At 46.4% G+C, this 72,089-nt stretch overlaps 2 protein-coding genes across 3 annotated transcripts; both read left to right on the forward strand.

Annotated features, from left to right (window-relative positions):
* Positions 1–11,871: 11,871 nt before the first annotated feature.
* On the forward strand, positions 11,872–38,472 carry LOC141102530 (hyaluronidase-2-like). The gene is made up of 4 exons (XM_073591459.1): positions 11,872–11,884; positions 19,787–20,754; positions 32,019–32,108; positions 38,173–38,472. Exons 1-4 carry the CDS (start codon positions 11,872–11,874, stop codon positions 38,470–38,472), a joined length of 1,371 nt encoding a protein of 456 aa, XP_073447560.1.
* A 17,469-nt stretch (positions 38,473–55,941) lies between these two features.
* LOC141102712 (hyaluronidase-2-like) lies at positions 55,942–69,545 on the forward strand. Of its 2 annotated transcripts, none has more exons than XM_073591648.1 (3): positions 55,942–56,906; positions 58,433–58,522; positions 66,988–69,545. In XM_073591648.1, exons 1-3 carry the CDS (start codon positions 55,959–55,961, stop codon positions 67,402–67,404), a joined length of 1,455 nt encoding a protein of 484 aa, XP_073447749.1. In that variant the 5' UTR covers positions 55,942–55,958; the 3' UTR covers positions 67,405–69,545. The 2 variants fall into 2 exon arrangements, with proteins under 2 accessions (XP_073447749.1, XP_073447750.1); XM_073591649.1 differs by having other exon boundaries at positions 55,942–56,684.
* Positions 69,546–72,089: the final 2,544 nt, after the last annotated feature.

Below are 72,089 nucleotides of genomic sequence, written 5' to 3' on the forward strand. Positions count from 1 at the left end.
TTGTTAAGTTATTGATCAGTAAGTTAGCGCTGCACTTTTTTTTTTTTTTTATTGTGTGGTGTGGGAACACATAACAGTGCTTAGTGGCAAGCCTTTCAATTACACTTTTTTTTGTTACCTCCAGTAGTTTATTGTAAATAGTAGTGTGGTAATTACCTGTTATACTAAAATCAGCATGTGGCATTAATAAACAACAGATTTCAGTTGTGCCCCACCAGGCCGGCACCCCCCGGGACAATATGCCTGGCGGCTGAGTTCATCACCCCGATCCCTGCACTCAGTGCACTGATGGGCACTGATTAACAGCACTGATAAGCGGCACTGATTGGCACTGACAGGTGGAACTCATTTGCACTGGTGTGGAACTGACTGGCACTGACAGGTGGCACTGATTGGAAGCACTGATTGGCACTGATAGACGGCATTGGCACTGACAGGTGGCACTGGCACTGGTTGGCACTGACAGGTAACACTGATTGGAAGTACTGATTGGCACTGCCAGATGGCACTGATTGGAAGCACTGGCACTGACAGGTGGCACTGATTGGCACTCGGTGGCACTGATTGGAAGCACTGATTGGCATTGATAATTGGAAACTGACAGGTGGCACTGGCATTGATTGCCACTGACAGGTGGCACTGATTGGAAGCACTGATATGTGGCACTCATTGGCACTGACAGGTGGCACTGACTGGAAGCACTATTTGGCACTGACAAACTGACAGGCGGCACTGGCACTGATTGGCACAGACAGGTGGCAGTTGGAAGCACTGACAGAGGAGAGGGGAGGAGAGGGGGGGTTCCAGGGGCGTACCTAGAGCATTTGGCACCCGGGACGGATCCTATATCTGGAACCCCCCACCCCACGTTAAAATGTAAAAACACCCCACTGTGCCTCCTGCATACCTCTGCATCTTTCAATATCTCTTTGTCACTACTGTGTACCTCCTCTCCACAACTGCACCTCTGGACCCCTTTACATTACACAGCACCCTGCACCACTGGACCCCTTTACATTACACAGCACCCTGCACCACTGGACCCCTTTACATTACACAGCACCCTGCACCACTGGACCCCTTTACATTACACAGCACCCTGCACCACTGGACCCCTTTACATTACACAGCACCCTGCACCACTGGACCCCTTTACATTACACAGCACCCTGCACCACTGGACCCCTTTACATTACACAGCACCCTGCGCTACTGGACCCCTTTACATTACACAGCACCCTGCACCACTGGACGCCTTTACATTACACAGTACCCTGCACCACTGGACCCCTTTACATCAGACAGCACCCTACACCTCTAGACCCCTTTACATTACACAGCACCCTGCACCACTGGACCCCTTTACATTACACAGCACCCTGCACCACTGGACCCCTTTACATTACACAGTACCCTGCACCACTGGACCCCTTTACATTAGACAGCACCCTACACCTCTGGACCCCTTTACATTACACAGCCCCCTCAGCACAGACCCCTCATTCAGCACAGACCCCCCCTTCAGCACAGATGGACCCCCCTCTTCAGCACAGATCCCCCTTCATCACTTACCCCCCTTCAGCACAGACGGACCCCCCCATTCAGCACAGACCCTCCCGTTCAGCACAGATCCCCCCCCTTCAGCACAGATCCCCCCCCTTCAGCACAGACCCTCCCCTTCAGCACAGACCCTCCCCTTCAGCACAGACCCTCCCCTTCAGCACAGATCTCCCCTATTCAGCACAGACCCCCCCTTCAGCACAGATCCCCCCTTCAGCACAGATCCCCCCCCTTCAGCACAGACCCTCCCCTTCAGCACAGATCTCCCCTATTCAGCACAGATCCCCCCTTCAGCACAGACCCTCCCCTTCAGCACAGACCCTCCCCTTCAGCACAGATCCCCCCTTCAGCACAGACCCTCCCCTTCAGCACAGATCCCCCCTTCAGCACAGATCCCCCCTTCAGCACAGATCCCCCCCCTTCAGCACAGATCCCCCCCCTTCAGCACAGACCTCCCCTTCAGCACAGACCCCCCCTTCAGCACAGATCCCCCCTTCAGCACAGATCCCCCCCCTTCAGCACAGATCCCCCCCCTTCAGCACAGACCCTCCCCTTCAGCACAGATTCCCCCCCTTCAGCACAGATCCCCCCTTCAGCACAGATTCCCCCCCTTCAGCACAGATTCCCCCCCTTCAGCACAGATTCCCCCCTTCAGCACAGATCCCCCCCCTTCAGCACAGATCCCCCCCTTCAGCACAGATCCCCCCCTTCAGCACAGATGCCTCCCATTCAGCACAGACCCCCCCCTTCAGCACAGACCCCCCCTTCAGCACAGATGGCCCCCCCATTCAGCACAGACCCTCCCCATTCAGCACAGATCCCCCCTTCAGCACAGATGGCCCCCCCATTCAGCACAGATCCCCCCTTCAGCACAGATCCCCCCTTCAGCACAGATCCCCCCTTCAGCACAGATGGCCCCCCCATTCAGCACAGATCCCCCCCCTTCAGCACAGATCCCCCCCTTCAGCACAGATCCCCCCCTTCAGCACAGATCCCCCCCTTCAGCACAGATGGCCCCCCCCATTCAGCACAGACCCTCCCCTTCAGCACAGGCCCTCCCCCTTCAGCACAGATGGACCCCACCCCTTCAGCACAGACCCTCCCCTTCAGCAAAGACAGATCCCCCATCCCATTCAGTACCTCAGATCAACGTGGCACAGGCACAGCAGGTCCCCTCCCCCTGTGTACACATAAACACTGGAGGGGGAGGCAGCTTCACTCTGCTCGCTGTGCCTGTGTGACATCCGAGCAGGACCAAGCATCTATTGAACATCAGCCAATAATCGAGCAGCTTGAGAAAGGGGCGGGGCTACATACACATAGCGGCCCCATCCCATTGGCTTGTGTTCAGATACCTGCTTGGTCCCGCCCACCCCGACATCATACATGAAATCTGACAGCTCCTGTCTCTCTCTGCATACAGGACAGTGTCACACTGAGCGGATCTTTCAAGCCCCAATATCGGCACAATGTTATACTGACTCACAGGCAGTGCAGGGTACACATTGCACATCGGATACAGACAGCATGGGGCTAAACAGTGCTGGGGGGATTAGGGTGTGCCCAGGCACACCCGGCACACCCCGTGGGCACGCCTATGTTCAGAGTATATAGTGCAGTTAGTGTAGTATATATATAATACAGTTCAGAGTATATAGTGCAGTTAGTGTAGTATATATATAATACAGTTCAGAGTATATACAAAAGAACAACCTAGTGCACAAGGCACGATATGACACCTCAGGATTTTAAATGACGGACCAAATGTATAGTAAAAAAAAATATATATTTATTATTTACAATATGTAACTCAAGTGGCATTCAAGTATCAAATAGTTTATCGTAAAAATGTTAACATTATAGACATGAAACTTCGCTGCCCTATACAGAGGTTCTGGGCTAGCAGAGATCAATGCCGGAAATGGCGCCTGACACGTTTCGGACGATGACGTCCTTCTTCAGAAGCTTAGTGTCACTTATAACAATCGTTTAGTTTTTCTACAATGTGAATATAATAAAGATTAGTACAACAATAATGATAGTAAAAAAATAGATTGCTTATTAGAGTTACACTTTAAACAATGGTTTACATGCTGAACCATGGTTCATAAAAATAGGACAATGGGTTGAAGACACTTACACATGCAGATCGACCTACACTGGACACATGGGGAGATGGAATAAATAGGGTCCGCAGGCGGCAAGGACCACTCCAGATTGGTACAGAGGGTCACAGGGGCCAGTCACAGCAGCACAGATCTGGGGGTGGGGGGGTGAAACGCACTGCAAGAGCACCCAACCAAAGGTGATTAAAATCAGTAATGGCTGACCGGCCACTATGGAATGTATACCATCGTTTGACTGGTTGTAAGTCTGTAGGTTTAAACACAAAGAAAACAGCAGGATAATATGAGTGCAATACTGACAGTGCCGCCTGCGGACCCTAGATTGGCATAGACATTAATTCCATCTCTATATGGCTGAGGGAACTCCACGATTAGTTGGATCAGTGTGGTGTAATTATACACCTACACCCTGCATAAGGGGTAAGTAAATGTAAAGGTCCACCTGTATGAGGACAAACCTCTAACCGGTGACACAAGAGGATGAGTCCACAGTGGTGGTCTTGGTTACACCAATAAATTTAAAAAAATTAATAAATAATATTTAACCAGTGATAATAGTGAATCCAACCTCGTATAAATCCAAAATACTAAAACATAAGTCCAGAATTAATCATAAGTGAAAACTCTATATGTGTAACCTTAAAGTGGAGGTCCGGCGAAAAAAAAATATTAAAAGCCAGCAGCTACAAATACTTCAGCTGCTGACTTTTAATATATGGACACTTACCTGTCCAGGGAGCCCGCGATGTCGGCAGCCAAAGCCGATCCGTCCTTCGGCTCTCGGCTGCTGCCGCCGCCATCCTCGGTAAGGGAATAGGGAAGTGAAGCCGTGATGGCAAGTCTTAGATACAAGAATAAAATAATTGAATGAATGGTATGCTCATGCTGGTATCGATGGTTGTTTGGTAGTGGCATGATATGGTTATGTATATACCATCAATATACATTCCCACTGTTTACATTTGAACACATATATATATTTTTTCCTTTCCCCCTACTATCAGGTGTGCCTGTTGGGTACTGTTTTTTAAGCACATTATATAGGTGTTCCACCAACAGCACATATATATACATTTCTTTATAGGGTACTAGACATCCCCTCCTGATAGAGCCAGGTAGTACTTTAACTAGCATCATGACCTTATGGGCCTTTAGGTTGAGTTCTAGAGGTTTTGACCCATTTATGATCCGTGGTGGGTTCTTCCACCGGGCAACATCTGTAATGGCGGTTTGACAAATTACAATATTAAGGTTACACATATAGAGTTTTCACTTATGATTAATTCTGGACTTATGTTTTAGTATTTTGGATTTATACGAGGTTGGATTCACTATTATCACTGGTTAAATATTATTTATTAATTTTTTAAAATTTATTGGTGTAACCAAGACCACCACTGTGTGGACTCATCCTGTTGTGTCACCGGTTAGAGGTTTGTCCTCATAAAGGTGGACCTTTACATATACTTACCCCTTATGCAGGGTGTAGGTGTATAATTACACCAGTAAAAAGAAGAAAAAGTTTTGCGCTAGGTACTAAATTAGAAAATAATATTATTAATAGATGAAAGAAGTGTGAAGAAAATCCTGCAGCTAGACACTATAACCCCAATACGAGGGCACATAGAAAGATTATCAAAAAGAGTGGTGCAGCGCTGGAATACTAACAAAGTGAATAAATGTGTGGTTATGCACATATAAAATTAATTTGGCCAAAAAATATTATTTTTAGCATTAGATTAACCTGTAATAATAAAAAAGACCCACAAGTGAGAATAGCTAGTGAGAAAACTATGCCATACAAAGCGTGTAGGTGATGAAAAGCACAAATACAAATGTATAAAACAAAGTTCATAAATGAGATGATTTTGAAGAAATGAATTCACAGATAAGTCAATGTAGAATTCGAGGTTGTGTGATCCACCGCTAATACAGCCCGTCACCAGATGATAAAAGTTGGAGGCTTACCAGAAAGTCTGTGACCGCCCTTATTCAGGGGGGTCAAAACAGGCTTAGTAGTGGAGGGTAGACTCCTAGGGATGTCCCACACTAGATTCCATGGGTTGTCCTGCCGGTCTCCTTCTCAGGCAGCTAGTCAGCAGTAACCAGGGCACCAATGCAGGGAAAATGTTCCCAGGGATGCTTCCTGTCCTTAGCAGACAAGCCCAGGACTAGGTCTTCTTCTCCACACTTAAGGCTGATCGATTACAGCCCAGTAAATGCAATCCAGATGGAAAGACAGATCCACGATCCTCCTCCACAGGACTCTCCTATGGGTCTCTTGTTATGGCACAGTCCTCCGCTCCCAGGGCACCCCAGTCCATTAACCAAGCAGTATAAAAGAGGGGAAGGAATACTCCATGGTGTAGTATTAAATGTAACAATTTTATTAAAAAATATCCACTTACATTGAATAAATGAAAACGAGCACACGCTAACAGCTGATTCCCAATCCCGGCCGTGATCGGGAAAAGCCGAACAAGACAAGTCCCGCCTCTCCTCCCTGATGCGTTGCAGGACCGTCCCGTCACTTTTTTGAAAAGTTACTGGTTACTGCTGACTAGCTGCCTGAGAAGGAGACCGGCAGGACAACCCATGGAATCTAGTGTGGGACATCCCTAGGAGTCTACCCTCCACTACTAAGCCTGTTTTGACCCCCCTGAATAAGGGCGGTCGCAGGCTTTCTAATAGCATAATTACACCACACTGATCCAACTATTCGTGGAGTTCCCTCAGCCATATAAAGAGTGACCTGATAGATCACCTTTCGGGACACAGGTAGCGCCATTAACCCCATCTCTGTCAAATCTCTATTTTCAAGAGCTTTCTTATAGGGGGTTTTTAGGGGAGGCTGCCACCTTTACATTCATCCTATAAGCGCGGTACCCTCTATTCTTATCTGTTTATTCCATCTCCCCATGTGTCCAGCAATTCCGGGTCAGCTGCAATTATTTGCCTCTATATAACCTGTCTCCCTGGCCAAGATGGTCATTCCGGTCGTGCCATGCTACTGGAGTGACATCTACTTGAACAAACTGCCTTAGGTATGCTATCAACACTTTTGTTATCTTATCAAGACTTTAGATCTGTCTGTCTCTATATTGGACATTGATTGATCTATTTATCCATGGACTATACCAGTCATACCCCTTGGACTATACCAGTCATACTGGCTTATATTTATAGATATTTCCAGTGTTAAGTATTGCACTCATATTACCCTGGCGTTTTCTTTGTGTTTAAACCTACAGACTTACAACCAGTCAAACAGTGGTATACATTCCATAGTGGCCGGTCAGCCATTACTGATTTTAATCACCTTTGGTTGGGTGCTCTTGCAGTGGGTTTCACCCCCCCACCCCCAGATCTGTGCTGCTCTGACTGGCCCTTGTGCCCCTCTGTACCAATCTGGAGTGATCCTTGCCGCCTGCGGACCCTAGATTGGCATAGACGTTTATTCCATCTCCCCATGTGTCCAGTGTAGGTCGATCTGCTTGTGTAAGTGTCTTCAACCCATTGTCCTATTTTTATGAACCATGGTTCAGCATGTAAACCATTGTTTAATGTGTAACTCTAATAAGCAATCTATTTTTTTACTATCATTATTGTTGTACTAATCTTTATTATATTCACATTGAAGAAAAACTAAACGATTGTTATAGATGACACTAATCCTCTGAAGAAGGACGTCATCGTCCGAAACGTGTCAGGCGTCATTTCCGGCATTGATCTCTGCTAGCCCAGAACCTCTGTATAGGGCAGCGAAGTTTCATGTCTATAATGTTAACATTTTTATGATAAACTTTTTGATATTTGAATGCCACTTGATTTACATATTGTGAATAATAAATATATATTTTTTTACTATACGTTTTGGTCCGTCATTTAAAATCCTGAGGGGTCATACCGTGCCTTGTGCACTAGGTTGTTCTTTTTGTTGATATATTGCAGGGATAAGCAATTAGCGGACCTCCAGCTGTTGCAAAACTACAAGTCCCATCATGCCTCTGCCTCTGGGTGTCATGCTTGTCACTGTCAGAGTCTTGCTATGCCTCCATGGGACTTGTAGTTCTGCAACAGCTGGAGGTCCGCTAATTGCATATCCCTGATCTATTGGATCGGACCGACCAAATGTTTATGCACACACTGCCAATCCCTGCCTCATTGGTTCAGAGTATACAGTGCAGTTAGTGTAGTATATATAATACAGTTTAGAATATATAGTGCATTTAGTGTAGTATATATAATACAGTTCAGAGTATATAGTGTAGTCCGTATAGTATATATATATATATATATATATATATATATATATATATATATATATATATATATATATAAAAATACAGTTCAGAGTATATAGCGCAGTCCGTATAGCATATAGAATGCAGTTCAGAGTATATAGTGTAGTCCGTGTAGTATATAGAATACAGTTCAGAGTATATAGTGTAGTCTGTATAGCATATATATAAATACACTTTAGCGTATATAGTGTAGTCCGTGTAGTATATATAATACAGTTCAGAGTATATAGTGCAGTCCGTATAGCATATATAATACAGTTCAGTGTATATCATGTAGTCCGTGTAGTATATATAATACAGTTCAGAGTATATAGTGTATATATAATACAGTTCATTACTACACTAAAAAGGGGCCCGGGATCCCTGCCTGCAAAAGGCAGTTGCTAAGGCCTGGCTGAGCCAGTGTCAGGCCTAACCATGCGGTGCTAGCTGTGCCTGGGAGCTCAAGCAAGTAGAGCGCTGGAGGAGCTGAGGAGTAATGGTCTGCCATAAGGGTTGTGCTGGAGGAAGAGAGATCTGTATACACCGGAGTGTATATAAGTTGTTTAAATTCTTTGTTGTAAAAGTTGTCCCAATTGATTGTTCTAAAATTCACTGGGCATCCCATACTTCCTATACCCCATCCAAGTTCAGTCCCCTCAATAAAACAAACAAAAAAAAAAAACAACAAAGCTAATGGACTGTTCTTTGCTTTGGAGTGACTGAGGACTTGAATGCCGGGCTGGGCAGGGTGACAGGTGGGCCAAAACACTTAGCAGCCCTTATGGGGGTACCGCTGCCTATATAATACAGTTCAGAGTATATAGTGCAGTCCTTGTAGTATATATAATACAGTGGAGAGTATATAGTGCCATCAGTGTAGTGTATATATAATACATTGCAGAGTATATAGCGCAGTCAGTGCAGTATATATAATACAGTGGAGAATATATAGTGCAGTCAGTGCAGCATATATAATACAGTGCAGGGTATATAGTGCAGCGCAGAGTATATAATACAGTGTATTAAAGTGGTTAAGGGGAATCCCATGACAGAATCAATAAATAAAACGGCGTGGGTTCCCCCCCCCCAAATCCATAACAGGCCCTTTGGGTCTGGCATAGATTTTAAGGGGAACTCCATGCCAAAATGTAAAAAAAAAAAATAAAAAATTGGCGTGGGGCCCCCCCAAAATCCATAACAGACTCTTATCCGAGCATGCAGCCTGGAGGTCAGGAAAGGGGGGGGAATATTAAACCCCCCCTCCTGAACCATACCAGGCCACATGCCCTCAACATGGGGGGGTGGGTGCTTTGGCGCGGGGGGGGCTCTGCCCCCCACCCCATAGCACCTTTTCCCCATGGGGACAAGAGCCTCTTCCCGACAACCCTGGGCTGTGGTTGTCGTGGTCTGCGGGGGAGGGGGGGGGCTTATCGGAATCTGGAAGCCCCTACCCATTCACCACAAAAAGTGTCACAAAAAAAACCACAACAGACAATTTTTGGCAATTCCTTTATTAAAAAAAAAAAAAAAGTGTCCCGCGATGTCCATCCATCTTCAATCACACCGCCCGACGGACCCGAAAAATAGAAAACAATTTAAAAAGCTTCGCCTCGATGGGAGGCCTCCTGGCGACTGCTGTCTCTCTTGGCTTTGACAACTGTTTTATAGGCAAGGGCGGGGCCGCTCGGTGACGTAACCGAGTGACCCCTGCCCCCTCTGACGTCATGCGACTTCATGCGATGTCAGAGGGGGGCGGGGTCACCCGGTTACGTCAGCAGGTGGCCCCGCCCTTTCCTATATAAGAGCTGTCAAAGCGAAAAGACAGCAGTCGCCGGGAGGCCTCCCATCAAGGCGGAGCTTTTTTCATTTTTGCCTATTTTTCGGGTCCATCGGGTGGCGTGATTGAAGATGGATGGACATCGCAGGACACTTTTTTTTTTTTTACTTTTATAACAGAAAATCGCAGTGCGAACTGTGAACTCCCTGCAATTTTTTTTTTCTGCGAATGGAATGCGAGTTCAGCCATACAACTGTATGGCTGAACTCGCATTGCACAGACATCACATGTGATCAGCACTTGCGGTGCGGGTGCGAATCACATGCGATGTCTGAGATCGCATATGTGTGAACCTAGGCTGAATTGGCATTGTAACCTGTGTGTCACCTTGTGCGTCTGTACCAAGGCCAAACATTGCGGGTGGGGGGGGGATTTATCATCAGGGACATTTGGGGGATTTCTGTTATGATTTAAAAAGGAGACAAACAACTCTGTGATAATGAATGGCTTCATGTCATCACTTTCCCTTAAATAAGAGACTGTTTTTTTGGCATGATCAGTTATATTTTCTATATCAATGCCAAAATGTCACCATTTCTGCCAGTGTAACAAAGTAATAATCCACACATAAGAACTCAGACACAAATAGACACAAATAGACCTCATTTCCTTTCATTAACTGATAATGATCCTCTAAATATTAATATAAGCTAATATTGAAACAGTCTGAAAACTTTGTATCATTTTGATAAATAGGGAACTTATCTAACATTAATTTTACCATCTGTGCGTCATATTAATACAATGCCGTAACCTGCTTCTTTATTTTACATGTAACTACTAAAATACTTTTAATTGATACATTATACTTGTTACCATATGTTGATCTTTCAATAGAAACCTTTAAAAGAGAAAAAAAAAGTAATATCCAACTAAGATGAAATACAGTACTGTATGTATTCTGGAAGAAGAAAACAAGAGGGAGTGTATGAATGAGTATAAGGTTTCCTTAAGATATATAGGTCACACCAGAGAATGTATTACTTCTATAGCCGGACTTGTCTCATGGAAAGATCCATTCACCACCACCGGCAAATCCTACTCCGCATAATGCAGGAAGAAATAGTACGAGCCTCATATACAGAAAGAAAAGAAAAATAATTAAAAGTCACCAGTGTCCACTATTATAGGGAACACGTGCTTACTAAATACACTATGTTGTCAAAAGTATTGGGACACCTGCCTTTACACGCACATGAACTTTAATGGCATCCCAGTCTTAGTCCGTAGGGTTCAATATTGAGTTGGCTCCGCCCTTTGCAGCTATAACAGCTTCAACTCTTCTGGGAAGGCCGTCCACAAGGTTTAGGAGTGTGTCTTTGGGGATGTTTGACCCTTCTTCCAGAAGCGCATTTGTGAGGTCAGGCACTGATGTTGGACGAGAAGGCCTGGCTCCCAGTCTCCACTCAAATTCATCCCAAAGGTGTTCTATTGGGTTGAGGTCAGGACAGTCAAGTTTCTCCACCCCAAACTCGCTCATCCATGTCTTTATGGACCTTGCTTTGTCCACTGATCCAAATCATTTGCTGGAGGGGGGGTTATGGTGTGGGGGGTTGTTTTTCAGGGGTTGGGCTTGGCCCCTTAGTTCCAGTGAAGGGAACACTTAAGGCGTCAGCATACCAAGACATTTTGGACAATTTCATACTCCCAACTTTGTGGGAACAGTTTGGGGATGGCCCCTTCCTATTCCAACATGACTGCTCACCAGTGCACAAAGCAAGGTCCATAAAGACATGGATGAGAGAGTTTGGGGTGGAGGAACTTGACTGGCCTGCACAAAGTCCTGACCTCAACCCGACAGAACACCGTTGAAAGACTTTACTCAAAACTGCACTGAAAGAGATTCCATCTGGAGCAGCAAGCCATCAAGGGGCCTTAAAGGCTTCCATTATTACAGGTGTCAAGCTTCTGCGCATGTGTGCCATTCACCACCCCACTATTATCCGGTACTCGGTGACTACTGGAGCCATCCTGGAAACTTCTGGACACCACAGGAAGCTCCCAATGTCCCGCGTGAGACCCGGTCGCCACGTCTTCCAAAAGGTAGGAAACTTCCGACGAAATGGTCCTTATGAGTGAGGAGGACAAAAAAGGAACACAACCTCTGGCCAGGGGCGGATCCAGAGTCTAGTCTCGGGAGGGGCACTGCCAGAAAATACGTTTTTTTTTTGCGGACAATTTTGTCGGGGAAATGGCTGTTGTTGGTGCTTTAATCATCCCGGCACCATGGTTGTTATGGTGTCAGGATGATTGAAGCGCATTATTTCTATTAATACATTGTAATATAAAATGAAATTATTCAACTCACCATAATGCAGAATCAGTGGGAACCCCAAGCGTGTCACTTGCCACCGTCGCCTGCCACATTTTGTGGATTGTCACTTGCCTGCCACCAGATGCAGATCGACACCTGCCACATGTTGCGGATTGTGACTTGCTACATCAGCTGCCACTAGATGCGGATTGTCACTTGCTACACCTTGTGGATTGTGGCTTGCCATGTCACCTGCCACTGGATGCAGATTGTCACGTGCCATGTCATATGCCACACATTGCGGATTGTCACTTGCCACGTCATATGCCACACATTGCGGATTGTCACTTGCCACGTCAATTGCTACTAGATGCGGATTGTCACTTGCCACGTCATATGCCACACATTGCGGATTGTCACTTGCCACGTCATCTGCCACTAGATGCGGATTGTCACTTGCCACGTCATATGCCACACATTGCAGATTGTCACTTGCCACGTCATCTGCCACTAGATGCAGATTGTCACTTGCCACGTCATCTGCCACTAGATGCGGATTGTCACTTGCCACATCATCTGCCACTAGATGCGGATTGTCACTTGCCACCAGATGTGGATTGTCACGTGCCAGGTAAGGTGGTGTTTTGCTTGTCTCTTGTTTCCTTGTCCCAGAGACAGGCAGCAGAGAGATAATGTAATCGCCCTGCTGCCCACGCTACCTGCACAGTGAGGGTGGAAGTTAATGCAGAGATGTGGGGGCGGTGAGAGATGATGTCATCTCTCTGCTCCCCTGCCCGTTGGCTTGCTGATTGGCCAGCCACCCCCACACACACACCTAGCCTGCCTCAGTCTCACCCGCCCATCCACACACGGAGCCACCTGACCCAGCAGCCCGGCCAATCCGCTCTCTCTCCCGCCTGCCTGCCCTCAAACAGAGCTGCCCGGCACGCCCGCTCTTATCCTCCCGCAGTGGAGCCGCCCGCTCTCAGAGCCGCCCGCTCTCGGAGCCGCCCGCTCTCACCTACCCGGCCTGCAACAGATTTCTCGGGGGTGGCAATTGCCCCGTTGCCCCCCCTGGATCCGCCCCTGCCTTTGGCTCAGCCTGAAAATTTATAGTAGTGGGGTCCTATCAGGTAGGAGCAAGGGTGGGGCTACCCAAACCTATGCTGCCATGGAAGTCTGTCAGGAAACAGCATTTTTGCTTGCACATGATTGGATGATGGAAGTCAGCAGAGTTTCTGTTCTTTTACTAAGCTCTGGAGCAACTGCACAGTCTTTTTCCCTTCAGTAAATCAGCCCCATAAACCAATCAGCTTCCAGGTTTTTTGTCAAAGCAAACAAGCTGAAGTTAGAAGCTGATTGGTTACCATGTACAGCTGCACTGGATTCTGGGTGCTCCAGTTTTAGTAAATCCCTCCTCTATGTGTTGTATGCAGGCATAATATATTCACGTGTCCAAAATGACCTTCTCAGTAATGCACAAATACCTCCAGCTATTAAGTCCAATAGGACATTCTATACAAAGGGATTATTATTCTATAGAACTCAATAATCTGAGGATAGGGTGACCAGATGTCCCCAGTACCCGGGGACAGACCCCGGATTGAGGATTTGAGGACACCGTCCCCCTCCCTGGAGGAAGTCTGTCCCCAGTTTTGCCCAGGGCCAGGGACATCTGGTCACCCTACTCTATATTTCCCTGGGCTGTGAAATGTGGATCCAGTGTGGTGGCAGCGCCCCCCCCCTCCCCCTCCCCCCCTCCGTTAAGTGTCTCGGATGGGGGGGGGGGGGTGGAGTGCTGCAGACGAAGTCCCACCTCCTGGGCCGGCTCCCATGATAGGCAGCACACTGGTGACGTCTATCATAGGAAGCAGGACTTCATCTGAGGACAGTGGCCATGTGTGGTAAACAGAAGATCCCCACTCTCTATAATCTGTCTCCTCTCCTCTAGATAAGGCTTAGCTGCTGGGAACTAAACAGGCTGCATTTAAGGGCACTGAACAGGCTGAGCTGCTGGAAAATTAACAGGCTGCACTGACGGGCACTGAACAGGCTGCATTGATGGGCACTGAACAGGCTGCGCTGATGGCCACTGAATATGCTGAGGTGCTGGGCACTGAATAGGCTGCATTTATTGGCACTGAACAGGCTGGGCTGCATTTATTGGCACTAAACAGGCTGTGCTGATGGGCACTGAACAGGCTGAGCTGATGGGCACTGGTGAGGCTGCATTGATGGGCTGTGATCAGGCTGCATTGATGGGCACTGAACAGGCTGAGCTGATCGGCACTGAACAGGCTGAGTTGATGGGCATTGAACAGGCTGCATTTATGGGCACTGAACAGGCTGAGCTAATGGGCACTGAACAGGCTGAACTGGTGGGCATTGAACAGGCTGCATATAGGGGCACTGAACAGGCTGAGCTGATGGGCACTGAACAGGCTGAACTGATGGGCATTGAACAGGCTGCATTTATGGGCACTGGTGCATTTATGGGCACTGAACAGGCTGCATTTATGGGCACTGGTGAGGGTGCATTGATGGGCATTGGTGAGGCTGCATTGATGGGCACTGGTGAGGCTGCATTGATGGGCACTGATGGGCACTGGTGAGGCTGCATTGATGGGCACTGGTGAGGCTGCACTGATGGGCACTGGTGAGGCTGCATTGATGGGTACTGATGAGGCCACACTGATGAGCACTGATGAGGCTGTGCGAATGGGCACTGATGAGGTTGTATTGATGGACACTGGTGAGGCTGCATTGATGGGCAGTGATCAGGCTGCACTAAGAGCCCTTGCACACTGGGGCGGGGGCAGCGTCGGCGGTAAAACGCCGCTATTATTAGCGGCGTTTTACCGTCGGTATGCGGCCGCTAGCGGGGCGGTTTTACCCCCCGCTAGCGGCCGAGAAAGGTTTAAATACCACCGCAAAGCGCCTCTGCAGAGGCGCTTTGCCGGCGGTATAGCCGCGCCGTCCCATTGATTTCAATGGGCAGGAGCGGTAAAGGAGCGGTATACACTCCGCTCCTTCACCGCTCCGAAGATGCTGCTAGCAGGACTTTTTTTACCGTCCTGCCAGCGCATCGCTCCAGTGTGCAAGCCCTCAGGGCTTGCACACTGGAATGAAAGCAGCGGCACTTTCGGGGCGGTTTGCAGGCGCTATTATTAGCGCAATAGCGCCTGCAAACCGCCCCAGTGTGCAAGGGCTCTAATAGGCACTGGGGAGGCTGCACTGATTGGCACTGATGAGGCTGAGCTGATGGGCACTGATGAGTATAATGCACTCTTGGAATGTGCTTTAAAATGCATGGTTTTCCCTTTTATGAACAAGAAAATAATGACGTTATGCACTTGGGGTGGTATAATAATGCTATGGGGCTGGTATGAAATGATTTCCAGAAATAACGTATATATCATATAATCATTCCATAAATACATACCACATACACTGCATATATCATTTGAGGAAAATATTCTTATAAAATAGTTTACTTTTTGCCAATAAAAAAAAAGTCCCTGGATTTCATTTTAAAAATCTGGTCACCTTATCTGAGGAGCGTGTCTCCATGTCAGGACCCAGGTCTGAACCCACAACCTCCTGCTGCAGCTAGTACTATCTAGTCTTGCTGAGCCACTTGAGGTGCTGGACAGGAATCAGTGCCTGATTCCTTGTGTAATGATAATGTAAAACCGGACACCCCAAAAACACGAGTCAGCCGTGATCCCCCCCCCCCACCTTTCAGGACATGGCTACTTCAGGGCTGCATCTTCTACAATTAATAAACTTTTCAAACACGTCCTTATCAGTCTATTGATAGGATACAGCAGAACCTTAACCAAGTTAACCAACATCCAAAAAACACAAAGGAGGACAAACAGATAAGCCTTTGATTTGGCCTTTATAAACCCAACACAATATGCATCCCGGTCTCCCTCTGATAGCCATCATAAGCCTCCAGGCTTCAGTCATTAGAACAGAACAAGCAGATATCTGTCCTAGCTAATAGTATCAGGCTTATCAGCTGTAAAATAGATTAGCAAATACACATTCCTGGCTGACTATCTCTACCTGCAGACTCAACAGTTCAGAATTTTTCAAAAAAGAGAAATTTGGTATTTAAAAAAAAAACAAAAAAATGATACTCACCTAGTGAAAAAAAAAAAAAATTGCAGATTGCCGTCATTACTAATAAAAAAAAAAAATGAATAATAAAAATGCCATAAAAACTATCCCCTATTTTGTAGACGCTATAATTTTTGCGTAAACCAATCAATATACGCTCATTGTCATTTTTTTTTACCAAAAATATGTAGAAGAATACATATCGGCCTAAACTGAGGGAAAAAAAATAGTTTTTTTATATATTTTTGGGGGATATTTATTATAGCAAAAAGTAAAAAATATTGTTTTTTTTTTTCAAAATTGTCGCTTTTTTTTTTTTTTTTTGTTTATAGCGAAAAAAATAAAAACCGCAGAGGTGATCAAACACCACCAAAAGAAAGCTCTATTTGTGGGGGAAAAAAAGGATGTCAATTTTGTTTGGGTGTAACGTCGCACAGTTGCGCAATTGTCAGTCAAAGCGACGCAGTGCCGAATCGCAAAAAGTGCTCTGGTCGGGAAGGGGGTAAAATCTTCCGGGGCTGAAGTGGTTAAAGAATAAGTTCACCTTTGGAAAATGTTCCACCCATTTTTATACTGACTTAGCCCACCAGACTTCACCTTTAATGGAAATAAGAAACTGGGAGGGGTTGTAATTGCGCAGGTGAAAGTGAAAAAAAAAGTAAAAAAAAAAAAAGCATGAAGAAGCAAGCTGCTGCCAATTATACAGCAGAACAAACTGTGTCAAAATACATATAAAACAACAATTGCCGCACTAAGTACAAAAATAATAATATAACATGTGAAATGAAATAAAGTGACAGTAATCAGTCCATAAGATCTCCATATAGGTCCATACAGAAAGAAAGTGATATATTGTTGCAACGCGTGTCCAAATGATAGTGAGCGACCTTCCACCATATAGATACAAGATGTGCCCTTACCAGATAGCCAGACTTCACATTATAGGAGTCTAATCACGCATGGAATCACACATCATAAAGGATCCACCCACTGGAGCTAGAGAAGGGTAGCGTCACGGTTGTTGGTACTGGTCAATCACTCTTTCTCATGGAGGTTTAAGTAAAAAAAAAGGCAAAAAGTCACCACATATCGTAAAACTAGGGTGGTTTTATTGAAAAAAAAAATGCCATTAAAAGTGACCACAGGTCCAACACAATGTAACAAGTGGATAAAAAGGTTCTCACATAAAAATCTGCAGATCAGAGTAGCGTGGTATCACTGGACATAAACTCCGCCCTACTAGTTTCGTCATACATGATGAAATGAGGATTAATAATTAATACCTAAACATTTGACCTCTGGATAAATCACACATCTTTAACAAACATTACACGATTAAAATGTTAGTAAGGTAAAGATTAATACTACGGATAATATTATGCAAACTGGGGACTGCACTTATCTACACTATTATAAGGATAACATGTTGTGATTTGACCCAGGATAAAAAAATATTAAAGTCCCAAATAGGGTTGGGTTGAAAAAATCCAATTTTATTTCATGAAGACATAAAATAAGAATTCCTAGTCTTTGAGCTTCATTTGGTGGGCAGGCACAGTCATTGTTTAATCTAAAGAAGTGCCTTCCAATCAGATGTGGGTAAACATTCTTAACTACACCCTCTAAATGTGTCTTTAGATAAGGGAATTTTGTGAATAATCGAACACACACCTGAACCTAAAGACACACATCCTCCATTGAAGATCTCCACACTCTCTTCAAAAGGCAGATCATCATGCTATCTCACTCAGACGTTCTATCAGTCGGTCTCCTTGAAGCTCCCTAAACATTCCCTACGGGTCATCATTTTAGCAGCCTTATGAATCCCCGGGTGGTTCCATCATCTAATACAACGATCGTTGGGTTGGTAAGATATAGTTTATTCTCCATACAGTAATGTTTCCCTTACTTCTGAATCCCATTGAATGTGGTGTCATCGTTTTGTATGATAGATTGGTGGTGTTATATTTTATTCAATTAAATAATTTCCACCTAGGAATCTTGTAATTAAAGGGAAGCTCCCCCCCCCCCCCCACCACCACCAAAAAATTAAAAGTCAGCAGCTACAAATGCTGTAGCTGTTGGCTTTTAATATTAGGACACTTACCTGTCCAGGGATCTCGAAATGTCGGCACCCCAGCCGGTTTTCGGAATCAGCTCTCTGGGGCTGCCGCCGCCATTCGTGGTAAGGGAGGCACTCTGCGCTTTCTAACTGGCCCGGCGGCGGAGGAAGGAGGTGGGGGGGAAAGGAGGTTGGGGGGGGTCAAGGTCGCCGCGGTCAGGTCTCCCGGAAGTGAGGGATAAGTACCTGCTGCTTCTCCTCACAAATGTGCTTTTGGAAGAATGGTCGAAAAATCCCATAGACACACTCCTAAACCTTGTGGACGGCCTTCCCAGAAGAGTTGAAGCTGTTATAGCTGCAAAGGGTGGAGCCAACTCAATATTGAACCCTACGGACTAAGACTGAGATGACATTGAAGTTCATGTGTGTGTAAAGGCAGGCGTCCCAATACTTTTGGTAATATAGCGTAAGAAATTGGACTACACTTGCAGACAACAAGGTCCACCCAGACCTTCTCCCTCGGATTCTTCTGCAGCAGAATGAAAGGGGTCGAGTCTATACTATTAGGTATGCTAATACACTTTTAGCATCACCAGGGTTCGGCGCCCTTTTTTAAAAAACTTAGCTATCAAGGCCTAACTAAATAGTAAGGAAAACTTAGAAAAATATAATAAAACAAATGCCACTGTAAAAATATAAACTACCTTAAAAGTGGATGGTGTCAGTAGGGCAGTTGACAGTGGCAGTAGTGAAGTGGGCCCCGACCCCTAAAGACCTAAAGGTGACCTCCAGAGTTGGGGAGAGCTGACATCCTTCCTCGAAGTGTGGGTTTTTAGGCATAGTGGGTGTAATGCAAGTTGAAAACATGGGCGCCAGTCACTTTTTGAATGCAAGAAAAAGATTTACTGTCTCTTAAACAGAAATGGTGGAGAGAGGGTTTAGGACCAGGACAGTGGATCAAGTCAGTGGATCCCCCTAACAATTAGACAGGGCTAGTTAACACCTAGGAAACTAAATTTGTTAACATTCCTACCTACAACCAGGGTGCTACATCATATATATACACACACACACAAATGTTTTGTCTTTCATTTCAAACTGAATGGGTTGTTTTACAATGTGATCGTTTACAATCACTTTAAAGCGGTAGCAAACCATGCTTGGTCATTTTGACCTACAGGTAAGCCTATAGTAAGGCTTACCTGTACATAAAATGATTATCTCCTAAACATGCACCGTTCAGCAGATATTCACCCTGCATGCAGCCAGTTACGTCACCGGCGCATGCGCTTTGAAGGTCTGGCATACCTTGCCGGACCTTCAGAGCTTTGTGCCGGAAACCGAGGGCTCCCACGTCATTGACGTCATCGTGGCTCCAGCCAATCACATAGCCAATGTGGTCACCTGTTCTGGTAGCGCGGAATGTCCCTCACTTTGTAAAGATGTCCTCTCATTTTGTAAAGATGTCCTCTCACTTCCTGTTGTGTCTCCTTTTCCTGTGCGTTAACATGTTGCTTTCTCTTTTTCTGTTTGTAGGTCTTTCCAAGCTCAATCTCCAGTCTTTCTCAATGACAACCCTCTTCATCTTTTTCTGGTCCCTGTTGGGTCTCCTTACCATAGTAGTTGATATGCAGTCATCTAACATGGAGACACCCAAGCCCACTGTCCGCCCCATGTTCAGTGGTCGCCCTTTCATGGTGGCGTGGAATGCGCCCACTCAGAACTGCCAGCACCTTTACAATGTGTCTCTTGACCTTCGACTTTTCGACATAAACTCAACACCTACTGAGGGTTTTGTGGACCAGAATCTCACCCTCTTCTACAAGGAGCGCCTGGGGCTCTACCCTTTCTATAATGAGTACAATGTTTCTGTCAATGGAGGTGTGCCCCAAAATGCCAGCCTACGGGCTCACCTGGACCAGATGTTGGTCGGAATTAACAAATACATACCGTCAGTTCATAAAGAAGGGCTGGGAGTCATTGACTGGGAGGAATGGCGACCCATTTGGATTCGAAACTGGGAGAGGATGGACATATACAGGCAAGCTTCCCGAAAGCTGGTGGCTTCTCGTTATCCAAACTGGACAGATGCAAAGGTAATCCAGGAAGCTTGGTATGAATTTGAAAAATCCGCCCGCGAGTTTTTGGTGGAAACACTGCGATACGCAAAAAAGCTCCGACCCCGCCAGCTCTGGGGATATTACTTGTTACCGGACTGCTACAACTATGACTACTGGACTAACTGGAATAATTATACTGGCGAGTGTCCCTATGTGGAGATGGCACGCAATGACAATATATCGTGGCTGGGGAATGAGAGTACCGCCCTTTATCCATCCATCTACTTAGACTTTGCTCTTAGGTCTTCTGTAAATGGACGTAAATATGTCCACTACCGGGTAAAAGAGGCCATGAGGATGGCTCCACAATACAGAAGTTACTCTCTGCCTGTTTTCGTGTACACAAGACCCACCTACAGAGAAAACAACAACCTTCTTTCCCAGGTAAGACAACACAATGAGTGATGTACACCAGCATCACCTTCTCTGCCAATAGTGATCACCACACAAAGGAGCGGGATGGTATGATAAGGATTTAGTCAAGTAAACTTATGGTGATACAATGTATGTTGAAACAGGCACTAGTAATCTTGCGATTGTTGTCACCTCATAACACAGTCATTCTCAACCAGGGTTCATTGGGACCCTAGGGTTCCAGCAAAGGTCAATAGGGGTTCCTTAAGCTGTGGCTGATTGACCTTCTATTTGATAATGCCTGCATACTGTAGTTCCATCATGACATTGATTATCTTTTAGCTCTCTAAAAGGGGGGCATTCTGACCACCAATGTAAGGGGTCTTCTTCCCACTGACTGACTACCAATGTAAGGAGCATTCTTCCCACTGCCCACTAATGTAAGGAGCATTCTTCTCACTGATCACCAATGTAAGGAACATTCTTCTCACTGATCACCAATGTAAGGAGCATTCTTCCCACTGATCACCATTGTAAGGAACATTCTTCTCAATTTTTCTTTATTAAAAGTCTTGCAATCAATAAGCATAAAATCACTATATATAATATACATAAATATATACATATTTACATAAATGAAAATAAATATAGCAAATCTGCTCTCAAACAAAAAAATGACTTTACAGCAAAAACAAAACTCATCATGAACATGTCATTATTGGGGATAATCTCACTACAACTCACACCAATACACCAGACATCCAAACTGTGAGGTCAAGAAACAAACCCGCACCCATTATGCATGCAGCCCTTCTTCAAAAAGAAGATACTAACCAACAAAAGCTAAGGGAGTGAAAGAAACAGAAAAAGAAAAGGAGCACCTCACCCAGAGATGGGCAGTTCACCAAAGGCAGGTCTGATATTCCTCCACGCCTTTTTCCAGACCGCCCGAGGCTCCCTGCCCCTCTCAAGACCCCGAATTTTCCCAACCTCACCCAGAATATCATGCACCACCACCTCAACAGAGAGGACTTTTTTCCGCAGGGTAATCTGGCACCGTGCATTCCATGTGAAGTAACGGACAACTATACTAACTAAAAACAGTGTATCCAAATCAAAATCCCAGCAAGTCGGGAATGCCCCGTACACCCACTCCGCATAACTCATGCGATAGAAAAAGGGGATGCCTAGAGCCCTCCCCACCCTTTTATACACCTCTATGTTAAAGGGACACTGCAGCAAAAATTGGTCCATAGACTCCACTTTACCAACACACTCCGCTCTAGGACAATCCCGATCATCCACAGGGCGATGCTTCAAGTTCCCTCTGACATAGAGCCTTCCATGGAAAGCGAGCCAGGCTTGATCCCTAAATTTCAAGGGGATTCTTTCTAAATTGATTAAACGCAACCCCTCCCTCATTACAGAGCCTGGGCAATCCCTTAAGGCCAGTGACACACTGAAAGCAGAGCTCAAAATCCTCTTCTCCAGAAGCTTCCTGGGGAGGGACTTGATATCCTCCACTGTCACCTGCCACTGCCGAAGTATTTTCAGACACGGGGCAACATAAGCCGGGAGCTTGCCATGTCGGACTCTCAGACTTTTCACTGGCCCGCCATCTTCCCAGCATCGCAGAAAAGGCCTAAAACAAGACTGAAAAATGCCCACCCATCCCGGCGGGTTTTCTGCTAGCATGTTACCAAGATTGTACTTTAAAAAGAGCAGAGAAAAGAAAACTATTGGGTTGACCATTCCTAGGCCACCCTCCCGCCTAGACAGGTAAGTTACATTGCGTTTGATCAGGTTCAGCCTACTTCCCCATAACAGTTGGAAAAAACAGCTGTACACCCTTGCATAGAGAGATGCTGGCAAGATACAGACGAAGCTGACATACAAAAAGATTGGGACCAGGTACGTTTTGATCAAGTCAACCCTCTCTCTCAAGGAAAGCTTCCATTTCTTCCAGCTTGCTGCTTTGGCATTGGCACACACCAACCTGCTTTCCCAATTTCGATGACCATAGTCACCAGGACCAAATTTGATGCCCAACACTTTAATTTCCTGCTGGGGCTCTGGGAAGGCATCCGGAAGTTCGAAGCTTTCACCCTCCTCACCCATCCAGAAAACTTCACTCTTTTCATGGTTGACTTTAGAACCAGAAGCCTCCGTGTACTGCTCTATCATAGAGACCACCTCCTGCGCCTCCTCTGTCCCAGAGACAATAACAGACACATCATCGGCATAGGCCACGACCTTCAGAGGCGGCACACCAGCAATGCCCAAAGGCACCCCGCACAAAGATCCACTCTCTAGCCTTCTTATGAAGGGGTCGATTGCGAATACATATAACAGGGGGCTCAGAGGACATCCCTGGCGCACACCAGAGCTAACCTCAAAAGGCCGTCCAACCCAACCATTAACCAGTGGGAAGCTCTCAGCCCCTCTATATAATGTCTTCAGCCAATCTATAAACCTCCCCTGCAGGCCGTATCTACCAAGTAGCAAATACAGGTACTCGTGATTGACTCTATCAAAAGCCTTCGCCTGATCCAATGCCAGCAAGTACTTTCTCCATCCAGCAGCCCTGCATCGTTCCAAAGCCTCCCGGACAGCTAAAACCGCTGAAAAGGTACTTCTACCTTGGACCGAGCAGTGCTGATGACTGGACAACAAATCGCCTGCTACTGACGACAAGCGCCAAAAAAGAATCTTCGCCAGGATCTTTCTATCAACATTAAGAAGACTGATGGGGCGCCAGTTCTCAATCATTGAGGGGTCTTTACCTTTTGACAGAAGAATCACAGTGGATTGCCTCATGGAGGGAGGGAGCGAACCCTCTTCTAGACAGCTGTTATAAACCTCTGCTAAAAAGGGAGCCAGAATGGACTTAAAACACTTGTAGAATTCAGCTGTCAACCCATCTGGCCCAGGCGATTTTTTGGTAGCCAGCTTCTCTATAGCATGAACTACCTCATCCACTGAAATTGGTTCTGTCAAATCCATCAAAGGCAATGTACCATTTCCCAATCCTGGAGTAGAATCCAGAAAGCTTTCCATCCTGTCCCGACAAAGGTCCTTTCTTCCCAGAAGGTCTGCATAATATGATCTGAAGATCTCCAGGATCCCTGATCTGGACTTCACCAGGGAACCCGTACAATCCCTCAGGCCTATGACCGTCTTAACTGCTATGCCTTGCTTACAGTTCTGGTAAGGATCAGGCGAGTGATATTTTCCATAATCCCTCTCCAGAACCAAGGAGGCATGCCGGTCGTATTGACACTTCCTAAGAAGAAACTTCACCTCAGAGATCTCCCCTGGATCTCCTCTATACGAGACAAGACGATCAAGCTTCCTCCGCAAATGCTGGTAGGCAATGTACATACCAAGCTGCTTCTTCTTACTTATGGCCTTGAAAAGTCCAATTGTCCTTTGTTTCACAAGCTCCCACCACTCTGACTTACTGCTGCAAAAGTCCAGAATAGAAACCTGTGCCTGAAAAAAATCCTCAAAGGATTGTCTTACCTCTACATCTTCCAGGAGAGCCGAATTCAGTTTCCAGGTACCCCTTCCCCTGGGTGGAGTGTCTGAGGCATTCAGAGTCACAGACAGCATACAGTGGTCAGAGAACTCCACCGCCCTCAACTCAGGAGCCGAGAAAGCAGAGTTCTCCTTTAAAAAAAACCTATCTATCCTACTCTGACTATTCCCTCTCTGAAATGTGAAACCCGTGCTGCCAGGGCAGTGCTTAATATGCACATCTACCAGGCCTGCTTGTCTTACCATATCTCTAAGAAAAACGCTATCGTAACCCAGCCTGTCTATGGAGCCTCTCCTGTCTTCAGGCCTAATTATGGTGTTAAAATCACCTCCAAAGACAACCTGCTGGGACGTAAAAAGGAAGGGCTTGATCTCTGTGAGGAGGCATTTCCTGCCCCATTTTGACTGCGGTCCATAGATATTGATCAGGCGCAGGTCCTGCCCCCTAACAGAGACGTCCAAGATCATGCATCTCCCCATTTCTACCTCAATTACCCGCCGGCATGTTACCATATCGGTTTTAAAAAGGACCGCAACTCCGCTGCAGGGCTCAGCCGCAAGAGACCAAAAGGAGGGACCGCATCTCCACTCCCTTTTTGCTAGATGGACATCGGCCAAAGTATTGAGCCAGGTCTCTTGCAAAAATAAAATCTCGGCATCAAACTCGCTGAGCAAAAATAAGGCAATATCACGAGCTCTTGCAGATTTAATGCTGGCGACATTAATGGTCGCCACCTTTATCGGAGTGGGAACTGCCATCAGGATGATTGGGGTAGTCGTTTCTTAACCTTTGCCACACTCTCATCACCAGAAACAGCTCTCTTCAGACTACGTGACTCCCCCTCATCCATGGATGATAAAGAGAAAGATATATCAGACATATCATCACCTGACAAAACTGAAAAGGTATTACCAAGAGGAACCCCTCCTGGGTCCGACCCTGAGGAAGAAATGACCACTTTACTTGTCTTCCTCTTCTTCTTCTTTTTCTTCCTCCTAAACTTCTCCCACCCCTCATCATCCGAATCCCCCTCAACAGAGGGTGAGACATAGGATATGGACACCCTTCTATCAGCCCCACCCCCATCCTGCACCCCCACATTCCCCTGACCACGTTTGTGCCGCTGAGGGACAGGGACTGGAGGCCGAGTGGGAAGATCCGCCAAACCTGCCCCCCCAGCAGCTTCTGCCAGTCTGGAGGATCTACGTACAGTAGGATTAGGGACCACCACATGGGGGACAGACTCAGGGACCACATTACTAGGTGAAACAGAATCCGAAACAACAGATGTAACAGACACAGGAGGGACAGACTCAGGGACCACATTACTAGGGGAAACAGAATCCGAAACAACAGATGTAACAGAAACAGGAGGGACAGACTCAGGGACCACATTACTAGGGGAAACAGAATCTGGAACAGATATAACAGAAACAGGAGGGGCAATAACAGTTTTAGCGGCCTCATCCTCCTTATCAAGTCTCTGCAACTCAGCCTCCAATCCTGGCAAGTTATGTAATGCCTCCGGGCACTGACTATAAGGATGACCCAGCTTTTGGCACAAATTGCACCGAATTTCAGTACAATCCTTAGCCAAATGGTCCAGATCCTGGCACAGTGAGCATTTCTTACGGGTACAGGTAGATGCAAAATGGCCTTTGTCTCCACATTTATTACAGACTTTAGGCTGACCCTGGTAAAAAATAGTCAGCCTATCTCTCCCCAGAAAAGCTGAACAGGGAAGGTGTTGAACTACATTTCCAAGCACCCCCAATTTTAGTGAGACTGTCCAGGCCCCTGTCCATATCCCATGCTCATCAAGGACCTTCCGCAGTGGAGCGAGGACCTCACCATATCGGCGTAGCCATACTATCAAATCAGCCTCTGGTATGGATTCGTTACGCACCAGGATCGTCACCGACTTTATCAGAGGCTGCCTGGAAATCACCTTTGGCACCAAACCACTCCACTGCGGAAGGCCCTTGCACCTCCTATATCGCTCCCAAAATAAATCCAAACCCTCAGGTTTTACAAAGGACAAATCAAATTTATAACTCCCCACTGGGCAAATCAAAGCAAAGATATCTGATGCTTTAAACCCCATTTCCAGAACCAACTCAGCCACCCTCCCCCTTACTGGTGGGGTCCCCTCCCCCTCCCACTTCAATTGAACCACATTCCTCCTCCTGTACCCACCAACCATCCCACCACCAAGCCCCCCCAAATTGTGACCACTAAAATTCCCTCCACCCTCTTTGGTGCGACTCCCCAGAACGGACGCATAACTGCCCACATTTCTCCCAGCAGAAGAAGCATTTGTGTGCTTTGAACCGTCTGTCACATTTCTGGCAGATATCGATTGTACAGATTTGGTCTGCACAATCGATGAGTCTTTCCTCTGCTGAGCAGGGAGAGCAATGTCATTTTTATTTTTCCCAGCAGTATTAACCCCTTCACCACCACCCACCACATTCATAGTTTTATCATTACTGTCATTCTTAATACTTGCTGGTATATTCACAGTTCCTGTAGTCTTCCCAACAGTGTCAGTTCCCACTGCTGTGCTGGTGGAATCTTCAGCTGGCCTGTTCTCCTCCATCAGGACAGGACTTTCAGCAGGCTGGTCTGACACCTCCATGGCTTCCACTGCACATGGTGCAATGTGCTGATCCCCTCCCCCATCACCATCAATCAGCTCTGCTGGAACACAGAGAGGCTCAGGTGAGGCAATCTCTTTGCTGGTGTCAGCCTTACTGTGTGAAACACATGCAGCAAACTTGATAGAGGAACTACTGGTCTCAGCAAATGCAGGAGTAGAAACATCCATGTTCAGGGTATTTGGTGCAGGTCCATCTTCATTCCCTGGTTTATCTTTCCTCTCATCCTCAGGGATTTCTGATGGATCACCAGAAATGGCAAACTTGTCTGCTCTCAGGGGTGACTCCATCCGCCGGATGAAGGTCAGGGTGCCATGCTCACTCTCAACCCCCTGGCTGGTTGCCGCTGGCGATTCCAAGGCCTTACATGGGGGGAGAGGTGCAGAGGCAGATGGACCCGGGTCATCCATAACCTGAGGCTGCTGATCCATGCGACTTACTGACGACTGGCTGGCAAATCTCTTCTCATTCTCAAATTTTTCTTTAAAAGCTCCACTTCTGGCTTTTAATTTTTCCAACAATAAAGTTTGCTGCTTTACTTTTTCCTCATATTCCTGTAACTCAGGCTTCATGGCTGTGCGATTTCTACTCCAGGCCTGGAAGTATTTGGCTTTGAAGTTCTTATGGTTAGTTTTCAAAACTTGAAGTTTCTCTTCAGCCCTTCCAATTTCCCTAAAGCGATCAACAATCTTCTGTCTGAAGATACTCGCATCCATACCAGGGCCTGGACCCACAGTCAGATCCTCCACCTCCTCCTCACTAGGCCCCATGTCATCAGGGGGATCCCTCCCTGGGCCTCCCCCAGGATCAGGCATTGTTCCTGGGCCAAGCTAACAGGCAAGGCCCAGGCTTGAAAAAAAGGCTGGTTCTCAGAGAGCTCCTTGGGTGTGTCCTCCTCCTCCTTCCCACTGACCACCAATGTAAGGAACATTCTTCTCACTGATCCCCAATGTAAGGAACATTCTTCTCACTGATCACCAATGTAAGGAACATTCTTCTCACTGATCACCAATGTAAGGAACATTCTTCTCACTGACCACCAATGTAAGGAACATTCTTCTCACTGATCACCAATGCAAGGAGCATTCTTCTCACTGATCACCAATGTAAGGGGCATTCTTCCCAATGACCACCAATGTAAGGAACATTCTTCTCACTGATCACCAATGTAAGGAACATTCTTCTCACTGACCACCAATGTAAGGAACATTCTTCTCACTGATCACCAATGCAAGGAGCATTCTTCTCACTGATCACCAATGTAAGGGGCATTCTTCCCAATGACCACCAATGTAAGGAGCATTCTTCCCAATGACCACCAATGTAAGGAACATTCTTCTCACTGATCCCCAATGTAAGGAACATTCTTCTCACTGATCACCAATGTAAGGAACATTCTTCTCACTGATCACCAATGTAAGGAACATTCTTCTCACTGATCACCAATGTAAGGAACATTCTTCTCACTGATCACCAATGTAAGGGACATTCTTCTCACTGATCACCAATGTAAGGGACATTCTTCTCACTGATCACCAATGTAAGGAACATTCTTCTCACTGATCACCAATGTAAGGAACATTCTTCTCACTGATCACCAATGTAAGGAACATTCTTCTCACTGACCACCAATGTAAGGAACATTCTTCTCACTGATCACCAATGCAAGGAGCATTCTTCTCACTGATCACCAATGTAAGGAACATTCTTCTCACTGATCACCAATGTAAGGAACATTCTTCTCACTGATCACCAATGTAAGGAACATTCTTCTCACTGATCCCCAATGTAAGGAACATTCTTCTCACTGATCACCAATGTAAGGGACATTCTTCTCACTGATCACCAATGTAAGGAACATTCTTCTCACTGACCACCAATGTAAGGAACATTCTTCTCACTGATCACCAATGCAAGGAGCATTCTTCTCACTGATCACCAATGTAAGGAACATTCTTCTCACTGATCACCAATGTAAGGAACATTCTTCTCACTGATCACCAATGTAAGGAACATTCTTCTCACTGATCACCAATGTAAGGAACATTCTTCTCACTGATCCCCAATGTAAGGGGCATTCTTCCCAATGACCACCAATGTAAGGAACATTCTTCTCACTGATCACCAATGTAAGGGGCATTCTTCCCAATGACCACCAATGTAAGGAACATTCTTCTCACTGATCACCAATGTAAGGGGCATTCTTCCCAATGACCACCAATGTAAGGAACATTCTTCTCACTGATCCCCAATGTAAGGAACATTCTTCTCACTGATCACCAATGTAAGGAACATTCTTCTCACTGATCACCAATGCAAGGAGCATTCTTCTCACTGATCACCAATGTAAGGGGCATTCTTCCCAATGACCACCAATGTAAGGAACATTCTTCTCACTGATCCCCAATGTAAGGAACATTCTTCTCACTGATCACCAATGTAAGGAACATTCTTCTCACTGATCACCAATGTAAGGAACATTCTTCTCACTGATCACCAATGTAAGGAACATTCTTCTCACTGACCACCAATGTAAGGGACATTCTTCTCACTGATCACCAATGTAAGGAACATTCTTCTCACTGATCACCAATGTAAGGAACATTCTTCTCACTGACCACCAATGTAAGGGACATTCTTCTCACTGATCACCAATGTAAGGAACATTCTTCTCACTGATCACCAATGTAAGGAACATTCTTCCCACTGATCACCAATGTAAGGAACATTTTTCCCACTGATCACCAATGTAAGGAACATTCTTCCCACTGATCACCAATGTAAGGAACATTCTTCCCACTGATCACCAATGTAAGGAACATTTTTCCCACTGATCACCAATGTAAGGAACATTCTTCCCACTGATCACCAATGTAAGGAACATTCTTCTCACTGATCACCAATGTAAGGAACATTCTTCTCACTGATCACCAATGTAAGGAACATTCTTCCCACTGATCACCAATGTAAGGAACATTCTTCTCACTGATCACCAATGTAAGGAACATTCTTCCCACTGATCACCAATGTAAGGAACATTCTTCCCACTGATCACCAATGTAAGGAACATTCTTCTCACTGACCACCAATGTAAGGAGCATAATTTCTACTGAGCACCTTATAACGGTAATTTTCCCCATTGACTCCTGATGTATTCCTTTTAGTAAGGGTTGCTGGCACCTGAAAACTATTTTAGGGATTCCTCTGGGGTAAAAAGGTTGAGAAAGGCTGCCATAACAGGAAGTGTCTCAACGAGGACCTTCATGGCAGGATCACCAGGGACTGCTTTAATGAAAGCTGCAGATTTTTAAAAAATAATAATTTAAAATGACTTATGAAATTAACATGTTAAAGCTTCTATAAGATTTTAGTGATTGGATTTACATCTAATCTAACTCCCCATCATCTACCAAACCGTAAGGGCTTGTTTACTCTTTCTCCAAAATCACATGCTTTTTTAAAGCACTCTGAAAATCATTGAAAGCACCTCTCCCTAAATAAAATGGTGAACTTACAGTCCTGTTCACATGTTGTGTTTGCTTCGCTTCAAAACCTGTACCCCATGTCACTTCTTGATGCTTCAAAGCGTCTCCAAAGCCTCCATAGAAGTCTATAACAACGCTCGCTAAGAGCACTTGAAGCTTTTGAGGGGCTTTTATTCAGTGTTGACTTCACTTTGTTTTGGAGGTATTGCAGGTATGAGATATCCCAGGATGCACTGGGAAACCAACAAGCGAACCGGAAAGACGTCATCAGCAGTCACTTCCGGTCCATGTGTATATATTCTGGGAGTGCCTGGTGCAAAAGTCACATCTGGTGTGCAGTATGGAGCCGCAGGAAGGTGAGCGGGGTCCGGACCAAGAACGGAGCAACTAGCAGACGGCACACGTGGTGTGCAACATGGGAAGGCTGTAGCAGAAGGTGAGTGGGCGCTGCAAAGCGAGGACTGAGTGGCAGAGGATCAGCGGAACTGGGGGACCGGAGCAGCAAAAAAACTAGCAGAAGTGGTGAGCAGTGTGTAAGCAATATAGCGGGCGGCGAGCGGAGACCGGAGAGAGAGGAGGATCAGCAAACCAGAGGATCAGCAGAGCTGGGGGTTACTACTGAGCCGGGAACTAGCAAAGCTGGGGGTACTATTGAGCAGAAGATCTGCTAAATAAGGGTACTAATGAGCTGGGGATCTACTGGGCCCCTTTAAAAAACAAATATAATCATTTGGTGGAGGGGGGATTATGGTATGGGGGGTTGTTTTTCAGGGGTTGGGCTTGGCCCCTTAGTTCCAGTGAAGGGAACTCTTAAGGCGTCAGCATACCAAGACATTTTGGACAATTTCATGGTCCCAACTTTGTGGGAACAGTTTGGGGATGGCCCCTTCCTGTTCCAACATGACTGCACACCAGTGCACAAAGCAAGGTCCATTAAGACATGGATGAGCGAGTTTAGAGTGAAGGAATTTGACTGGCCTACACAGTGTCCTGCCCTCAACCCGATAGAACACCTCTGGGATGAATTACAGTGGAGACTGCGAGCCAGGCCTTCTCATCCAACATCAGTGTCTGACCTCACAAATGCACTTATGGAAGAATGGTCAAACATTCCCATAGACACACTTCTAAACCTTGTAGACAGCCTTCCCAGAAGAGTTGAAGCTGTTATAGCTGCAAAGGGTGGGCCAACTCAATATTGAACCCTACAGACTAAGACTGGGATGCCATTAAAGTTCATGTGCGTGTAAAGGCAGGTGTCCCAATACTTTTGGTAACATAGCGTATGTTGTGATTGGGTGGTGTGACCCTTTAATTGGATGGTTCTATGCATTCTTCTAGCGAGTGTACTGATGAGTTAGGGCCCATTCATACCTATGAAGGCACATTGTAGGGCATGTAGTAACATACATACATAGATGTGATTAGGCCCTTACTCCATCCTCATGTGTTTTTCTGGATTCTGAGTAAGATTTTTCCATTATATGGCAACATTTCTTTAGACAAATGACCGGTCCCACCGTGTCCAGGGGGTGGGCTGCAATGTTTCTATGTGATCTTTTAGGTTTAGGATATCAATATTCTAATCAATGATTTTATATCTTCTACCTTTAGATGGATCTCATCTCCACTGTCGGAGAGAGTGCAGCGCAGGGGGCGGCTGGGGTGATATTTTGGGGTGATGCAGGATATGCCAAGAACAAGGTAAGTGCATATTATGTGTTCCGGTCCGGAGTTCTGTCCCTTGTCCAAGTCATTCATCTTTTTCCTCTACTTAATCTTGTTACTTAAATCATAGATCCCACCTGTCCCTGATTTGGAGGGACAGTCCCTGATTTAGAGCAGTGTCCCTCTGTCCCTCATTCCTCCTCATTTGTCCCTTATTTTGGTCTGATCTATATAGATGTAAATAAAATGCACTTTTTATCTATCCCAGTGCTAAACCTTTCATCTGATTTCTAAATTGCTGCATTTGTAAATTCCAAAAGCCAATATAAAGGAATAATAGTGGTAAAAAAAAGCACTTGTGTGTTTAACCAATCTTGTTTTTTTGCACAATTCTCCTTTAAGGGGGCGTGACAGGGGGTGTGTCCTATGCCTGCCTACTTTTGCTGATAGGTGTCCCCCATTCCTAGCTCAAAAAGTTGGGAGGTATGCTTAAATGAAACCTATCATGACCCAAATTAATAACTTCCATTTATGATCCCCTCCAGCCAGGGACAAGGGGTGGGCAGGAGGGGCGGCTGCTCTGGGCACTGTGGTGTCATGTGAGGTAGGGGGAGCACCACAAGGATATTGGGGGGGGGGGATTTGTGCTAGGTGGGGATTTTTTTTTTGGGGGGGGGGGGGTTGTGCTAATATGGATGATTCAGAGGTATTAGTGCTAGGTGGGAAACTTGGGTTTGTGCTAGGATGGGAAATTGGTGGAGGGGAATTTGTGCTGGGGGGGGGTTGAAGTGGTGGGGGGGTGGGGGGAGAGGAATTGTGCTCAGAGAGGACTAGGAGGGGGACATTTTTTGGGGGGTTATTTGTGCTGGGGGCATATGGGGAGAGAGGATTTTTAGCTGGGAGGCGATGGGGGTCAAAGATTTCTGCTGAAAAGGTGAAAAGGAGGGAATTTTAGTGGGGGGGGGGGGCGGATTTTTACTGGGAGGAGGGGGAATTTATGCTTAGGTAGTAAGTATGCAGATTAGTGCTTGATCTTTAAGGGGTGGGGATCTTTGCTGACACATAATGCTCATACATCTGGGGGGGCACAATTTTGCATGTTCACCCTGGGCTCTAGATCACCTTGTCCCGGCACTGCCTCCAGCTGTTTTATTTTACATGTTGATGCCACCCTAAACAGGGATAGCTGTCAACTTTACAAGCTATTTACATTAAACAATTATGCAGCCAGTGAAAGTGAAACACATGATGTGCATGCTTTTTCTGGATCATAGAATCTGAAAATGCTGCCTCGGTAGGCAATAGACCCCGAGGGGCGTAGATGGGGTAGGGGGTCAGGGGGGTCCGAATAGTAGAGTTACTGACTGTCCATTATAGGAACAAGCTCCAGCAAAGACAGTTTCCAATCTGGCCACCTGTGCACTTTGGATGGGCAAGTCTGATATCAGCTGATTTATGATTGGCTGAGCTCAGAACACTGGCAGTCTGTGTCATGCTTTTGCTGTTTCCATCTCCCTCCTCCCTCCACCCTCCAGGCTGCTTCAGTGAAAATCTCTCCTCCAGGCGCGGTAAACCTGACGGTTTTTATGACATGAGGAATATGGGTGAACCTCACAAAAATGTGTCGAAACGGGTGTTATGGCAAGGAAGAATTTACCAAACATAACTTTATGGAAGGGGAGAGGGACCTTGGTCTGTGGGAGGGCATGAGAACAACATACCAACTCCACCACGTAGCAGGAGTAGTTCCTCCTCAATGGCGCTAAGTAACAGCTTCAATACCAAACACTTTTACCCCCTTTCTGCCCAGGCCAATTTACACACTTTGAATGCCAATTGCGCGGTCATGCAACACTATACCCATATGAAATTTTTATCATTTTTTTCACACAAATAGAGATTTCTTTTGGTGGTATTTAAAGTGGTTGTAAACCCTTTACAACCACTTTAACCTACAGGTAAGCCTAGATTAAGGCTTACCTGTAGGTGCTTGAAATATCTCCCAGACCTGCACGGCCTAGGAGATATTTGCAAATCGCCGTAGGGCGATTTCTTCTGCGCATGTGCCGGAGTTAGAAAGGGCACGCTGTGCCTTTTCTAGCTTGGGTCATGCCGTTAAAGGCGGCTCCCGCACGCATGCGCGGGAGTGACGTCACATTACTCCGGGCCAGTCACAGAGCCGGAGTACGCAGCCCCAGAGGGAAGAGGGGTGAAGAATGGACGCTCGCTACTAGCGAGGAAGACGGGGACATCGCGGGCTTCTCCTGCAGGTAAGTGTCACATAATGGGGTACTATGCAATGCATAGTAGCCCATTATGCTTTACCTTTGCAGGGAAACAAAGAGGAAGTAACACCCATCAGGGTTTACTTCCTCTTTAATCCCCACTGGGTTTTTTTTATTTTTTGCTAAAATAAACAAAAAAATACAGAAAACTTTGAAAAAAATGTGTTTTCTTTGTTTTTGTTATAACATTTTGCAAATAAATAATTTATCTTTGTGAATTTAGGCCAACATTTATTTTGCTACATTTCTTTGGTGAGGAAAAACCCAAATCAGTGTATATTATTTAGTCTGTAGGAAAGGTATAGAGTCCGCAAACTATGGAAAATTGATCAATCCCGATGTACTGACGGCCGATCTCATTTCTTGAGGCCCGAAACAGGACAGTACAAATATCCCCAAATGACACTTTTTGGAAAGTAGACAGTCCAAGGTATTTAGTAAGAGGCATGGCAAGTTTTTTTGAAGTTGTATTTATTTGTCACAATTATTTGGAAAATAAAGAAATAAAAAAAAAAACAAACATTTTTCTCACAATCTTTTAAATTTCTGTACATATTGTCACCAGTGCAGTACAGCGTCATCACATAACTGGTGTGGCACAACAACTGGTGACAGTATTTAAAAAAAAAAAATTATTTATAATTTTTTCAATTTTTGACATTTTTGTTTTATTTTTTATTACATTTTTCTCATTTTTTTTACATACTTTGACCAGAGCAATACAATGTTACCACAGTAGCACTGTACTACTCTAGGGAAGTAATCAGGATTTTTTTTTTTTTACACACTATGATTGCTTATAACCGTGCATTTTACAGTTGTAAGCAACCATTTCTGAATAAAAAGTACTAATTGTGTGTTTACTGTTGTGATTGGCCACAGCTAATCACATGGTACAGATGGGCTGTGATTGGCCCTGTCTGTACCTTGTGATGACTGTGACCAATCACAGAGCTCATCGCAACAGTACACAATGAAACGCATGTAACAAAGCCTTTCATTGTGTACAAATGCCATGTGATCTGCTGTGATTGGCCACACCAGTCACATGGCACAAAGCCTTTCATTGTGTACAACTGCCATGTGATCTGCTGTGATTGGCCACACCGGTCACATGGCACAAAGCCTTTCATTGTGTACAACTGTCATGTGATCTGCTGTGATTGGCCACACCGGTCACATGGCACAAAGCCTTTCATTGTGTACAACTGTCATGTGATCTGCTGTGATTGGCCACACCGGTCACATGGCACAAAGCCTTTCATTGTGTACAACTGTCATGTGATCTGCTGTGATTGGCCACACCAGTCACATGGCACAAAGCCTTTCATTGTGTACAACTGTCATGTGATCTGCTGTGATTGGCCACACCGGTCACATGGCACAAAGCCTTTCATTGTGTACAACTGTCATGTGATCTGCTGTGATTGGCCACACCGGCTACATGGCACAAAGCCTTTCATTGTGTACAACTGTCATGTGATCTGCTGTGATTGGCCACACTGGTCACATGGCACATGCAGGCAGCAGGCCAGTACAGTGATCTGTCAACGGGTAACAGATCGCGCGGGGGCGTGGCCCATGAGGTCACTGTGTTCATTTGGGGAAAAGTAAGAGGCCAGTAATTGACATGGCTGGTAAATGGCACAGGCTTCTCCAGATGTTACCCCATCAGTTATGGAATTCCTTGGCTTTGGGGTACCTGCATTACTGTGTAACCTTCTTTACTATAATGGTATGGTCCATGCTTCTCTATTTCTCCCCCCAGCAAGTAATGATATATTCCATTTAGTGTTTTTGGTAGTTAAGTGTAGATAGAGGAAAGCATTTGATTAGAAGGAGGTCAAGGTGGTAATAAATTTGTATAGACATTAACTCTTACAGTGCCAGCTGTTCAGTTGCTGATCTGATATGAATATAAAAGGCTTATTATTGGCAATATTCATGTCTGTTTTACATCTAGCTGTTTTTGGTGAAGAGCAGAAAAGAATGGAATTTTTAAAAAAGTTTTTGTTCGAACAAGTTAAAAATGTGTGAAACCTCCAAAACTCTGAATTTCCGTACCATTCTGTTCACTGAAGTCAATGAAAACCCAACTCAGGCTCCAAAAAATATATTATATTAATATGTACAATATAATATGTATATTATAGACCAGCAAAGAGGCAAATATGTGCACCTGGCCTGATGAGATGATGGAGCCAAAACATCCTGAGCCACTTACTTCCTACCAAGGGTTTAGGCAGGTACTTTCTCCATTGCAGGTGGCACTCTGCAGTTGGAGAAGAAATCAGGAGGAACAGGGTACCTCTATGGTTTCCTGGGTCACTGGGGAAGCTATCCCATTGGAGGCTGCCACCCCATGTGACTCTGGTGGCCATCTTGGGTCAGGCAGAGCCTTTTTAAAGGCCCTGGCCCCCAGGTTTGATGCGCATTTGCGAGTTGGTAGAGTAGGTACAGGTATCTCATTGGGTAAGGACAGGGAATGGTTGCTGACAAGAAGGGAAAGCTTAGAGCTCGCAGCTTCTCGGGACATCTGGCTGTTTGGGCACAAGACAGCCAGGCCATATTTTTCCCCTCTCTACAGGCGCTGACAGTTCGGCTGAATCCGGCTCTCGACGCACTGTTGGAACTGTGAGTGTTCATGGTTGGGCTGCCTTTCCACCAGGCTATTTGTGAACTGTTTCTGCATTATTTCAATACAAGTTCTTTCATTGCGCTGGGACTGATTGTGTGATTTGGCCGCACCATGCTGCCCTACACCTACAGGGGTACTAAGATATAAGAGGTGGGGATCTGGTGGCACTGGAAGTCATACTAAGGGTGCTCAGGGAACAACAGAAGCAGATCTAAGGCAGAAACAACCTTTAGAGCAACCTTTTGGTGTAGATTTCCAGAAACCACCAAAAATAACTCTGCAATTTGGATTTGGCCATCTGAATCTGTAAAATGTAATCTACCGTATATAATGGTATAAGCCGAGTTTTTCAGCACATTTTTTTGTGCTGAAAATGCCCCCTCTGGCTTATACTCAAGTCAAGCACTTTTCTGCAGCAGAGAATGACATTTTCCGAGCCGACTTTGGGGCCCCATATCTCGGAGCCCCTTGGTGTGCAAACCCAGTGGAACTAGCACTACAACATATCCAATGCTGGGGTTCATACCACCAAGTGGCCCCGAGATACGTGGCCCCAATGTCGGTTCGGAAAATGTCATTCTCTGCTGCAGAAAAGTGCTTGACATTTTCCGAACCGAGTTTGGGGCCCCATGTCTTGGGGCCACTTGGTGCTAGGGACCCCAGCTTTGGATATGTTGTAGTGCTAGTTCCACTGGGTTTGCACACCAAATGTAGGGTTCCTAGCACCAAGTTGCCCTGAGATACGGGACCCAAAATTCGGTCAACTGTGTCCATCTGCAGCAATGTCATTTCAGGACCCTTTGGGTCCAGAGACCCCAAATTTTGGCTGCAGCTAGAGGGCATCTAGGAACCCTTAACTACTGAGTTTGAAGTTTGGGGGACCTATGGTTGCAAATGGGCACAGTGAGGCTGCAAATGGGCATTGTTGACCCTCTTTTCCACTTACAGTAGCTTCACATTTCTCACCCTAGGCTTATACTCGAGTCAATAAATTTTCCTAGTTTTTTGTGGTAAAATTAGGTGCCTTGGCTTATATTCGGGTTGGCTTATACTCGAGTATATACAGTAAATTTAATGTCATCTGCAATTCTATTGAGGGTGGCGGGTGTGTGCTGAGTGTTATCAGATCATTATAGGGTCTCTACAAACCATTCTAATCTGGTTCTCTTCCCCGCAGCAAACCTGCCAGAACATGACATCGTACCTAAAGGAAGAATTGGGTCGATACATTGTGAATGTCACCACCGCGGCCTCCCTCTGCAGCCAGGCGCTCTGCGGTGGACACGGACGATGCCTGCGCAAAAAACAGGCTAGCAACGCCTTTCTACACCTCAACCCCGCCAACTTCCGCATCGTTCGGGCACCTTCAGGGTCCAACGCGCCCGTTCCAATGTGGGCCGAGGGCCAGCTGTCTTCAGAGGATGTTGATTTTCTACACGCACACTTTCATTGCCAGGGTTACCTGGACTCTCCCTAGAAACACCTGCAGTATTAAGAATTGCATGTGGTACAGAACCTACAGGTCCTTCAGGGGCTGCGAACAATCCTGGGTATTAATGGTTCTCTTATTGGTGCTGGAATGGCACACTTTAGGAAGCTCAAGGAGAACCTCAACTGTGGTAAAGCCAAATGATTTTTCCAAACTGTGGCGTTAATAAGGTGTCCAAATGTAGCAAAAAAGTGTACCTGTCTTAAAAAGAAATACAGGGGTTGCCACTGCTCACCTCCTTCTGAAAATGCGACCTGCCTTCCTGCTGTTCTGACTCTTCGGTATTCACTTCAGTCAATGACCTGGAATGAGCATGCTGGGGATAAAGCCAGGAGTTCTTCTCTAGCTCAAAGTATTGAGGCCAGACAGCCAACATGGTAGACAGGCTAGTACTGTTTTAAGAATGGCATGCCATCAATGCCAATCTCCAAGTTTCTCTTAGAAAAGGGTGTATGTAGGTGGGGTGCAGCATGGGTGGCGGCAATAACTCACACAATCAAGTGCAAAGCAAAAGCTTTATTGAAGTGATGTAACATCAGTTCACAATAAACCCGGGTGAAGGCTGTCCAGCCGGGTAAACTCACGATATCCAGCAACATGAAAACAGCATCTGTTGAGAGGGACAGAATACAGCCTGGCCGCCTCATGCCCAGTTGGGCAGGTCTCTAGAAGAGTTGCAACCCTACGCTTTCCCTCCTTGTCAGGAACCTCTCCCTGCCACTATCCCTACCAGACAGGGTACCTTTCCCTGCGCTACTCACTCGAAAAAACGTGGCAAACTGGGGGAGCCAGGGCCTTAAATAGGCTCTGCCTGACCCAAGATGGCCACCGGAGTCACATGGGGCAACAGCATCCAACCGGATTGCTTTCCCTGTGACTCAGGAAACCATAGAGGAACCATGCTTCTCATGACTTCCTCTCCAGCTGCAGAGCCTCTAAGGTTGAGCACCACCTACAGTGGAGAAAATAAACTGCGCCTGCCTACATGTATCTAAAGCCAAAACGTTTCTTTTTTAGTTTTTGGATACTACGGTGAAGGGTTAGAAACCCGGTCCTTTTATTTTTTAAATGACTTTCTTTAGGCTTATGAGAAGAATTGAACAGTCAAGGATTGTAAGAACAGATAAGATCCGGTCCATACAAAATTATAGAGCACAGCTGATATATATAAACTAGAATATTTTGTTCAGTTTAGTTTTCAAAATTTTCGGTCTTTTTTTGTCTATTTAGCAAAAAATAAAAAACTCCAGTGGTGATTAAATGCCACCAAAAGAAAGCTCTATTTGTGTGAAAAAAAAGATAAAAATTTCATATGGGTACAGCATTGCATGACCGCACAATTGTCATTCAAAGTGTGACAGCGCTGAAAGCTGAATATTGGCCTGGGCAGGAAGGGGGTAAAAGTGTCCGGTATTGAAGTGGTTAAAGGTTCAGAGGAGAGGTAATGCCGGTAATTACAAAAATAAAGATCCTTCACATACCAAAGGCCGCTGTGATACAGTTGTGCTCAGAAGTTTGCCCCCCCATTGGAGAATTGATAATAAAGTGGAACCTCAGATTACGAGCATAATCCGTTCCAGGAGTACGCTCGTAATCCAAAGTACTTGCATATCAAAGCAAGTTTTCCCATTGAAGTCAATGGAAAGGAAAATAATTTGTTCCGCATTGACTTCAATGGGATGCAACACCGCATGCGGCCAGAGGCTGGGGGGGGGGGCGCCGGAGAGCCTCGGAAACGGTGGAAAAGGCCCGAGCGCACTTCGGCAGACCTTAGCAAACCTCGGAAAGACTCCGTTCACAAGCCTTTCCGAGATTTGCCGAGGTCAGCCCAACTGTCCTCGGGCCTTTCCGTGCATTTAGGAAAAGCGTCGATCGGCTCCGGCGCCCCCCCCCACCTCAGGCCAAAAGCGGTACTGCACACCGCTTTGGCCTAAATCCTGCTCGTTTTGCGAGACAACACTCGCCAACCAAGTTAGGATTTTTAGAAATACAGTGCTCCTATTGCGAAACGCTCGTTAACCGCGTTACTCGCACTCCGGGGTTCCACTGTATACAGGATGTACCATTTTTAAAGAAAACACAAGTGAGCCGGCAAAACCTATGTCTTGTATTTCCTATGGGATTCATATTCTGTAACTGGAGGTAATAACAGAACAGCCCAACCATAAAACAAAACATGGCAACAAGTAAACCAATGAAATGCCCCCCTGTTCAAAAGTCTGCATCCCCTTAACTCTTAATCCTGCGCATTGCCCCGTTTAGCATCAATGACAGAGGTCATTCTTCTGTAATAGTTGTCTATGAGGCCCCGAATTCTTGCAGGTGGTAGAGCTGCCCATTCATCTTGGCAAAATGCCTCCAAGTCATGCAAAGTCTTTGGTCGTCTTGCATGAACGGCACGTTTGAGATCTCCCCAGAGCGGCTTGATGATATTAAGGTCAGGAGACTGTGATGGCCACTCCAAAACCTTCACCTTTTTCAGCTGTAACCACTGGAGGGTCAGCTTGACCTTGTGCCTAGGGTCATTGTCCTTCTGGAAATTCCAAGAGTGTCCCGTGCGCAGCTTTCCTGCAGAAGAATGCAAATTATTTTCTGATAACATGCTGCATTCATCTTGCCATCAGTTTTTAAAGGATTCCCCATACCTTTAGAGCTCCCCCCCCCAAAAAAAAACATCAGTGAGCCACCACCATGCTTCACAGTGGATATAGTATTCTTGCCGCTATAGGCCTTGTTGACCCCTCTAAAAGCATAGCGCATAGCGTTGTGACCATAAAGCTCTATTTTGGTTTTGTAACTCCAGAATACACTGTGCCAGAAGCTGTGAGGCGTGTCAAGGTGTTGTCGGGCACATTGTAACTTTTTTGTGGCATTGGCGCAGTAAAGCCTACTTCCTGGCAACTCGACCATGCTGCTCATTTTTGTTCAAGTATCATTGTATTGTGCTCCCTGAAACAACCACACCGTCTTTTTCCAGAGCAGCCTGCATTTCTACTGAGGTTACCTGTAGGGGGGGTTTTATTTTTTATCCCGAACAATTCTTCTGGCAGTTGTGGCTGCAATCTTTATTAGTCTACCTAACCTTGGCTTGGTATCATGAGATCCCCATATTTTCCACTTCTTAAGTGTTCGAACAGTATTGACTGGCATATTAAGTGTTCGAACAGTATTGACTGGCATATTAAGTGTTCGAACAGTATTGACTGGCATAAGGCTTTGGATATCTTTTTATATCCTTAACCATCTTTATAAAGCTCCATTAACTTGTTACGCAGGTCTTTTGACAGTTCTTTTCTGCTCTCCATGGTATCTAGCCTGCTTCAGTGTATCCATGTGAGAGCTAACAAACTCATTGACTATTTATACACAGACAGTAATTGCGATTTAAAAAGCCACAGATGTAGGAAATTAACCTTTAATTGGCATTGTAACCTGTGTGCGCCACCTTGTGGGTCTGTACCAAGGCCAAACATTCCAGGCGGGGGGGGGGGGGACTTTTCATCAGGGACATTTGGAGGATTTCTGTTATCATTATGATTTAAAAAGAAGCCAAACAACTCTGTGATAATAAATGGCCTCATATCATCACTATCCTTAAATAAAAGACAGATTTTTGGCACGATCAGTCAGATTTTCTATAGAAACCAAAATGTCACCATTTCTGCCGGGGGGTGCAAACTTTTGAGCACAAGTGTAACAAAGTAACATCCACAGATGAAACAACAGATGAAATACAGTACTGTATGTATTCTGGAAGAAGAAAACAAGAGGGAGTGTATGAATGAGTATAAGGTTTCCTTAGGATATATAGGTCACACCAGAGAATGTATTACTTCTTTAGCCGGACATGTCTGATGGGAAGATCCATTCACCACCACCGGCAAATCCTACTCTGCACAATGCAAGAAGAAATAGTACGAGCCTCATATACAGAAAGAAAAGAAAAAGGAATCATAAGTCACCAGTGTCCACTATTATAAAGAACGCATGCTTACCAAACATCCATCCATTACTTGTCAAAAGTATTGGGACACCTGCCTTTACACACACATGAACTTTAATGACATCCCAGTCTTAGTCCGTAGGGTTCAATATTGAGTTGGCTCCGCCCTTTGCAGCTATAACAGCTTCAACTCTTCTGGGAAGGCCTTCCACAAGGTTTAGGAGTGTGTCTATGGGAATGTTTGACCATTCTTCCAGAAGCGCATATGTGAGGTCAGGCACTGATGTTGGACGAGAAGGCCTGGCTCACATTCTCCACTTTAATTCATACCAAAGGTGTTCTATCTGGTTGAGGTCAGGACTCTGTGCAGGCCAGTCAAGTTCCTCCACACCATACTCGCTCATCCACACTAGATTGCCAAAAGTATTGGGCCAGCCCTCCAAATCATTTGGTGGAGGGGGGATTATGGTGTGGGGTTGTTTTTCAGGAGTTGGGTTCGGCCCCTTAGTTCCAGTGAAGGGAACTCTTAAGGCGTCAGCATACCAAGACATTTTGGACAATTTCATGCTCCCAACTTTGTGGAAACGGTTTGGGGACGGCCCCTTCCTGTTCCAACATGACTGCTCACCAGTGCACAAAGCAAGGTCCATAAAGACATGGATGAGTGAGTTTGGGGAGGAGGAACTTGACTGGCCTGCACAGAGTCCTGACCTCAACCCGATAGAACACCTTTGGGATGAATTAGAGTGGAGACTGCGAGCCAGGCCTTCTCATCCAACATCAGTGCCTAACCTCACAAATGCTCTTCTGGAAGAATGGTCAAACATTCCCATAGACACCCTCCTAAACCTTGTGGTCGCCCTTCCCAGAAGAGTTGAAGCTGTTATAGCTGCAAAGGGCGGAGCCAACTCAATATTGAACCCTATGGACTAAGACTGGGATGCCATTAAAGCGTGTGTAAAGGCAGGTGTCCCAATACTTTTGGTAATGTTGCGTATCTCACCTTCAATAATCGTTAACAAGTATAAAACATGCTGTCCGGGATGTTCGATAGTGGTGCCGGCTCCTTAAAATACTCCCACCACGCTGCCAGCTGCACGTTGCCCGCCACCTGAATGGCGCCAAAGTGGCGACGTCATGAAACCACGTGCATTCTGCCATTGCACATGCGCACAATTGCGTACGACGGTTCCTTCTATGGTGTTGATTTTAAATGGTTTTGTAATAAACTTTCTGGTTTTATAAACGCCGCCCAATGACAGCTGATCACGATGTAAACACAAGCCGGTTATCGGCATTCCTTACCTCATGCTGACAGCATGAGGAGGGGAGAAGAGACATCTACACTGATAATCAGGGGGGCACTGATTATCCTTGTCCTGATTAACAGTGCAGTCCCAACAGTGCCTACCAGTGCTGCCAATCAGTGCCCATCATTTCCTCCTCATCAGTGTCACTTATCAGTGCCCATCAGTGTCACCTATCAGTGCTGCCTATCAGTGCCCATTAGTGACACCTATCAGTGCTGCCTATGAGTGCCCATTAGTGACACCTATCAGTGCTGCCTATGAGTGCCCATTAGTGTCACCTATCAGTGCTGCCTATGAGTGCCCATTATTGTCACCTATCAGTGCTGCCTATGAGTGCCCATCAGTGTCACCTATCAGTGCTGCCTATCAGTGACCATTAGTGTCACCTATCAGTGCTGCCTATCAGTGCCCATTAGTGTCACCTATCAGTGCTGCCTATGAGTGCCCGTTAGTGTCACCTATCAGTGCTGCCTATGAGTGCCCATCAGTGTCACCTATCAGTGCTGCCTATCAGTGCCCATTAGTGACACCTATCAGTGCTGCCTATGAGTGCCCATTAGTGTCACCTATCAGTGCTGCCTATGAGTGCCCATTAGTGTCACCTATCAGTGCTGCCTATGAGTGCCCATTAGTGTCACCTATCAGTGCTGCCTATGAGTGCCGATCAGTGTCACCTATCAGTGCTGCCTATCAGTGACCATTAGTGTCACCTATCAGTGCTGCCTATCAGTGCCCATTAGTGTCACCTATCAGTGCTGCCTATGAGTGCCCGTTAGTGTCACCTATCAGTGCTGCCTATGAGTGCCCATCAGTGTCACCTATCAGTGCTGCCTATCAGTGACCATTAGTGTCACCTATCAGTGCTGCCTATCAGTGCCCATTAGTGTCACCTATCAGTGCTGCCTATGAGTGCCCATCAGTGTCACCTATCAGTGCTGCCTATCAGTGACCATTAGTGTCACCTATCAGTGCTGCCTATCAGTGACCATTAGTGTCACCTATCAGTGCTGCCTATCAGTGCCCATTAGTGTCACCTATCAGTGCTGCCTATGAGTGCCCGTTAGTGTCACCTATCAGTGCTGCCTATGAGTGCCCATCAGTGTCACCTATCAGTGCTGCCTATCAGTGCCCATTAGTGTCACCTATCAGTACTGCCTATGAGTGCCCATTAGTGCCGCCTCATCAGTGCAGCCTCATCAGCGCACATCAGTGAAGGAGAAAAATGATCGGTTTGCAACATTTTATAACAAACTATGAAAAAATATATACACACCTCCCAACATTTTGAGATGGGAAATGAGGGACACCTACTAGCAAATGTATGTAGGCATAGGACACGCCCCCTGCCACACCCCCTTAAAGGAGAATTAACGCCAAAAAAAAGGTTAATTAAATCCACAAGTGCTTTTTTTTACCACTACTATTCCTTTATATCTGCTTTTAAAATTTACAAATGCAGCAATTTAGAAATCGGATGAAAGGTTTAGCACTGGGGAAACACTTTTTGAAAGATAAAAAGTGCATTTTATAAACATCTATATAGATCAGATCAAAATGAGGGACAAATGAGGGGGGAAGAGGGACAGCGGGACTTTGCTCCAAATCAGGGACAGTCCCGCAAAATCAGGGACAGTTGGGAGGTATGTATATATATATATATATATATATATATATATATTTTTTTTTTTAAATTTTCAGTTAGTTTAGTTTAGCAAAAAATAAAAGCCCCCGTGGTGATTAAATACCATCAAAAGAAAGCTCTATTTGTGTGGGAAAAAAAAATGATAAGAATCTCCTATGGGTACAGTGTTGCATGACCGCGCAATTGTCATTCAAAGTGCGAGAGCGCTGAAAGGTGAAAATTGGCCTGGGGCAGGAAGGGGGGGGGGTAAAAGTGCCCGGTAGGCACGTGGTTGAGGGGCTTTTGCTTCTGATCACCAAACACTGTCAGCGTCCAGGAAGGAGTCATCCAAAACAAGAAGACTCGCTGCTCCAGGTGAGGTTTTGAAAGCCCGATGATCTGGACAGGTGCCCGCCTCGGCTCGCCTCCGCATATAGTCAAAAGAAGAAATGGCCGCACTCTGTGCTCGATCGAACTTCTTTTATTCGGAACATCCCAAAGTGTTGACAGAAAGCTGGTAGGTGCATTTCGCACACTCCAAGTGCGCTTAGTCATTACCATTACCATGACTAATGACTAAGCGCACTTGGAGTGTGCGAAATGCAGGACTTTCAAGCATGCCCCCAGTGGGCAGCATTCAGTATAGGTGATGGTGGATATGACCTCAGGGGGGGCATGATATACATATGAATGCTGCCTTTATTTACATATCAATGCAGCTGGCCACCACTATTTCCATATGAATGCCGGTTATTTACATGTAACCACAGGGTCTGCAGGTGAGTTATCCCTACACAACAATAGGGCGGCATTAGTACCAGCACTTCACACTGAGATATTGGGACACAGCACGGGACTAAAACTTCAAGGGACGAGGGAATTTAAACCAGGATAGTTGGCAAGTATGAGGCAGCTGCTTTGGGCCCCCACAACAATGACAGGGCCCAGGGCAGCTGCCCCTTTTGCCCTGCCTTAAAGACGGCCCTGCCCGTGTACATTAGAGGGAAACCCCAAAAGACTTGATTCTTTCATTTTAATTTTTTTTTTTTTAATTATTATTAGTTTTTTTGGTATTGAAGTTTTTCCTTTTTAGTTCAAAAACAAATTTTGCTCAAAGTTCAGAAAGGAGTATACTACCAATTATAAGGATAATGTCCAGGAAAGAGAATTACTGATACGTCCTAATAAATTGGAGGATCTTTATGGAAGAAATTTTGTCCTCTGTAGTCAATCCCAGTAAGGCAGTACATGTCCCCGGGGGTTCGTGGATGGTTTCAATGTTTTAAAAAAAGGTGTTCTTCAGGTTTTTCTCTCAATAGGGGAGACTCTGACCATCCCAAGTCATTGTTTTTTTTGTTGTTTTTTTGATAATATGTTCCCTCCCGTGTTTTCCATTCACCAGGGTGGAGTCACCTGTGATTAGGTAATGAATTGTAAGAATAGCTCCGGAACAGCCCGGGGTGGGACGCCTCCTGATACAGCATAGAATCACAGCCTGAGTTAATTACCGTGATACATTGAGTCTGCCCTGAACGAGGATAAAACTCAGAACCAGAACCAGGATCACCATCAGGACTAACCCCCCCCCCGGATGGGAACCGTCTATGAGCAACTGTCTAGAGTCAACTTCTACAAAAGCTGAAGGGTACGCTCCTCTGTCAGGTTTGAATTGCTTCACTTCTTGTTCAAGTGGCATGGGGACAGAGGACAGGAAGTGAAGGGAAATGAATTATTTGCCCTTTCTCAAGATAGCAACAGCCAGAAATGCTAGGGGGGGGGGTGTTTATCAAAGTGATTTCTCAGCAAAATAAAGCCTGGAGACTTTGGGGGGGGGGGGGGGGTTAGTTTGGATCGAATATGAAAAATGAATTAAAATTGGTTTGCTGCGCTCAAATACAGCGTAGTTCCTCTTTAAGGTTTCGCAATGTTTGTTTTGTTGTTATCTGTGTCTTGTGTCCAGGTGACACCAGCTAACTAAATTTATTGCTCTGGTGTCACTGGAACAGGAAAAGAGTGGAAATATCCTCAATGGACTCACAGAAAGCTTGGCCCTCAACTGTCCCTGATTACGAGGGACTGTCCCTGATTTGGAGCAATGTCCCTCTTTGCTTCTCATTTGTCCCTCATTTTGGTCTGATCTGTATACAGTGGAACGTGGTTAACGAGCGTTTCGCAATACGAGCGCTGTATTTTTAAAAATTTGTAACTCGGTTTGCGAGTGTTGTCTGGCAAAACAGCCACGATTTAGGCCAAAGCGTGTGCAGTACCGCGTTTGGCCTGAGGTGGGGAGCGTTGGAGCCCAGCGGCGCCAATCGCAGCCGATCAGCGCCATTCGGAAGTGCGCGGAAAGGCCCGAGGACATCTCGTCTGACCTGGGCAAACCTCAGAAAGACTCTGTTCCCGAGGATTGCCGAGGTCAGACGAGGTGTCCTCGGGCCTTTCCAGCTGTTTCCGAGGCTCTCCGGTGCCCCCCCCCCCACCTCTGGCCGCATGCGGTATTGCATGCCATTGAAGTCAATGCGGAACAAATTATTTTCGTTTCCATTGACTTCAATGAGGAAACTCGCTTTGATATACGAGTACTTTAAATTACGAGCATTCTCCTGGAACGGATTATGCTCGTAATCCGAGGTTCCACTGTAGTTGTACATAAAATGCGCTATTTATCTTTCAAAAAGTGTTTCCCAGTGCTAAACCTTTCATCCAAATTCTAAATTGCTGCAATTGTAAATTTCAAAAGCCAGTATAAAGGAATTGCAGTGGCAAAATAAAAGCACTTGTGAGTTTAACTAATCAATTTTTTGTAGAATTGTCCTTTAAAGGAACGTGGCATGGGGTGTGTCCTATGCCTACACACTTTTGCTAATACGTGTCCCTCATTCCCATCCCAAAAAGTTGGGAGGTATGCAGAAAGCAATTAAAAAAAACTGAAGTTTTAACTATTTTCCAAACTTAGAATAAAAAATGTTTGAGCTATAGCTAAAGAGAAAGTAAACCACTGCCCTTTTTTTTTTTTTTTGTTTGCAAAGTAAACTCATAATGTGCTAGTATGCATCGCATACTTACCTGCAAACGAAGCCCTCCACCAATGCGTTTTTACTGCTGGAGACCGCATCCATCACCCATCTTCCTTCTGGGCTGTGTGACTGGCCAGAGCCGCGTGACGTCACGGCGCAGGGCTCTGAAGAAAAACCACGGGTGGCCGTTCCTTTAGAGCACATGCACGGATGATGTCATCGGCTGTATATAGAGTAAATATCTCCTAAACGGTGCACATTTAGGAGACATTACCTGTAAAGCCGCGTACACACGAGCGGAATGTTCGACAGAAAAAGTCAGACGGAAGCTTTTCATCGTATATTCCGATCGTGTATAGGCCTCATTGGACTTTATTTTTCGAAAATTCTGACGGACCTAGAAATGGAACATGTTCTAAATTTTTCCGATGGAACCAATTCCTGTCGGGAAAACCGCTCCTCTGTATGCTGTTCCGACGGACCAAAAACGACGCATGCTCTGAAGCAAGTACGAGACGGAAGCTATTGGCTACTGGCTATTGAACTTCCTTTTTCTAGTCCCGTCGTAAGTGCTGTACGTCACCGCGTTCTTGATGGTCGGACTTTGGTCGGACTTTGGTTTGACTGTGTGTAGGCAAGACCGCTTGAATGGAATTCTGTCGAAGTTCTGTCGGAGAAACGTTTGGAGTTTATTCCGACAGCAAAACCGGTCTTGTGTACGCGGCATAAGTAAGCCCTGTTATAGACTTACCTATAGGTACAAATAATCAATGAAGTTTACAACCACTTTAATCCGGGGACAACAGTAGACCTGTGGGGTTAGGAAAGATGGACGTTTTACAATGGGTTTTCTACTGGACTCTATTCCTGTGCATGACATTGTATAACAGATGTAGTATACCATACTGCCCGACCCAATTATTACTCCACCAACCCGTATCCTTAATCACCCCAATAACATGAGACCACACCAATCTTTGGAGTAAAACATGGCCGAAGCAGCCTCCTTTATTAACCAATAATATTTTAACTTTTAACATAACCGTAAAAAACATCTGTCATAAAGCATATCCCTTGCCCAGCGTTGGTCTTTGACGGACACCTCCACCTACTATCAGATTCCACTGGCACTGCGGTACCTTTAAATATGTTAATAGGCCTCTCGCCGACATGCTGACTCTGAGACAAACCACTGACCGCAGTGCACCCATTAATCACTTCCAGTTAAACCCCTGTTAACTGGAATACCACCATCAGGACCCATACCACCGATGGGTCCCGAACTCATCCTTCCGAGGTGTCTTCCTTCTCCCGCAAAGACCAACACCCACCATAGAACCCAACAGGGGAAAACCTTACCCTTGGGTGCCCCTCAGGCATGTACTGGCCATTGGGACTACAGGGAGTTTCCCGGTGGGCCGATGGCTCAGTGGGCCGATTTCAGTGACAGTGGACCGCTGCCTCCCTCCAGTCCTCTGTCCCCCCCCGCAGTGCTCACCTCCTCTCCCTGGCTAGTTATGCAGCGCGCCTGAATACAGACATGATGCTCAGGAGTCAACACTTAGAAGCTCATCATACGATCTGGAAGGAGGGCGGCCTCACTTTCCTGCCTAATCTTGTTCCATTGGGGGGGTGGGCACCAAACTGATTCTTTGCCCCAGGTGAAATAATGTCTAGCTTCCCCACTGGTACTGCCTATAAGAGAAATAATGTAGAACGGCTAATAGCTAGTGGGGGGGGGGCTTGGGTGGCAAGCCGGCATGGGAGAGACCTGTCAAAGTGGGCCAGTCTGGGTGAAGTCCAGGGCCAAATTTTTGTCCCAGTCCAGCCCTGGTGCCCCTCCACACCCTCAATGCTCTCTGGATGCCATCCTGCAGTCCAAGAGCCCACATATCTATCCCCACATCATTCAGGTGTACCCCATCCCTTCTCAGGTATCTCCAGGTATCCACCTCCAATTCCCAATGCCTGATAGCCAAACCCCCATTCCAAACAACAAATTGGCTGATTTCCCGATTAACTTTTTTCCGAGCCATATTAAGTCTGTCAACTGACCTAGCTAGACGCCAATTAGTCCGAGCAATCATGTCAGACCAAACGATCACTATATCGGGGAAGGCCATGCGGAGCCGCAAAAGATCAAATCTGATGTCTCTCGATATGTCCAGCATTGACCTTACCCCCAAATCATTGCTACCTACGTGCAGAACTAATATGTCCGGCGGCCTGTCCCAACGCGCAAATTTGTGCACCTCTGGAACCACTCTACTCCATAGCATTCCTGGCACCCCCAACCACCGTATACATGCTTCCCGTCTGTAAATGCCCAACTGCCTCCCTTCCGGCCTAACATCACCCCATTTTGCCCCCCAAAACACATACGAATGGCCCAGTGTCCAGACCAATCTCTTCCTTCCATCTAAAAGAGAAGAAAACAAACTCCAAATAACCACAGGCTCATCATCACACTAGTACAAATCCCAAATCTCTCCCCCCCTGGCTCAGTCTACCAACAGGTGGGGCCTGACATAAATCTGGAACCTCTGTGATTCCCACCTGCCGATGCGTTTGACTGCATCATCCATTAATCCACTCCTCGCCGCTTCCGTAGCCACCCCTATTCTAAAGGAAAGGGATGAGAATTCCTTCTCATCCCAAATCCCTTAAACCCTTTCGGAACACCGCAATGAATTGGAATGGCAACAAGGGGGACCCATTGGAGTGTATAAGAAAAGTCCCTACTACCCCCGGGCGCATAGCCAAAATTTCTTCACTGCCTCCACCGCACACAACGGAGACCCAGGCAAAGAAAAAATTTGCACCTTCTTACCCTTACCCCCTTGATCCGTCTTTGATCGCCGAACGATGAGGAACACCTCATCCTCGGTGCAGCATACCTCGCGATCCAACATGTCCCCATGCACTATTTTAGATGGGCTAACCAGCTCCCCAATCCTGAACGCCCCAAAAAACACCAACGTAAAGGCCGTCCTAAATAACGCCGCCTCGTAGGCCGATGAACAGAAGCTCCCCAATTGATCAATCAACTTCTGTAAAAGCTCAAACGACACCGGGGCCTGGTGTCCCCACGTTTTTGAGAGCACTTGTACCCCTTCAACGCTTGCTTCACTCAGAAATGTTTAGTGAAGCCTTGACACCCCTTCAATTTAAATTAGAACGCCAATCCAGCTAATTGCTTATCCAGCACCGAAACTGACACCCTGTTTTCCAGGTTTCAGGACACAAAATAGAGAACCAGAAGGCGAACTTCTGGCCCGTTCTGATCCACCTCCGATTGCTGCAGCAGGGTCATCCATTCATGCCATACCTTGCTGTAGGCCACCCCACGTAACCTCAGTCACTGACCGTCTAATCCATCCGGAGACGACCCCAAGGCTATCTTCCAAAGCCATTCGGGACAAGGAATCCCGTGTTGCTCCGCCCCCAGCACCAACTCCCGGAACCTCTCCCACTGAAAGCGAGACAAGGCGTCAGCTATGACCTTCTCCACTCCCAGAAGGTGCACCGCATAGATAAAAACATTAAGTTGCAAACACCGCAACACCAAGTGCTGTAACAGGCGCACAACTGGTGGTGACGAGGCGGACACCTTATTGCTCACCTGCACCACCCCAATATTATCCCCATGGAAACGCACTTTTCGGTCCCTGAAAGACTCCCCCCACAACTCCACAGCCAGCACCACTGGAAACAATTCCAGTAACACCAGGTTGCGAGTCAAACCAGTCTCCTTCCAAGTGTCCGGCCACGGGCCGGCACTCCATTTGCCTTGAAAAAAATGCCCCGAATCCTGATGCCCCGCCGCATCCGTATAAAGTTCCAGGTCAAGATTACTTACTGGCCCAGACATCCACAAGGCCCGTCCATTGAAAGATTCCAAAAACTAGTGCCACACTCTCAGGTCTTCCCGGTGTTCCTTAACTAATCGCACATAATGGGTAGGAACCTTAATCCCTGCTGTACTCACAGACAGCTGTCTGCAAAATACTCTCCCCATCGGCAATATGCGGCACGTAAAATTCAACTTCCCCAGCAGCGACTGCAACCTTCGAAGTTGAACCTTGCACAACCTGAATTTCCTCCTTAAGGGCCAGCAACCTGTCCTCCGGCAGCTGGCATTCCAATGCTCCGGAATCCAGAACAATGCCTAAGAAACTCAGCACCGTGGTCGGACCTTCCGTCTTTTCAGGTGCCAGCGGGATCCCGAACCTGTCTGCGATAGGTTCCAACGTGGTCAACAGCACCGCGCAGATCTTTGAAGCGGCTGGGCCTACACACAGAAAATCATCCAAATAATGAATGATCGAATTCACCCCTGACACGTCCCTGGCCACCCATTCCACAAACGAACTGAACCTTTTGAATAGGGCACAGGATATAGAACAGCCCATGGGCAGGCAGCAGTCTACGTAGAATGCGTTCTCCCAGTGGCAAGACAGGAGATGAAAAATCGGGGTGGACCGGCAGCAGCCGGAATGCCGATTCCACATCTGCCTTTGCCATCAAGGCACCTTGCCCATACTGGCGTACCCAAAACACCACCACGTCAAAGGACTTATAACAGATGGTACATTCCTTTGGATCAAAAGCATCATTAACTGACCCCCCCTTTTGGGAAAGAGAGATGGTGAAGGAGCTGGAATTTATTGGGCTCTTTCTTGGGCACCACCCTCAACGGAGACACTACCAAATTATCCAACAGGACAGATGGGAAAGGGCCAACTGTGCGTTCAAGTGCCACTTCCTTCCGTAGTTTCTCAGAAACCCCCTCAGAATGTTGCAAAGACGAACGCAAATTCCAGGACCTGGGAGGAGCCTTAGTCAATGTACATGGTATGTGAAACCCCTCCTAAACCAAGTCCCAACACCCGTGCTGATTCTCTATCCTGGTACCTAGCGAGGAAAGGCTGCATCCTTTCCACCTTCAATGGCGTCTTCCCTCTTGTTACTAGCCTCACTGGACCGCCCTTTTCCTTGTTTTAAAACAGCGGGACACAGGGTGGGCACCCCCGCACCCAGAGCACTCATGCTTGTACTGGCACGAACCCCCAAATTTGCACGTAGCCTTGTTGTACTTCCAACACACCCCTTTTTTCTTTCCAGCCGATTTTCCTGGGGTAGCAGCTCCCCCGGCCCCCCCCTGAAAAAATTGATTTGGAGCCCGCGCCGGTGTCATGAGCTTCATCCAGAGACTAATGTCCTTGTGATCCCACCTGAGCGACATCCGTATTTCTCTGCAATGCCGGAACCACTCATCATACCGCAGCCATGCAGTGCCCCCGTAGACTCTATAGGCTTCACCCACGGCGTCCAAGTAACAGAACAGCGCCAGTGTTCTGGGTTTTTTTCCCCAATTACACTGGCCATAATGGCAAATGCCTGCAACCAGTTTGGGAATGTCCTAGGTATCAACCTGTATCGCCTCTTCTCTTCGTCCTCCTTATTGGACTCCTCTGGCTTCACCCTATCCAGGTTGAACTTCTCTAGCGGCAGTAGTGAAAAGATTTCCACGTACTCACCTTTCCAGATCCGTTCCCTACCTCTGGCTTCAAATGCGCTCCTAGTGGACCCTCAAAATACACATAAACTTCACACTTAGCCGAATCGGCAAAGTGGACTGCCTCCTGTTTGCTAGCGGCCTCCCCCGCTGCCCCCGCCTTCTCCCCACCAGTGGACTTGTCTGCAGGTGCCACCTGTGCTTGCCCCGTCGCCGCTACCGCGGGAACCACCGCCCTGGGAACAGGAGCAATCTCCGCCCTGCTATCCCCTGGGGCCCCCGGTTCCTTTGTGTGGGGTACCCAAGCCGCCACCAGGCCGACTTGGCTTCCCGCCCCGTCTCAAAACGAGTTACCAAATCCTTCAACCCCAGCAAAAACCCCTGTAAGCCTGTATCAACCCCGGCAGCATTGTGTCCGCAGACCAAACTCACCAGGGGGGGCCCTGCCAGTATGATCGCCGACCCCACCCCCCTTGGCCCAGGTACCCGCCATTTCTGCAGCCCCCACATGCTGACCCACATTAGAAGAATTAGAATTGGTCTTACCAGGTTGCCTAGGAAGGATCCCACCTGCCGACGGTCCCGCCTCCATCGCTGCTGATTATCCACATGGCTTCACCTCATCTTCAGATACTGACAGCTCACCCTCGGATCTCTGCCCCGATACAAGTTCACCATCTGCCAAAAGCCCTCCGGATGATGTCACTCTGGATGCTGCAGATCCGCGCTGCTTTGGACTCCACCCGGATCTGTTCACAGATTTCTGCGTCGCTTTGCCGCGTCTTGCTGGGCTCACTTCAGATCCCACCGCTGTCTCCGTCCTTGTCGCCATCTGGCCTGACCCTCCTCTAGCATCATCATGGCCGCCGGCTGCAGTTTTGGAAGGTCCGGTGGCTGCTTTACTCCCCAGCCGGAGCTCCGCCCCCGCAGCCCCACCAGGTGCGGAGCCCGCACTGTCCTTAACCTGTTGTCTAGAGGGCCCGTGATTCGCCCTGCTGGTCCCTGCAGCCGTGCCTGCTCTCATTCTAAGATGGGGGGCGGGATGCTGCTTCGCTGGGGGGCCCGAAGGGACCCCGATGGGACTCCCTGGCTGCCGCTGTTGTGGCCTGAGGGGGGGGGCAGGCAAAAAACGCTCTGGGGGCCTGGATCTTCGCGCCCGCGTGGATTCCCGCCCCCTCTCGTACCTGCCACCACATGCTGGGTCCCCAGCACCGGTGCTAGTTGCTCCTGGAGCCAGTCAGCTACTCTTGTCCCCGCCTCCTCTCTCATGCGCTGAAGGAGCAGCTCCACGTCCGCCATGTTAGCTCCTCCCTCGTCTCCCCACCCAGCAAGCCGCCTCTGCGCTCTCCCACTCCCAGCCCTCAGATGGCCAGTCACTGGCGCAGCTGTATGTGTATAATTGGCCTAATCTGAGTCTGTTACCGGCTCCCAGCGATGCGGTCTCACCCATCAGATGTGCCACGCTCTGTAATCTTTTTCTCCTGCGCCGTTGGTGACGCTGGGGAGGGGCCAGGTTCTTATAACCCCCCTGAAACCCCTCCCCCCCTTTCATCCCCACCAATACCTTCATCTCTCTCATTTCATTACCCCACTGTTTCCCCTGTCATGCCAGCCCTACACTACCCCTTCGTTCTCGCTCCGGGCTTTTCTTTACTGTGATTTTTAAATTTGTTGTACTACGTTACAGCATCCCTTTCACTTTAAATGATATATTCTGAACAGGTAGTAAAAAGAGCTTTAAAACAAGACCTCACTGACCCTCTTTTTTTTTTTTTGCTGCAGGCACTGTGGAGAAATTCAGCTTCACAGTTCACAACAGAAGCAGTGAAATCTCTGTCCTTAAGACAAAAATGATGGGAAATCCCAACTTTTACAGTTCTCATCAGAACAAGAGATGAGGGTAAATCTTTCACTGTGGTCTCTTCTGTTCTGGTGACATCAGGAGAGCAGAACGTCCTTCACTTTGTAAAGATCTCTTCTCATTTCCTGTTGCGTCTCCTTTTTTCTGTGCGTTAACATGTAGCTTTCTCATTTCTGTTTGTAGGTCCTTCTAAGCTCAGTCTCCATGACATTCTCAATGACAACCCTCTTCATCCTCTCCTGGGTCATGTTGGGTCTCCATACCATGGCAGTTGATTTGCAGTCATCTAACATGGAGACACACAAGCCCACCGTCCGTCCCGTGTTCAGCGGTCGCCCTTTCATGGTGGCGTGGAATGCGCCCACTCAGAACTGCCAGCTCCGTTACAATGTGTCTTTTGACCTTCGACTTTTTGACATAAACTCAACACCTACTGAGGGTATTGTGGACCAGAATCTCACCCTCTTCTACAAGAAGCGTCTGGGGCTCTACCCTTTCTATGATGAGTACAATGTTTCCGTCAATGGAGGTGTGCCCCAAAATGCCAGTCTGCGGGCTCACCTGGACCAGATGTTGGTCGGGATTAACAAATACATGCCGTCAGTTAATAAAACTGGATTGGGGGTCATTGACTGGGAGGAATGGAGACCCATTTGGGTTCGGAACTGGAATAAGATGGACATATACAGGCAAGCTTCCCGGCAGCTGGTGGCTTCTCGATATCCCAACTGGACAAACGAAAAGGTGAACAAGGAAGCTCAGAATCAATTTGAAAAATCTGCCCGTGAGTTCATGGTAGAAACACTGCTGCACGCCAAAAAGCTCAGACCCCGCCAGCTCTGGGGGTATTACCTGTACCCAGACTGCCACAACTATGATTACTCAACCAACTGGAATAATTATACTGGCAAGTGTCCCAATGTGGAGATGGTACGTAATGACCAATTATGGTGGAATTGGAAGGAGAGTACTGCCCTTTTTCCATCCATCTACCTAGACTCCGCTCTTAGGTCTTCTGTGAATGGTCGCAAATTTGCCCACTACCGGGTAAAAGAGGCCATGAGGATGGCACCACAACACACAGGCTACACTCTGCCTGTTTTTGTATATACAAGACCCACCTACAAAGAAAACAACAACCTTCTTTCCCAGGTAAGACAACACAATGAGCGATGTACACCAGCAGAAAGGTCCTTCCTGCTCTGCCAATAGTAATCACCACCTACACAAAGGAGAGGGATGGTATAATAAGGGTTCAGTTAAGCAAAACTATGGGGAGTCCAACAACGTACCCAACCCAGTCATTTTCCCGGCAATAAAGAGCTAGAATGAACATTCTTTTATCCCATCTTAGTGCTGTTGATCTCCTGCATCCTCTTATGGCCACTTCCTGTCTACATGCCCTCAGTCCAGTATTGGCTGCATGTCATTAACCTGGACCAGCTTCCTGATAGTGACAGTGGTGGACAGTGTGTGTTGAAACAGGCACTTGTATTCTCCACCAAGGCAACATGTGACAGGGTGACAATGCAAGAGCAAAACTGGGAGACAGTTGTCCCCCCATAATACAGCCATTCTGAGCCTGGGTTCAGTGGAACCCTAGGGTTCCTCTAGAGGTTGATGGGGGTTCCTTGAGCTGTGACTGATTGTCCTTCCATTTGACAATGCCTGCATACTATAGTTCCATCATGACACCAATTATTTTTTTTGCTAGTAAGGAACATTCTTCCCACTGACCACCAATGTAAGAAGCATTTTTTCCTAATTTCAACGAATGTAGGGGCATTCTTCCCTCTGATCACCAATGTAGGGGGAGCATTCTTCTTACTGACCACCAATGTAAGAAGCATTATCCCACTGGTCTCCAATGTAAGAACCATCATTCCCACTGACCACCAATGTAAGGGGCATTTTTCCCACTGACCACCAATGTAAGGGGCATTCTTCCCACTGATCACCAATGTAAGGGGCATTCTTCTCACTGACCAACAATGTAAGGGGCATTCTTCCCACTGACCACCAATGTAAGGGGTATACTTCCCACTGAACACCTATGTAGGGAGGCATTTTTCTACTGGCCACTAATATAAGGGGTATTCTCTCCCTGAAGATCAATGTAAGGAGCATTCTTCCGACTGACCACCAATGTAAGGGACATTCTTCCCACTGACTACCAATGTAAGGGACATTTTTCCCACTGATCAGGTTGAGAGAGGCTGCCATAACAGGAAGTGCCTCAACAAGGACCTCCATGGCAGGATCACCAGTTACTGCTTTAATGAAAGCTGCAGATTTAAAAAAAATATTGAAAATGACTTTTGAAATGATCTTAAAGCTTATATGAGATTTTAGTGGCTAGGTTTACATTTCCTTCCTTCATTTCTCCAGAATCTACCAAACACTAACATGTTGTGATTGGGTGGTGTGACCCTTTAATTTGATGGTTCTATATTCTCTTCTAGAGGGTGCACCAATGAGTTAGGGTCCATTCACACCTATGAAGACACGTTGTAGGGAACACAGTAAGGAATGGGAATCGACCCTTCCTTCATCCTTGTTTGTTGCTCCAGGTCTTCATTATATTGCGGCATTTTTTTAGGAATATAATGTTTCTATGTGATTCATTTGGTTTAGGATTTCAATATTCTAATCAATGATTTTGTATTTTCTACCTTTAGATGGATCTCATCTCCACCCTCGGAGAGAGTGCAGCGCAAGGGGCGGCTGGGGTGATATTTTGGGGTGATGCAGAATATGCCAAGAACAAGGTGAGTGTATGAAGACCCATATTTGTGTGTTCTGATCTGTTACTGTGAAGGTGTGCATTGTCACGGGGAACCAAGAGTTGACTGGAGAACACTTACAGTGCCAGCGTACATGGTATACGTTCATCTCTAAGAGTAGAGGCCCACCTTAAGTTTGAGTATTCCCCCACAGCAGACATGGTACCCATGTGTGTGTAAAGTGAACCTTTAACAGAGAGCCTAACGTAGCCCAAAAGAACCCATGTGGGGTAGGCCTCACATGTGATCTAGTACTTGGCTTTCAACAAGTTAATGGGTAAACATGGAAGACGTGACCAACAACCTCACCACTGCCCCACCTTCCCACAAAATTGGTTGGGTTCCAAAAGAGCCAGGGGATCCATATGCGCAGGGACTGGAGCTGGGGACCAAAATAGAGTTCAAGCAAGGTTCTTCTAACCTTTTCATTCACTAGAGTTGCCACATGGCCCGGTCCTGAACCAGACAGTCTGGCTTTTTAACTACAGTCCAGTCCATGGGCCATGAAGTCAGAAAATGCTGCCTCAGTAGGCAATAGCCTCATATACATATCAGATTTGTAGGACAGGGGGGTGGTGGACCTTCATGGTTATTTGGTGGAGCTTGGGCTAATGTTTTAGGCAATGGGTTAGTTCCCCCAAGAACCATATGCACAGGGACTGGGGACCAAAACAGAATTCAAGCAAAGTTCTGTTCATTAACTAGGGTTGCTACATGGCCCCGTCCTGAGCCAGACAGTCTGGTTCAGGAATATAAAATTAAATCCTTTAAAAATCTTGGATAGGGTAGCTGTGTGATACTCCAGTAGAAACACAAGGACACTTCTCACTTTTTCAAAGCTTCTCAGAAGAGTCCCTCTAGCAGCAACTAGGCAATGCTGGGACACCACAGAAAATACTCCAATTTGAGCAAGAACTGGCACTGATGCACAAGGGATAGTAGCAGCTAACAGTCACTAGGATCCTACAGTGAAAAAATACTCAAAAACACCGCGCTTACTCTATAATAGCAGCTCGCACACAAAATAAGGAAATTTGTAAACAGTATGGGTATATATAGTGCAGCGCTAGTTTGGATCACAAAAACATGTTAAAATGACAAAAAACAGATGTATTCAACCGTTTGTTCGGATCACATTACATTCAGAATAGTACCGAGAAAGACCTTAATAAGTATCTGTTTGCATAGAAAATCTGAGGATCAATAGAGAGTCCCAAACAGGTGGTGGTGTCCAAACACCGCGTAGATGAATTGAGAGAGGCAACACACAATAATAGGATCAGAAAAATTAAATGTATCCCACCATTTTGTTCATAACATATATTCAAAATGGTACTGAGAAGGATTTCAATAAGTATCTGTTGCATAGAAAATCTGGAGACCAGATAGAGAGTCCCAAACAGATGGTGGTGTCTATACACCGCGTAGATAAATCGAGAAGAGGTAATACACAATGATAGAATCCCCCGTATGGAAGCAATGCATGCTTACCGGAACCGTTGGACTCACAGAGACATATATCCCCTGAGTCAGAAATACTTGTGTTGCCACCGGGCAATGAAGTAGGATCTCCCGATGGAACAATATGGAATCCAGATGTCGTTTCTAGGGCTCCCGACAGAATTCTTTCATGTATACCCCGATTTCGTGGTGGCTCCTTAGCTCTTCCTGCCGGGTACTGCACTGTAGGGGGAGACTTTGTCTTTGTCTCCCCCTACAGTGCAGTACCCGGCAGGAAGAGCTAAGGAGCCACCACGAAATCGGGGTATACATGAAAGAATTCTGTCGGGAGCCCTGGAAACAGCATCTGGATTCCATATTGTTCCATCGGGAGATCCTACTTCATTGCCCGGTGGCAACACAAGTATTTCTGACTTAGGGGATATATGTCTCTGTGAGTCCAACGGTTCTGGTAAGCCTGCATTGCTTCCATACGGGGGATTCTATCATTGTGTATTACCTCTTCTCGATTTATCTACGCGGTGTATAGACACCACCATCTGTTTGGGACTCTCTATCTGGTCTCCAGATTTTCTATGCAACAGATACTTATTGAAATCCTTCTCAGTACCATTTTGAATATATGTTATGAACAAAATGGTGGGATACATTTAATTTTTCTGATCCTATTATTGTGTGTTGCCTCTCTCAATTCATCTACGCGGTGTTTGGACACCACCACCTGTTTGGGACTCTCTATTGATCCTCAGATTTTCTATGCAAACAGATACTTATTGAGGTCTTTCTCGGTACTATTCTGAATGTAATGTGATCTGAACAAACGGTTGAATACATCTGTTTTTTGTCATTTTAACCTGTTTTTGTGATCCAAACTAGCACTGCACTATATATACCCACTAGGATCCTACACACAGATCTCTACTCACAATGTCACTGGATAATTTGATACCTCCCACAAACTCTCCAGACCAGAACCCCAGTGAAATCTCTCAATCAGTTCCACAAGGGCCAACAGAATTGCACCCAGTGGCGGCCCGTACACTGTGGGCGCACGTGCGCCGCCCCCCCTATCCGTGCACCCGGCCCCTTTCAGGACACCGGACGCATGGATTCCTATGGCGTGGACGGGAGGGGGTGGTACTTTTTGAAGCACCTGTTTATAGCCAGAGGCTCTAATAGGCTTCAAAATTGGGTGGGCTCGGGGGGCAGAGAGTGCGCCCTGATCCCACCCAATGGTGTGACAATAGCAAATACATTTTTTGCTATTTCACACTAACCTTCCTCCCCGCCAATCAGGAGGCAGGGCGTCAGACCTGTTTCCTGATTGGCCAAAGCGCCAGGCCACCCTATTGGATGCCTGGCGCTTAGGAAGAGAAGCGGAGGACTCGGAGACACGCTGGAGCGGAGGTCACGGTAAGTGCCACATTGTCAGAGCCGTGTGCGGCTCTGGAAGCACCCCCAACCCCCCTGCGCCTCTGGCATTGTGGGGGGCGTTGGGGGTCACAATGGCTGCATATGACGGGCACAAGTGGCTGCATTTGACGGGCACAAGTGGCTGCATATGATGGGCACAAGTGGCTGCATATGATGGGTACAAGTGGCTGCGTTTGATGGGCATAATGGCTGCATATGACGGGCACAAGTGGCTGCATATGATGGGCACAAGTGGCTGCATATGACGGGCACAAGTGGCTGCATATGACGGGCACAAGTAGCTGCATATGACAGGCACAAGTGGCTGCATATGATGGGCACAAGTGGCTGCATATGATGGGCAAGAGTGGCTCAGTTTGGGCACAAGTGGCTGCATATGATGGGTACAAGTGGCTGCATATGATGGTCACAAGTGGCTGCATTTGATAGGCACAAGTGTCTGAATTTGATCGGCACAAGTGGCTGCATATGATGGGCACAAGAGGCTACATATGATGGGCACAAGTGGCTGCATTTGATGGGCACAGTGGCTGCATTTGATGGGGGGAGATTCAGTATTTTTCAGTTTGTTTGCGCCCCCCAAAAATTTTGAGCACCAGCCAGGTATATATGATGGGCACAAGTGGCTGCGTTTGATGGGCATAATGGCTGCATATGACGGGCACAAGTGGCTGCATATGATGGGCACAAGTGGCTGCATATGACGGGCACAAGTGGCTGCATATGACGGGCACAAGTAGCTGCATATGATGGGCACAAGTGGCTGCATATGATGGGCAAGAGTGGCTCAGTTTGGGCACAAGTGGCTGCATATGATGGGTACAAGTGGCTGCATATGATGGGCAAGAGTGGCTCAGTTTGGGCACAAGTGGCTGCATATGATGGGTACAAGTGGCTGCATATGATGGTCACAAGTGGCTGCATTTGATGGTCACAAGTGGCTGCATTTGATAGGCACAAGTGGCTGAATTTGATCGGCACAAGTGGCTGCATTTGACAGTCACAAGTGGCTGCATATGATGGGCACAAGTGGCTGCATTTGATGGGCACAGTGAGGCTGCATTTGATGGGGGGAGATTCAGTATTTTTCAGTTTGTTTGCGCCCCCCAAAAATTTTGAGCACCAGCCGCCACTGATTGCACCCCCCAAACTCTAACACAGCTAGGACCTCAATAAGTACTTGCACAGGCAATGAGCAAGCGTGGTAATACAGCTGGACTGCCCAGAAGGGCAGCAGCCCTTCAGGGTGGAAACTTCTTCTCCTGGACATGAACCCGGCTACCTCAGGCCTCAGACAATGTAGACACTCCCCAGCTGCCTACTGGGCATCCTCCCCCAGGGATCAGCTGAGACCACAAAAATATTCAGACTGTTAATTTGACTCTCCCAGCCCACTACATTCCAGAATCCTCCAGATGGCAGGAGGAGGCCGTCAAACCAGCAACCAGTAAAACCCAGAACAGCCCAAAGTAATCACATGCTGCTCCAATGAGTACAGGTAAATAAATTAAGTTTACCTAACCTAACTAGCAGACTTACTAGGAGGGTGCTACATTGAGTATAGAAGAAAGAATGTGGTTAGAAGAAGGTCAATGTGGTAATTAATTTGTATAGACATTAACTCTTATGCCCCGTACACACGGTCGGACTTTGTTCGGACATTCCGACAACAAAATCCTAGGATTTTTTCCGACGGATGTTGGCTCAAACTTGTCTTGCATACACACGGTCACACAAAGTTGTCGGAAAATCCGATCGTTCTGAACGCGGTGACGTAAAACACGTATGTCGGGACTATAAACGGGGCAGTGGCCAATAGCTTTCATCTCTTTATTTATTCTGAGCATGCGTGGCACTTTGTCCGTCGGATTTGTGTACACACGATCGGAATTTCCAACAACGGATTTTGTTGTCGGAAAATTTTATATCCTGCTCTCAAACTTTGTGTGTCGGAAAATCCGATGGAAAATGTGTGATGGAGCCTACACACGGTCGGAATTTCCGACAACAAGGTCCTATCACACATTTTCCATCGGAAAATCCGACCGTGTGTACGGGGCATTACAGTGCTGGCTGGTTAGTTGCTGATCTGGTATTATTAGAAGAATAAGGTGTATTATTGACAATACTCGCATCTGTTTTACATACAGCTGAGGGAATTGTGTGTGTCTTAGGTGTAGAGTAGAGATAAATGGGCTTCTGAAAAGTTCAAAGAATTGTACTTTTATCAAAACATGTCAAAAATTTGTGAAACCTCCGAAACTCTAAATTTCTGTTTGATTGAAGTCAATGAAAACCAATCCAGGCTCCAAAAAAGTGTGTAAAGTAGACCAGAAAAATGGTGCAAATATGTGGACCGTAGTTTGGGAAGCCCCTGGCCTGATGGGATGATAGGGCCAAGAGCATCCCGGGCCACATTGCTTAAAAATTCTACCAGAGGTACTAAGCTAAAGGGGGGTGGAGGGCAGGGCCGGGACAAGGGGTGCTCAGGTGTGATAGGGAGGAAATGCTCAGCATAGAAACTCACTGAGAACTGAGCATGTGCAGAGCTGCCAACAATGCTCTGCAAAATCCCCAACGACAGTGGGGACATGCACAGAAGGGGGCGATAGAGAGCAGCAGGTTAAACAATTTTTTTTTTTTGCAGAATACAGAAAACTAATCTCATTAGACATGTGCAGTTCATTTCACTCCGAACTGAAATTCGGACGAATTTAAGTTTTTCGGAAATTCGGATGTACTGTATTTGCATTTCCGAATTACAATGGCACCGAATTTAAATGAAATTTAAATGACGGAATTCAAATTCAAATCGATTCGAATAGTTTTTGATTCAATTTAGAATGCGAATAGTTTTCAAATTCGAAAAGTTTTCGATTTTAAATAGTTTTCCAATTTCCAAAGAGAATAAAATAGAATAAAAAATAAAGGAATATAATAGAAAAAAATAGAATAGAATAGAAAAGGATATAACAGAAATGAAAAGAATAGAATTGTCAGAAACCATGAATCAGACTGGGACAGAAGTACAGTTAAATCACACTTGTTCAATAATAAAAATAAAAAAAGTTAAACAGATTAAACATAGTCAAAACATAGCCAGAGTTCAGGAACCGGAGCGGATATTCAGACAGGCCAAAGCGTCAGGGAGCCAGAGATGAGCGTAGAAGAACAGCAAGCAGGATCTGGAGTCAGATGGAATGTCAGCCAAGCAAGTCTTTAACAGGAACACAGGAGGGCGTCTCTAGAGACGTGACCAAGGTGAAGGCAGAGATCATCTGGACTGGACGGCTTAAGTAGGCAGGACTGACGAGCAGGATATCATCAACAGGTGAGTCACTGTGGAGAGATAGGAGCTGGCAATTAGCCGACAGCTGAGTGGCCAGCTCAGAGAAGGAAGGGCTGAGCCCAGCCCTGACAAGAATATAATAGAGTAAAACAGAACAAAATAGAAAATAATAGAATAGAATAGACTATAATAGAATAGAAAAGAATATAATTAAAAAAAACCAATGGAATAGAATAAAATTAAGAATATAAACATTTCCCAAAATTCAAAAAGAATTAATTCGAATTTGAATAGAATAGAAAAGAATAGATTAGAATAGGAAGATAGTTATATTCTTTTTAGTCTATTTTGTTTATTTCTATACTATTCTGTTATTTTCTATTCTATTCTTTTCTATTCAAATTCGAATTTCTATTATTGTTTTATCTATTTTATTATTGTATTATCTATTATTGTTTTTTGAATTATATTCTTTTCTATTCTACTCTGCGATTAAAATTTCAGAAGACGGTTATATTCTTTCTATTTTTTTGATTCTATTTGTTTCTATTTTATTCTATTGCATTCGATTCTTTTATTTTCTATTCTATTTTGTTCAGTTTGCTCTATTATATTCTATTATTTTATTTTATGCTATTTTATTTTTTTTCTATTGTATTTTTTTTCTATTCTATTCCATTTATTTTCTATTCTATTATATTCTCTTTGGAAATTGGAAAACAATTTGAATTCGAAAACTTTTTGATTCTGAAAACCGTTCGAATTGGAAAACTATTCGAATTGATTCAAATTCGAATTCTGAAAATTCGAATCGATTCAAATACAAATAAAGGAAACAAATTCTGCAAACAAATTAAACGGGTTAAACAAATTTATGTAAATAACGAATTGAAACGAAACAAAACACATTTTTTTCCTTCTGCACATGTCTAAATCTCATAGTGATGAGCAGGGGCGTTGCTAGGTCTACAAAAGATCTGGGGCTAGAGCCCATAGCACCATAGTAAAAAAAGTCATACGCTTGGGTGTGCATACGCATGTATATAATATATGTGTGTGTGTGTATATATCCCCAGAGAGCCCCCTTACATCAGGGTTCCCAGAGAGCCCCCCACTTACATCAGGGTTCCCAGAGAGCCCCCCTTGCATTAGGGACCCCAGAGAGCCTCCCCCTTAAATCAGGGTCCCAGAGAGCCTCCCCCTTAAATCTGGGTCTCCAGAGAGCCTCCCCTTTAAATCTGGGTCTCCAGAGAGACTCCCCCTTAAATCAGGGTCCCCAGAGAGCCTCTCCCTTAAATCAGGGTTCCCAGAGAGCCTCCCCCTTAAATCTGGGTCTCCAGAGAGCCTCCCCCTTAAATCTGGGTCTCCAGAGAGCCCCCCCCTTAAATCTGGGTCTCCAGAGAGACTCTCCCTTAAATCAGAGTCCACAGAGAGCCCCCCCCCCACTTACATCAGGGTCCCCAGAGAGCCTCCCCCTTAAATCAGGGTCCCAGAGAGCCTCCCCCTTAAATCTGGGTCTCCAGAGAGCCTCCCCCTTAAATCTGGGTCTCCAGAGAGCCTCCCCCTTAAATCAGGGTCCACAGAGAGCCTCCCCCCTGCATCAAGATCCCCAGAGAGCCCCCCACTTACATCTTGGTCTCCAGAGAGCCTCCCCCTTAAATCAGGGTCCCAGAGAGCCTCCCCCATTAATCTGGGTCTCCAGAGAGCCTCCCCCATTAATCTGGGTCTCCAGAGAGCCTCCCCCTTAAATCAGGGTCCCCAGAGAGCCTCCTCCTTAAATCAGGGTCCACAGAGAGCCTCCCCCCTGCATCAGGATCCCCAGAGAGCCCCCCACTTACATCTTGGTCTCCAGAGAGACTCCCCCTTAAATCTGGGTCTCCAGAGAGACTCCCCCTTAAATCAGGGTCCCCAGAGAGCCTCCCCCTTAAATCAGGGTCCACAGAGAGCCTCCCCCTTAAATCAGGGTCCCCGGAGAGCCTCCCCTCTCCTCCCCTTGAGGACCCCTGCAGAGACTCGGGCCCCAGATTCGGGGCTATAGCCCCAAAAGCCACGCCCTAGCAACGCCACTGATGAGTAAGTATGAACAGCATGGACTACACCATTTATTGATCGTTTTTTATGATGTGGGTTCAGTGAGACTTTAACGTCATCTGAAACTCGGGATCAACTCTAGTGAGGGTGACGGGTGTGTACTGAGTGTTAGCGGATGTGAAGATCCATCATAGGGTCTCTACAAACCTTTCTAATCTGGTTCTCTTCTCCGCAGGAAACCTGCCAGAACATGACGTCGTACCTGGATGGAGATTTGGGTCAATACATCGTGAACGTGACCACCGCGGCCTCTCTCTGCAGCCAGACGCTCTGCGGTGGAAACGGACGATGCCTGCGCAAAGAAAATGCGACCAATGCCTATCTACACCTCAACCCCGCCAACTTCTGCATCGTTCGGGCACCCTCGGGGTCCAACGCGTCCCTTCCAATGTGGGCGGAGGGTCAGCTGTCATCGGAGGACATCACATTTCTACGCGCACATTTTCGATGTCAGTGTTACCTGGATTCCCCCAGGAGAACCTGCGGCTTTAGGGATCTCGTGTACAATGGTACAAAATCCTCGGGGTCCACCAGGGACAGCGTACAGTCCTGGATATTAATGGTTCTCTTGTTGATGCTGCTGGACTGGTGAGAAGCCTTGTGGGACAATTTAAGAAGCTCAATGCGGTCGAGCCAAATGATTTCCAAAACTGAGGCATCTAAAGCTAAAACTTTTTTTTAAACGTTTTGGATAGTAATAGAGAGAGAGGTTAGAACCACCTGCCCTTTTCTTTAATAATTTTATTTAAACCTATGACAACTGAACAGTCAAGGATTGCAAGAGAAGATCAAGTCCATATAAAATTATAGAGCACAGCTGACCTACAGTGCCTTGAAAAAGTATTCACACCCCTTGAAATTTTCCACATTTTTTCATGTTACAACCAAAAATGTAAATGTATTTTATTGGGATTTTATGTGATAGACCAACACAAAGTGACACATAATTGTGAAGTGGAAGGAAAATGATAAACGGTTTTCAACATTTTTTTTACAAATAAATATGTGAAAAGTGTGGGGGGACATTTGTATTCAGCCCCCTTTACTCTGATACCCCTAACTAAAATCTAGTGGAACCAATTGCCTTCAGAAGTCAGCTAATTAGTAAATAGAGTCCGCCTGTGTGTCATTTAATCTCAGTATAAATACAGCTGTTCTGTGAAGCCCTCAGAGGTTTGTTAGAAAACCTTTGTGAACAAACAGCATCACGAAGGCCAAGGAACACACCAGACAGGTCAGGGATAAAGTTGTGGAGAAGTTTAAAGCAGAGTTAGGTTATAAAAAATCTCCCAAGCTTTGAACATCTCATGGAGCTCTGTTCAATCCATCATCCGAAAATAGTAAAGAGTATGGCACAACTGCAAACCTACCAAGACATGGCCGTCCACCTAAACTGACCGGCCGGGCAAGGAGAGCATTCATCAGAGAAGAGCCAAGAGGTCCATGGTAACTCTGGAGGAGCTGCAGAGATCCACAGCTCAGGTGAGGGAATCTGTCCACAGGACAACTATTATGCCGCGTACACACAAGCGGAATGTCTGACAGAAAAAAGTCCGATGGGAGCTTTTCATCGTATATTCCGATCGTGTGTAGGCCCCATTGGACTTTCTACTTTGAAAATTCTGATGGACCTAGAAAGAGAACATGTTCTAATGGAACCAATTCCTATCGGGAAGACCGCTCATCTGTATGCTGTTCCGACGGACCAAAAACGACGCATGCTCTGGAGCAAGTACGAGACGGAAGCTATTGGCTACTGGCTATTGAACTTCCGTTTTCTAGTCCTGTCCTACGTGTTATACGTCACCTCGTTCTGGACGGTCGGAATTTGGTGTGACCGTGTGTATGCAAGACAGCTTGAGCGGAATTCTGTCAGAACTCCGTCGGAAAAACCTTCAGAGTTTATTCCAACGGGAAAACCGGTCATGTGTACAGGGCATTAGTCGTGTTCTCCACAAATCTGACCTTTATGGAAGAGTGACAAGAAGAAAGACATTGGTGAAAGAAAGTCATAAGAAGTCCTGTTTGTAGTTTGTGGGAAGCCATGTGGAGGACACAGCAAACATGTGGAAGAAGGTGCTCTGGTCAGATGAGACCAAAATTCAACTTTTTGACCTAAAAGCAAAACGCTATGTGTGGCGGAAAACTAACACTGCACATCACCCTGAACACATACAATGCAGGACCAATGGTCTGGAAGCCTGTGGGAGTGAGGATTAGGGTATTACAGTTTATTCTTCTATCCCTAGACCCAGTTTAAAGTGGAACTTCACTCTCCCAATCAACATTGATCATTTTTAATCGTCATGCTGCTAGCGTTAGTAAATCGATAGGAAAGTATATTATATTTACTTGTTTTTAAAAAAAAATCTTCAGTTACTTCCCGATTTCTTGCCTAGGCAAATGATGTCATACATCCCAGGAGTCTTCAGGAGGGGAGGAAGGGTTTTCTCAGCTAAGCACACCCTCCTGCTTGCATGTCTGAGCTAAGGGCAGATGGATTTCAGGAAGTAAATGTAACAACATGAATCATCAGCCCTTACTCAAGATGGCCTCAGGCTCTAATCATGTGCTTCTAAAAAAAACTACCTTCACTGGAATCCATGCGTCCGTCATGTATATTAGGAGCTGGACGCATGGATTAGGGGGGCGCCCTGTATGGACCGGCCACCACTTTAGGGGGGGCTTTTTTTAAAGTGATTGCTCAACAAAATAAAGCACGGAGACATGGGTGGTTTTGGGGGGGGGGGGGGGTAGTTTACTTTGAATATTGTAAATAAATTAAATCGTGTTTTTGCTTTGTGGTGCTCAGATACAGAGAAGGTCTTTAAGTCAAAGACAGCAACCAAAACCTGATTAGATGCACATTGACTAAAGATTGGGCAACTTCCACATTCGGCTATCAATATGAAGATCGCCTACAATATAATAAAAGGTACAGAACATGCAGTGTCTAAGAAATGGACACACAAATAAAATACAATGTCATGGAGACATTCCCCGTAGGGTGACCACATTTCCAAACTGCCATTCAGGGACACCCCCCCCCCCCCCTTCCTAAAAAAGTATGATTTTTGATACCTTTTTATTCACTATTTGGGGGGTGGGGTGGGATGTCACATCTTCAGCTCTGAGGGGTTCATGCTGGGACCTGTAGTCCTTCACTTTGTTGAGGTCACCTCCCCCCCAAAGTAAAAGACTACCAATCCCAGCATGAACCCCTGAGATCGAAGGGTGTTACCCACAGATTTCACGGATTCATGCTGGAACCTGTAAGTCTTCACTAGTTGGGGGATGGGGGGGTGTCAGATCTTAAGCTCTGAGGGGTTCATGCTGGGACCTGTGTCAGTTTCTGTATTGTCCCGGAGTGAAGGTGTCCGGGACAGACCTGCAGAATGCAGGACTGTCCCGGGCAATTCGGGACACGTGGTCAACCTACTTCCCCGGGCTTCACTCTGCACAGTTATTATCAATGTTCCCTTATTGTGTCAGTATCAAGTTCTGGAAACACCATGTCCTCTACACAAACATAATGGATTCATGTGTTCAAATAACCATCTCAGTGACATACAAACCCCCTCCAGCTACAAATCCAATACCAGCACATTATATACAAATCATTCTATAGTTCTATGGAAAACACAATATGAGGAATGTGGCTCCATCTAGTGGAAGAATAGCAGAATGCAGGCATTGGGTGCAATCAGAAAGATGACACAGCGGGCATGTTGAGAATAATTACTTTTCTTTTCCCCTCCAGAGTTTTTTTTTTTTACAACTGCCCAAAACTTGAAACATAAATCTGCAATATCAAAGTAAATTGATGTGCAAACATTGCAATGCAGAATGATTTGCAGCAGCACACAGATCGCCTGCAGTCTAAGCACAGAGAATCTTACAGTTTCATGACCACTTCTTCTGCAACAAAATGCCCCAATTCTATATGCACAATTATCTAGCATTTTATGCACCAAATAAATAGAAGTGCCACATAAATATTTGTTAGTTTGTTACATGATAGTGGGGCACAGGGCTGAGAAAAGGGGGGACAAGAAGGAGGGGCAGCGGCACTGGGTGCAGTGACCTTGTCCAAGGAGGGGTGGCACTGCTCAGCAGTAATGCCACTGTATGCATGCTCCAGATTTATGGTGGGCATGAGAAACAGCCCGCTCACCTCCAGCTGCTAGAAAGCAAGTGAATGACTACGCATTGCACTGTGCATTCTCCATGCCAACTGAGTGGGGGGACCATAATGGGTGGTATGCCCATCTAGGACATGCAATACAGTTTAGGGGGTACAGTTCTGCATTTTTGCCCCTGGCACTGGGTGGCCCTTCCCTAACCCCAAACCCCCCCCCCCCCCCCTCATTCCCAGGGTGGCTGCTCCTCTATTCAACATTCTAGGAGAATTACAGCACTGGGCAGTGGCGGCTGGTGCTCCATCGGTCGTGGGGGGGGCAGCAGATGGACTTGACCATGGACCCCCTCTCGTCACCTCTGCTTACACCACGCATCATACCCACCCCTGGTCGACAGCTCACTCACCCTGTGCTGTCAGGCTGAGACAGCGACAGCCTCCCCCCTCCGTCTCCTCCGTGTCCCGGCTCCGTTGGTCGGGCTTCCCATGCGTCTCCTTGGCCTTATGTCTCCTCCCTCCTCATAGGCCAATAGGATGGCTTCTCCTTTCGGCCAAACGGGAAACTGGTCTCACGACCCGCTTTCTGATTGGCTGGGAGGAGAATCAGTGTGATAATAGCGAATATTCATTTGCTATTGCCAGGGCCGTCTTTCATATTGATTGGACCCCCGGGCAAACACTTTATTGGGCTCTCCCGAATCCACTTATCAACTATTTGCAGGCAGTGCGGGCTCAAGAGGAAGCTGCATTGGGCCCCACAACAATGATTGGGCCCCACAACAATGACTGGGCCCGTGGCAGCTGCCCCTTTTGCCCTGTGTTAAAGACGGCCCTGGCTATTGTCACACAACTGGGTGGGCTCGGAGCGGAGTGCTGTATGCCCCGAGCCCACCCTTTTTTGAAGCCTATTAGAGCTTCTGGCTCTAATCACGTGCTTCAAACCATGCAACCAGCACCCCGCATGTATATTAAGACTCATGGATGGGGGGGGGGCGGTGCCCGTGCACTCCTAATTAATGGGCTGCCACTGGCACTGGGTATATCAATGCAGGACCATTCTTGCATTCAGCACCCCGCTGCCACTCTGCAAGGTGTCCTGGATCCCATGGAAGAGCCCGCTGGATGCGGACACTGCAGGA

This window comes from Aquarana catesbeiana, linkage group LG07, assembly GCF_042186555.1.
Source record: "Aquarana catesbeiana isolate 2022-GZ linkage group LG07, ASM4218655v1, whole genome shotgun sequence".
In the NCBI taxonomy this organism is placed as follows: Eukaryota; Metazoa; Chordata; class Amphibia; order Anura; family Ranidae; genus Aquarana; species Aquarana catesbeiana.

What these genes read in the sequence shown, in the direction of transcription:
- LOC141102530 (XM_073591459.1), top strand. An exon ending in ACAACAACCTTCTTTCCCAG is followed by an intron (nt 20,755 to 32,018) that starts GTAAGACAACAC and finishes TTCTACCTTTAG; the next exon opens with ATGGATCTCATCTCCACTGT. An exon ending in CAGGATATGCCAAGAACAAG is followed by an intron (nt 32,109 to 38,172) that starts GTAAGTGCATAT and finishes TCTTCCCCGCAG; the next exon opens with CAAACCTGCCAGAACATGAC.
- LOC141102712 (XM_073591648.1), top strand. Translation starts at nt 55,959, where the DNA reads ATGACATTCTCAATGACAACCCTCTTCATCCTCTCCTGGGTCATGTTG. An exon ending in ACAACAACCTTCTTTCCCAG is followed by an intron (nt 56,907 to 58,432) that starts GTAAGACAACAC and finishes TTCTACCTTTAG; the next exon opens with ATGGATCTCATCTCCACCCT. An exon ending in CAGAATATGCCAAGAACAAG is followed by an intron (nt 58,523 to 66,987) that starts GTGAGTGTATGA and finishes TCTTCTCCGCAG; the next exon opens with GAAACCTGCCAGAACATGAC.